The sequence below is a fragment of the Adiantum capillus-veneris genome, chromosome 30 (genome assembly GCF_014529385.1).
Source record: "Adiantum capillus-veneris isolate H3 chromosome 30, ASM1452938v2, whole genome shotgun sequence".
Classification (NCBI taxonomy): domain Eukaryota; kingdom Viridiplantae; phylum Streptophyta; class Polypodiopsida; order Polypodiales; family Pteridaceae; genus Adiantum; species Adiantum capillus-veneris.
In genome coordinates, this window is record NC_140960.1 from 8,754,489 (window position 1) to 8,826,577 (window position 72,089).

Sequence of the window (72,089 nt, forward strand, 5' to 3'; positions counted from 1 at the left end):
AACCACCCAACCAACGACATCGGAAACCATGATCATGGCGTACTTGGTATCATTGCAAGAGACCGTAAACAAACAAGGCGAAGACTTACGAGCACTTGCAATGGAGAATGGCACACTAAGGGTACTTGTGGTTGAGAATGAGAATCTCAAGAGGACACTTGAGATGCAAACAACACGCTTGATGCAACTTGAAGAGGAAGTCAAGGAATGTAAACGCTCTCTTGTGGACTTGAATGCTTTGAAGGAGCGGATGAGCAAAGTAGAGCATGACCATGTATTGAAAGAGGAGAAATTTGACACTATGAGCCGGGATGTATGCGACATGAAAAATGTATGCACAAACAAGTCTTGGGCTGATGTATGTGGTAGCAATGTGGTTTCTAATTCCTCACTCATGCAAGCTATGGTTCAAACAAAGAATGTTGAGAATGTGGATGTGGAGGAGTTGAAGGAACGGGAGCGACGTTCCAAGAACATTGTTATTCGTGGAATTCCCGAAGAGAAGTTAGAGACACCTCCTTCTCTTGCCATTGTTATTGAAGATTTCTTCAAAACCCACTTTGGCATGTCCGGAGTTATGGTCTATGGAGCGCATAGAGTGGGGAAGCAAGGAGCTCCTCGCTCGGGAGAATGGCCAATTGTATGCACCATGCCGGATGAGACCAAGCGAAAGATTATCCTTGATAATAGTTGGATCTATTTGAGGGATACAAAATGTTTTGTATGTGAAGATCGCACTATTAAGCAACAAAATATGCGTCGCAAGGCATATGAGGAAAAGAATAATAAAAACAAGGAGATCTCTCATGAGCCCAAGGAGGAGGCAAGTATCTCAAGCAAATAGGGATGCGTGACCTATGAGACCGAGTTACAATTGAAAATATGCTTTTGGAATTGTAATGGATACCCATGGAATGCGGGGGTTGGCATTGATGAACTAACAAGCAAAGCCGATGTTGTACTTCTTGTTGAAACTTGGGAGCATGATACACAAAGGATTAACGGCTTGGAGGATTACAATATACATTCATTGATGTGGTCAAAGAATCTCAAGCAACGAAGAGGACAAGGAGGGTTAGCATGTATGGTTAAGAAAGGATTGGAAGATTTTGTATCAATTGTGAAAGATGACAAGTACAAACGTTATGTATGGCTGAAAATTATGACACCAAAAAGAGCACCCATTTTTGTAGCCGCTTGCTACATTCCTCATCATGATTCTCCCTTTTATGCTTGCATGGATAGAGATCAACCATTTTCTGATTTGGAAGAGGACATTGCTTATTTCAAAGGTGAAGGTGATGTTATTGTATTTGGGGATATGAATGCTCGCACAAAAACATTGCAACATGATACTCAACAATTTGATATGCCATACATTTCAAGGGAGTTGGAGGAAGTTCACTTGTATGATCGTACTTCAATGGATGAGAAAGAGCCGGATCACTATGAAAAGTTACTTTTACACATGTGTAATAGCACGGGTATGCTCATTGCCAATGGTGTATCTTTGTGGAGTGGAACCAATGGATTTACATGTAGGAGACATAATGGGGATAGTGTGATTGACTATATGCTACTCTCTGAAGCCATCATGTAGCGCATAAAGAGTTTTATGTTTGGTCAAGGGACCCTGGAATCCGACCATCGCACCTTATGTATTGACCTTTCATGTGGAGAAGCAACTAAGCATGATAATCTCAACCAAAGGAAAGAGAAGTTATCACTATGTATGGATTTCAAACGAGCACCAATGTACATTGAAATGGTTGAGCAAAAATTATGGATGACAAAGCTTCAATGTGATGCACCATTGGAAACTAAATGGGAAGCTTTTAAGAAAGCTATTTGTTCTTGTGCGGAAGAATGCTTTGCCATAAAGCATCTCCATGGTATCAACAAAGATAGATCATGCAAAAGGTGGTTTGATAAAGAATGTCAAGATGCTCGAAAATCCTTGATAAAGCTTGATGCAACTATGGACAAAGACAACTATCAAATTCATTTGCATACATACAAGGCATTGATTCAAAAGAAGAGAAGAAGATGGGAAGTAAAGCAACAACTTTTTCAAGTCCAAGAAAAGGCACATGCATGTGGAAGATTTTGGAGAAACTTGAGAGGCAAGCGGGTTGAGAATTTTGGTAACTTGAGTCTTGTGGATATGTACACACATTGTAGGCAATTATATGAGCAAGCAAATACTGAAAAAATGCCATTTTATGGTTCACTCCCATGTATGCCGTCTTTTTTTACTATTGAGGATGTATGCGGTGAGCTTGAAAAGTTGGCCACTCGCAAAGCGGGAGATCTTCAAGGTATCAAGCCGGAGATGATCAAATGGACGGGAGATTTTACCCATGAGTGGATGTGTGATATGTTCAACCTTGCACTTCAACATGGTATGCCTTATGATTGGAGTACTAATTGGGTTAAGCCTTTGCATAAAGGAGGGGATGTAAAGAATGTAAGCAACTACCGGACTATAATGATTGGGTCTCTTATGGCAAAGTTGTTTGGGTGCATAATGGAGATGAAATTGAGTGATTGGGCTGAAGAGAATGACAAGCGTGCAAAGGGACAAGCGGGTTTTCATCGATGCCATAGCACCATTGATCATCTTGTCACTCTTCGTGTTCTCATGGAGGAAAGTCGGTTGAAAGGCAAACGATTATATTGTTGTTTTGTGGACTTTAAGAAAGCCTTTGATATGATTCCACGTAACAATTTGTGGAGAAGGATGGAAGAACTCCAAGTGCCAAGTGAGTTTATGCTTGCGGTTTCTCGAATCTATGAGAAGGTGATTTGTCAATTGCGCATGGGAAGAGAAATTTCAGAAATTTTTGTAAGCACTATTGGGGTTAAACAAGGATGTCCATTGTCACCAACTCTTTTGGTCTATGCATCGATCAATTGGAACAAATGGTACTTGACTTTATGCAAGAAGAAGGCATTGAAGAGGTCACTATTTGCAATGCGGTAATCATGCTTTTGTTGTATGCGGATGATGTAGTGCTTCTAGCACACACTTTAGAAGATGCACAAAAGCTTATGGTTGTCCTTGAGAACTTTTGCTTGCATAGTGGGCTGATTGTAAATGAATCCAAAACAAAGGTTATGCTTGTGAAAACCAACCATAAGGAGAAGCCATGCATTGTGTACAACAACGAGACACTTGAAGTTGTTGAGAGCTTTAAGTACCTTGGCCTTGAGGTTCCATCCAATCACAAGTGGCATGAATGTGCTATGCGTCGTTTGGAAGCGGGAAAGAGAGCATATTATGCATTTGAGAACATGTGTAATGCGGGAAACATCAAGTGTTGGGTTCTCAAGAAGTATCTTTTTGATGCATTGGTGACACCGGTTCTTCTTTATGGAGTTGAAGTGTGGGGCGGGAGCATCTCAAAGTCTACTTGGAAAGAGTTTGAGAATGTCCAAAAGCGTTTTCTTACAAACTTTCTCCAAGTTAAGACACAAACACCATATATGCTCCTACTTCTTGAGTCAGGATCTCTTCCAATTGAGGTTATGGGCATGGAAAGGGTTGTGGAGTACATGATAAAGATGCGTCAAAACCCCTCACATCGACTTCCTACAATTGCATGGGAAGCAAGCAAAAAAGTTCAAAAGACGCATACAAGCAAGATCTTGAGCACAGGATGGATGCAAGACATAAAGAAGTGGTTTGGGAGATGGGATGCATTACACTTGCTACATGATGCTTCGATCGACTCTCAAGTGAATGAAGCTTTTCTACAACGCCAATGTATTATGGCTTGGGAGAAATCCTGTGGGTCACGCTTCATACATTACACCACCTATATTGCCCCCAACTACAAAACCATGTTCTTCGCTGAGAGAGGAAACCGTACTCACACTTACATCCTTGAGCCTATTCCCTTGTCCGCGATACGCACTATCGCAGCAATTCGGCTTAGCTCCCATTTCCTTCGATGCGAGATAGGGCGTTGGGGCAATGGAGAAGAGTCAAATCGATTGTGCACATTATGCTCACTGCAAGTTCGAGAGTCTGAGTACCACACACTACTAGAGTGCTCAGCTTTTGATCACATCCGAACTTGCTTCTCTCACATTTTCAGCTATAACTTAGACCTACACACTTTCCTCTCCCAGCCAAAGTGTGGGCTCTCCATTGCGACTCTCATTAGTACAATTTTGGAGCATCGAGAGTCACTCATCAGCCATACACATACTACATCACATGTAACTTTGGTCCCATAGGTCATATTTGACCTCCGAGGACGATAATAAAATCTATCTATCTCTCTCTCTCTCTCTCTCTCTCTCTCTCTCTCTCTCTCTCTCTCTCTCTCTCTCTCTCTCTCTCTCTCTATATCGGAGGTGACGGCTACGTATTTCCCCTCCTACTTTGAATGCTTTTCAACATCGCCTCCAGCAAGAGTACCTGCGGCCCCGCCTTCTCAGAACCTGGAGCCACCTGCAACTGACTCGCTATGTAGCAGTGAGCACTGAGCACTCCCTGAAGCCTGTCGAAATTCATTGCAGCTCCAAAAGTCCTGCTTCTCTCTCTCTCTCTCTCTCTAACAAAAAACGTAGCCGTTTTTTGACCTAACAGATAGCAGTCCACTCTTTTGATCATAACTTCTTCATCCGAACTCCAATTTGGGTGATCTATAGCCTGAATCAAAGAGTAGGAAGCCCTCTATGCATTGATGTAAAGACATAAATTTTTAGAGTTATGGAAGGCATTTCTGTAACAGCATTTCCGAAGTGAACAGGTTCAAGAAAATTGACTCTCATCTCTTATTTTACATACAATGTCTTCCGGCACTCGCAAGGGTTCTTCTTCTTCAACAAGGTCCACAACCATTGTGGAAAATGATCCAAGATCTCCTAAGTGTGGAGATAGCAACACAACCACCCAACCAACGACATCAAAAACCATGATCATGGCATACTTGGTATCATTGCAAGAGACCGTAAACAAACAAGGTGAAGACTTACGAGCACTTGCAATGGAGAATGGCACACTAAGGGTACTTGTGGTTGAGAATGCAAATCTCAAGAGGACACTTGAGATGCAAACAATACGTTTGATGCAACTTGAAGAGGAAAACGCTCTCTTGTGGACTTGAATGCTTTGAAGGAGCGGATGAGCAAAGTGGAGCATGACCATGTATTGAAAGAGGAGAAATTTGACACCATGAGCCGGGATGTATGCGACATGAAAAATGTATGCACAAACAAGTCTTGGGCTGATGTATGTGGTAGCAATGCGGTTGCTAATTCCTCACTCATGCAAGATATGGCTCAAACAAAGAATGTTGAGAATGTGGATGTGAAGGAGTCGAAGGAACGGAAACGACGTTCCAAGAACATTGTTATTCGTGGAATTCCCAAAGAGAAGCTAGAGACACCTCCTTCTCTTGCTATTGTTATTGAAGATTTCTTCAAAACCCACTTTGGCATGTTCGGAGTTATTGTCTATGGAGCACATAGAGTGGGGAAGCAAAGAGCTCCTCGCTCGGGAGAACGGCCAATTGTATGCACCATGCCGGATGAGACCAAGCGAAAAATTAGCCTTGATAATAGTTGGATCTATTTGAGGGATACAAAATGTTTTGTATGTGAAGATCGCACTATTAAGCAACAAAATATGCGTCGCAAGGCATATGAGGAAAAGAATAAGAAAAACAAGGAGATCTCTCATGAAGAAAATGTGCCCAAGTGGAGGCAAGTCCCTCGAGCAAATAGGGATACGTGACCTATGAGATTGAGTTACAATTGAAATATGCTAAAATTGTAATGGATACCCATGGAATGCGGAGGTTGGCATTGATGAACTAACAAGCTAAGCCGATGTTGTACTTCTTGTTGAAACTTGGGAGCATGATACTGCTTGGAGAATTACAATGTACATTCATTGATGTGGTCAATGAATCTTAAGCAACAAAGAGGACAAGGAGGGGTAGCATGTATGGTTAAGAAAGGATTGGAAGATTTTGTATCAATTGTGAAAGATGACAAGTACAAACGTTATGTAAAGCTGAAAATTATGACACCAAAAAGAGCATCCATTTTTGTAGCCGATTGCTACATTCCTCATCATGATTCTCCCTTTTATGCTTGCATCTATAGAGATCAACCATTTTTTGATTTAGAAGAGGACATTTCTTATTTCAAAGGTGAAGGTGATGTTATTGTATTTGGGGATATGAATGCTCGCACAAAAACATTGCAGCATGATACTCACAATTTGATATGCCATATATTTCAAGGGAGTTGGAGAAAGTTCACTTGTATGATCGTTCTTCAATGGATGAGAAAGAGACGGATCACTATGGAAAGTTACTTTTATACATGTGTAATAACACGGGTATGCTCGTTGCCAATGGTGTATCTTTGTGGAGTGGAACCAGTGGATTTACATGTAGAAGATATAATGGGGATAGTGTGATTGATTATATGGTACTCTCCGAAGCCATCATGTATCACATAAAGAGTTTTATGTTTGGCCAATGGACCCCGGGATCCGACCATCGCACCTTATGTATTGACCTTTCATGTGGAGAAGCAACTAAGTATGATAATCTCAGCCAAAGGAAAGAGAAATTCTCACTATGTATGGATTTCAAACGGGCACCAATGTACATTGAAATGGTTGAGCAAAATCTATGGATGCACCATTGGGAACTAAATGGGAAGCTTTCAAGAAAGTTATTTGTTCTTGTACCGAAGAATGCTTTGCTATAAAGCATCTCCATGGTATCAACAAAGATAGATCACGCAAAAGGTGGTTTGATAAAGAATGTCAAGATGCTCGAAAGTCCTTGATAAAGCTTGATGCAACTATGGACAAAGACAACTATCAAAGTCATTTGCATACATACAAGGCATTGATTCAAAAGAAGAGAAGAAAATGGGAAGTAAAGCAACAACTTTTTCAAGTCCAAGAAAAGGCACATGCATGTGGAAGATTTTGGAGAAACTTGAGGGGCAAGCGGGTTGAGAATTTTGGTAACTTGAGTCTTGTGGATATGTACACACATTGTAGGCAATTATATGAGCAAGCAAATGTTGAAAAAATGCCATTTTATGGTTCACTCCCATGTATGCCTTCTTTTTTACTATTGAGGATGTATCCGGTGGGCTTGAAAAGTTGGCCACTCGCAAAGTGGGAGATCTTTAAGGTATCAAGCCAGAGATGGTCAAATGGACGAGAGATTTTACCCATGAGTGGATTTGTGATATGTTCAACCTTGCACTTCAACATGGTATGTCTTATGATTGGAGTACTAATTGGGTTAAGCCTTTGCATAAAGGAGGGGATGTAAAGAATGTAAACAACTACCAAACTATAATGATTGGGTCTCTTAAGGAAAAGTTGTTTGGGTGCATAATGGAGATGAAATTGAGTGATTGGACTGAAGATAATGACAAGCGTGCCAAAGGGACAAGCGGGTTTTCGTCGATGCCATAGCACATTGATCATCTTGTTACTCTTTGTGTTCTCATGGAGGAAAGTCGGTTGAAAGGCAAGTGATTGTATTGTTGTTTTGTGGACTTTAAGAAAACCTTTGATATGATTCCACGTAACAATTTGTGGAGAAGGATGGAAGAACTCCAAGTGCCAAGTGAGTTTATGCTTGCGGTTTCTCGAATCTATGAGAAGGTGATTTGTCAATTGCACATGGGAAGAGAAATTTCAGAAATTTTTGTAAGCACTATTGGGGTTAAACAAGGATGTCCGTTGTCACCAACTCTCTTTGGTCTATGCATCGATCAAATGGAACAAATGGTACTTGACTTTATGCAAGAACAAGGCATTGAAGAGGTCACTATTTGCAATGCAGTAATCATGCTTTTGTTGTATGCGGATGATGTAGTGCTTCTAGCACACACTTTAGAAGATGCACAAAAGCTTATGGTTGTCCTTGAGAGCTTTTGCTTGCATAGTGGGCTGATTGTGAACGAATCCAAGACAAAGGTTATGCTTGTGAAAACCAACCATAAGGAGAAGCCATGCATTGTGTACAACAATGAGACACTTGGAGTTGTTGAGAGCTTTACGTACCTTGGCCTTGAGGTTCCATCCAATCACAAGTGGCATGAATGTGCTATGCGTCATTTGGAAGTGGGAAAGAGAGCATATTATGCATGTGAGAACACGTGTAATGCGGGAAACATCAAATGTTGGGTTCTCAAAAAGTATCTTTTTGATGCATTGGTGACACCGGTTCTTCTTTATGGAGTTGAAGTGTGGGATAGGAGCATCTCAAAGTCTACTTGGAAAGAGTTTGAGAATGTCCAAAAGAGTTTTCTCAAACTTTCTCCAAGTGAAAACACAAACACCATATATGCTCCTACTTCTTGAGTCGGGATGTCTTCCAATTGAGGTTAGGGGCATGGAAAGGGTTGTGGAGTACATGATAAAGATGCGTCAAAACCCCTCACATCGACTTCCTACAATTGCATGGGAAGCAAGCAAAAAGGTTTAAAAGACGCATAAAAGCAAGATCTTGAGCACGAGATGGATGCAAGACATAAAGAAGTGGTTTGGGAGATGGGATGCATTACACTTGATACATGATGCTTTAATTGACTCCCAAGTGAATGAAGCTTTTCTACAACGCCAATGTATTACGACTTGGGAGAAATCCGGTGGGTCACGCTTCAAACATTACACCACCCATATTGCCCCCAACTACAAAACCATGTTCTTTGCTGAAAGAGGAAACCGTACTCGCAGTTACATGCTTGAGCCTATCCCCTTGTTGGCGATACGCACTATCGTAGCCATTCGGCTTAGCTCCCATTTCCTTCGATGCAAGATAGGGCATTGGGGCAATGGAGAAGAGCCAAATCGACTGTGCACATCATGCTCACTCACTGCAAGTTCGAGAGTCTGAGTACCACACACTACTAGAGTGCTCAGCTTTTGGTCACATCTGAACTTGCTTCTCTCACATTTTCAGTCATAACTTAGACCTACATACTTTCCTCTCCCAACCAAAGTGTGGGCTCTCCATGGCAACTCTCATCACCACAATTTTGGAGCATCGAGAGTCACTCATCGGCCATACACATACTACATCACATGTAACTTTGGTCCCATAGGTCATATTTGACCTCTGAGGATGATAATAAAATCTATCTATCTATCTCTCTCTCACTCGCTACCGGAGCAAGCACATGCTACCATGTGGCCGGGGGGGGGATCCCTCCCCCTTTTATTATAGTATAGATTTAGTGCAAAAACTTTCAAATTTAGTCAATTTACATGTACTATTTTTCACATGTAGATTTGCCAGGTTTTTGTAAAAAGGTTTTTTCAAGCACTGCTCTTTGTTGTGCTTGTTAGGTCATTGGAAAACTGTGCCTCTCTTTGTCTCTCTCTCTCTCTCTCTCTATGTATCTCTCTAATGTGCCTCAGGTAGCCCCTCAGGTGCAAAGAGCCCGCAACTTGCCTGGTTGCCAAAGCCCGCTCCACCCAATGTTCAGAAAATTGTGCCTTAGCTTATAACCGTGCCGCTTTGAAATTCAAAAATGCTTGTTGAGAGGAAGAGGAAAAATAGTGTAAAAAGAGAAAATTACATGCACTATTGCGAGAATGAGACACAACTTGCAGACTTGCTTGATCATCTCGTCTTCCCACCTCCTCAAGGTACACGACACTGAGCAGCAGGGTTCATGAAAAATCATTTTCACAACCATACACAACTCCTTTGTATTGATTTTCCAAGAGGAATTATTTAAAAATAGAGAAAATTTTTACTGTTTTACACGTGCTTATTGGGGAGGTGGAAAGAGGAGACGATCAAGCAAGTCTATAGGTTGTGCATCTCATTCTCACAGTGCCCGCACCTTATCTCCGTGTGCTCGCTGTCGTGTATGTTGAGGAGGTGGGAAGAGGAGATAGTCAAGCAGGTTTACATGTTGTGCGTCTCATTCTCACACGTGCTCGTGCCTTGTCATCATGTGCACATGCGTGGCTAGGCTCAAGACCGTATTGATTTTCACAAAGGTCCGTTTAGTTTGGATGTCATGAACCTTTGATTGAACCTATTATTAATAAAATTTTCTTGCTCCATTAACATAATCCTTTTGATATTTGGACTGCGCCTTCTTTTTCAAAGCAAGCACGATTATCAGTTGACGCCCTGCCCAAGGTGCGACACGTGTCCGGGGGGAGGGACCAGAATCCCTTCTCCCATTATTATAGTATAGATATAGATTGACCAAAAGTCTAGGTCGCCAGCCTCACAAGCTCCCAAGAATATAACTAGACAATCACATTGACCATCATTTTTGTAAGCTTGGCAAACTTATGTTTACTTAGATATGCTTAGTACTTAGGAACTGGTCACTTGGGACCACTTTCCTTCAACTTTGCCCCCACACCCAGTTATGAGCCGGTAAGGGTCAGGCGCATGATTACTATCCAATAGCAGGTCAACTGCTTGGAAAAAAGGGCGCGAAAGTCAACAAGCACAACAAGTAGGCCGACTATGTAAGAATGGCAGAACACGACAAAGAATTTCACGCCTTTTGAGGGTTAAAACATTCATTATGGTGAATTAAAGACACTTTCAAGACTGGCTACCAGTGAAGGAAATTGGGCAATGAGCAGGAGCACTGTATCCACGCGACCAAGTCCTACACTTTGCTCTCGTGCGCACAATCTCACTATGTCTCTACCAATTAATTGCTATACTGCCTTCTTACTTGCACATCGTGTCCTTAGGAAAATATTAGGGCTTTTATCAATTTTTACACTAAGATCCTCCAAACTAATCATGAATTTTCATTTTTTGTCCTTTAAAAATACACTAAAAGTCAATTTTCAGTGAACATTGCCGCTCACTGCCCAACCCTCAACACTAAGTAACACCTAGCATTAAAGGGAAGGGGGGGGGTAAGGGGATCAAGGGCTGGGAAGTCCACGCACGAAGGCCAGGGAGATTGCAACCGTCAATGTCAGATCAAAACTAAACCCGAACACGAACTAAACCCCAAAAACCCAAGCAGTGCATGTTAACTCACAATATAACCTCATACAAACGGTTGGGGATACACCCGTGGGTGAGGTGATTAGCCAATGTTACACACACTCGGATGCGAGGTCGAGGGTTCAAATCCGGGTCACGGAGGGGTGGCCGAGTCTCTGTGTCACCTCATTTTTTGTGCTGGCCGATTTTAGTGCGCCTCGAGATCGTACCCTTGAACCCCGACCGTCGATCCCCTCCCCCAGGGTACTGCCCAAGTATGGCCGTCGTACATGTCACTATCTCAAGTGTCAGTGGTTATATTAGGCTATGCACCGAAAAGAGCTGTTAACATTTAGCTGCTAATCACCGAAATTAATGATCAGCAGAAGGCTTTTACATTTCCAGGGAAAGCAGAGGAAGGGCTCTTGTCGATCGACTAGGACACCCTCGATCGAAGGACTGTGTTGTGCACGATCGCGGGCGATCGGGATTGGCAGTGGGCATTTTGTTGGGCGATGGCCGGTGGTGGAACGCAACAGAGCCTCCGCAGGGCTCTGGGTGCGCTCAAAGACACCACAAAAGTTGGGCTTGCCAAGGTTAACAGCGAATTCAAGGTGCCTTCCTCTACCCCCCGTCCACGTTCCTCCCTCCCGCTGCCCTTCTGTTCCTCATATACGCACCCATGCATGCTTTGCAGGACTTAGACATCGCCATTGTCAAGGCCACCAACCACGTAGAGTGCCCTCCAAAAGACAAGCACGTCCGAGGCAAGCGCCTTGAATCTTTCACACACACACAGAGAGAGAGAGAGAGAGAGAGAGAGAGAGAGAGAGAGAGAGAGAGAGAGAGAGAGAGAGAGAGAGAGAGAGAGCTGCTGCTGCTCTGTGCCCTGCAGTTGTATTTCTAGCAACCTCAGCTTCAAGGCCAAGAGCAGATGTGGCTTATTGCTTGCAAGCTCTGGCAAGACGACTCACAAAGACTCATAATTGGACTGTAAGTGTTCGGTTCCCTTTACTACTTTTGAAGTACGAAGACTTTTCTGTGAAGTCAAAGTCTTTAATGTGCCAGAGATGCTAATTTTAAATTGAAGACAAGGTGGGAGTTGAGAGAAGTTTAAAATGCCGATTGGCTATGTATTAGGCAGGCTGTGTTTTCTTTATGCCCCTCATATCTCTTCTTAATCCTATTCAAAAAGTAGCCGTGAGCCAAATGCATGGAAGTTCCTAGTGGGTAATTATGTGATTGCTCAATTGCTTAGATTCACATAATTGCCCGAACATCCTTGGCAATATAAAGTGTTCTTATCAAAACTTTCTCTAACAGATATACTCTGATTGTTGGTTTTTTGTTGCATACTTTGATATGCATATCTTCATCCTATGTATAATGCAGTAACCATACATCAGAGAGACCTCTAAAAACTTACGTAAGATAAAAAATGCTTACGTAAGATTCTGCTTTTGGTTGGAATGTGATAGAAAAAAGAGAAGGGCAGCCCAGGTGTGAGCGCCTTGCTTTCTGGGGTTCTCCCCTCTATTTGTGTGGGTCCCCAGGAGATATAAACCCCCCCCCCCCCCCCCCCCCCCAACACACACACAGAGAAGTTGCACATTGACGCGCATGATTGCTTGAGCTCGGATCTCAGCCCTTCAACACCTTGTATGAGAAGAGTTCTATTGAATAAATAAATACTTGAACCGGGGCGTTGATAGTGGCAGTTTTGTCAAAGGTGTAGCGGAAAAGGGTTAATTGGGTGATGAACTTGTTTGCAACCGCGAGCAAGCCTCTTCTCGGGACTGGGCAGCCAACGGATCTCAAATCTATCGTGATAGATCTTCTCGTACTCAAGCTTCAAGCCGCCCACCGTACATGCATAGGAACAACGTGCGGGCAATAGCACCACGTGTAGGGTGTCCACGGTAAGAAAGGGGAGCGCTAGCAAGCGGAAGAAGGATTGCTAGGAGAAAACGCCAGAGAGAGAAAGTGGTGCACACAACAAAACACTAGCACAACTAGAAACGAGAGAGAGAGAGAGAGAGAGAGAGAGAGAGAGAGAGAGAGAGAGAGAGAGAGAGAGAGAGAGAGAGAGAGAGAGAGAGAGCCCAAACACTGGATCTCTGCACTGAACAACATGCCAAATGTACAGGGGTGTGCATATATAGGGCAATTGGGAAATTGCCCTGCCTGCGTGGGAAACCCCATGATCCTTAAACTAGCTAAAAATGCTAATAAATATGTAAACTCACTAAAAGTGACCTGATACACATATTTAGTAGCACAACTACAGAAGACTCGAGACTTTGACCCCGGGAAACCCTAGGAATGGGGATCCCTCCTCATGACAATCTATCGGGTGGGCAACAAAGTGGAGTGCATCGCCGAGAAAGGTACGTCTACCTCAAATACAGTTGGGCACAGCCACAAAACAAGCCTCACTCCCTAATCTGCTCATGGGAGACACTAGAGCCACCACCGGATAGGAATCTGAACTCTTAATCCCCCCTCTCAGCTCCTAGACAGGAAACAAGTCCAAGGGAGCTGGCATAAGAAGATAATGTCGCATGCGGAAGAGGTTTGGTGAAGATACAAGCATGGTTATCTGACATCGGGATGTACTCTAATAGGATGGAGCCATCCTTTGTCTTCTCACGAACAAAATGGTATTGTATCTCTATATGCTTGGTGCGGGCATGGAACACCGGATTTCTCGCAATGGCTATACAACTCTGGTTGTCAGAGTACATGATGGTCGTTTGCTGGGGAAATTCCACCTCCGAAAGTAGCCTTTGCAACCACACCGACTCACATGTAGCATTGCAAACAGTCTTGTACTGTGCCTCTGTGAAAGATGAGGCAAATGTAGGCTGTTTCTTGTTGCTCCATGAAACTGCTCGAGCCAAAAGAAAAAGTGTAACGTGTAGTTGACCGTCATCCATCTAGATCTCCATCCCAATCTGAATCACTCCATCCTCGTAGAATGTTCTTGGAGTCTGTACCTCCAACCGCATAGTGAATGCCTAATGACTTGGTTGCCTTTAAATACCGTAGAGTTCGAAGAGCCTGCTCCAAATGTGACTTGGCAGGTCTCTGCGTGAAAGAGCTGAGAAGTCCCATGGGGAAACTGACATCGAATCGGATGTTGAGAACCCAAATAAGAGAACCGGCCAGCTTTCGATACTTTGTAGCATTTGCTACATTTGTCACAAAATGATGACGTGGCAGTACTCCCTGGACACACACACACACATCAAATGACGTGGCAGATTGTACGGCATGTTGACGTGGCTGAAAGTACGGACAGGCTGTGCGACATGCTGACATGGCAGACAGTACGGACTTTCGTGATTTGCGCTGACAAGTGCTGACGTGGCAGCTTGTACGGATTTCCGCAAATTGCGCAAACTGCTTTTTGGGGCAGATTTTGGAGCCAGTTGCTTTTGGGACAGTTTGCTTTTGAGTTTACTGCTTTTGGGGCATCGCTTGTAAGAATAAATAGACCCAAGGGGCCTCACTCTACAAAAGCATCTTGACCAGAGTCTGAGAGCAGAGGAGCCCTTTGTCTGTTGTACTTTACTCAATCATTAATATAATAAAGAGTTATCGAAAGGGACGCTAGGTTTTGGGGCCAATACCTTTGGGCACGGAACCACGCCAGGCCGTGTGGACTCAAGTTTTAAAGTTGTGAAGTATTTTAAGTGATTCTCTCGTGTGTTGTGCCAGATTTCCGACTTGGGGTGTCCAAGCCTTTGACAGATCAGAGCTTTAGGCGTGTACTTTTCTCAAAGTATACCGGTCCTACCAAAGAGGAGACGGGACACTTGGGCACTTTGGAAATTATTATTGAAGAATCTTTGTGTCCCGGACCCCTGACTTATTAGCCACTCCCACCCTTACTTTATCGCGCATCGAGCGCGCTCCTGTCTTCATTGCTCTGTCTTACAGGGCATAAGCCATAAAGAATCCCAGATTACACATCGGTATATTTTTTAGTCGTATAGCGGACATGCAGACCTCACATTGTGAAGTTTTCGTCCGAGTTACGACCAGTTGATATTGTGCTAATCCTTTCTATCTTTTGTGGTGCGTATGCCCTATCAACTACCTTCTCTTTTGTGCTAATTTTTCCAATTTAATGCTTCTCTTAGTGCTAGGCTTCATTATGGCTGAGTCTGCCCTTGATCTCCGGAGTCATGACAGAAACTCAGCACGCTGAACTTTGTGTTGATGTATGCTCATGTGTGTGTGCGTGTGGTGTATGTTGTGTTTGGGAGCATATGTTTGTACCTAGTTCTACACCCACTATTGGGCACTGACGACGTTAGTGGGGATGTCGTGGTATTTAGTCAATACTATGCATGATGGAGCTGATGGTTATATTGTCTCGTGGGTGACTACCATGAGGCTATACCTTGCACTTTCCTTCAAGGGTGAATCTGGGTATATCCTGGATTCATCTAGGTATATTTTTTAGTCGTATAGCGGACATGCAGACCTCACATTGTGAAGTTTTCGTTCGAGTTACGACCAGTTGATATTGTGCTAATCCTTTCTATCTTTTGTGGTGCGTATGCCCTATCAACTACCTTCTCTTTTGTGCTAATTTTTCCAATTTAATGCTTCTCTTATTGCTAGGCTTCATTATGGCTGAGTCTGCCCTTGATCTCCGGAGTCATGACAGAAACTCAGCACGCTGAACTTTGTGTTGATGTATGCTCATGTGTGTGTGCGTGTGGTGTATGTTGTGTTTGGGAGCATATGTTTGTACCTAGTTCTACACCCACTATTGGGCACTGACGACGTTAGTGGGGATGTCGTGGTATTTAGTCAATACTATGCATGATGGAGCTGATGGTTATATTGTCTCGTGGGTGACTACCATGAGGCTATACCTTGCACTTTCCTTCAAGGGTGAATCTGGGTATATCCTGGATTCATCTAGGTATATATATATCGGTTCTTGTGAAGAATCTGACAGAATAATACCTCTCAGAGGAGATATTATAGGGCGGGGAGATACTCGCTCCAGATTAGATTTTGGAAAGGAAACTGAAAGGGATACTGATATCTTGTTGTCTGTGTACAGATAACTAGTAGGAGCGAGGAACATGCATATGAAAGCATTTGGAAACATGGAACTTGACCTCGACTCTTTTGCGACGAGGTGAACCATTTGCTTAAAATTTCCCTGTTTTGCAAGTGAAATCGAGAATAAGATGGTGACAAATCGGGAGCGACGACAGCTCTGCAATGAACCCGATCACGATTGGAGATAAGAATCATGAACTTTGAATGCAAAAACTAACCGAATGGTCGCTATCCTTGCAGTCGGTGCAAAGGTCTCGTCATAATCCACACCCTGTCTTTGAGAGAAGCCCTTGGCAGCAAGCCTTGCCTTGTTCTTGTCCAAAGAACCATCAAATTTGTACTTGGTCTTGTAGACCCATTTGACACCAATCACCTTCCGCTTGGCAAGCCGCGGAACCAACTCCCAAATGTTGTTCACCTTGATGTAATCAAGTTCTTTGTGCATGGCCAACTTCCACTTTGGTTGTGAACGCGCCTCCTCAACTGTTAGAGGATCTCTGTCCTTGATCACTGTCGACATCAAAGCATAGTTCACATGTAATAAAGTCCCATCTACCTCAACAAATTGAAGTTGCTTAGATTGTCGAGTAGTACTGGCTTCACGCCAATCGGGTGAAAATTTGAAGTCACCGCATCTCGCAAGGTCTCCAATAGCCACTTCGTTAACTTGTTTGACATGCTCCCTGGGGGAGGAGCTATTGGTATATCTGGCTCTTACTCTGCAGTATGATGAGAACCATTGTCATCGACATCATTTGAAATGGGTGTATCCTCCTCCGTAGCCCGAGGGACAATGGTTGGAGAGAGGGTTCATAAAGAGGAAACACATAATCTGGTCTCCAAGTAGCGGCAAATCAGGGGTGGTCGTGGAAGACTTGGGAGCAGAAGCCCTCTCCGAAGGTAAAAACTCGTCGAAGACAACATCACGTCTGAGTACAACATCCTTCTTCTTTGGATCATAAAGTCGATATCCCTCTGAAAGTGTATTGTAGCCGACAAAAACCATTCCTTTGGACTTGGGGTCAAACTTTCCCCTTTGCTCCTTTGGTACATGGACTTATGCATCGCTCCCAAACATTTGAAAATGGGAGACGTCGGGCTTCTTACCAAAACAAGCTTCGACAGGGTCTTGCCTAGAACTGAAGAGGTTGGAGATCGGTTTATGGTATGAATTGCCGTTGCAACTGCCTCTGCCCATGAAGACTTTGGCAACTCTTGGTGCTCAAGCATGGTCTGTGCCATTTCTACCACTGTCCTATTCTTCCGCTCCACACCTCCGCTTGATGCGTTGTCCCCACAAAATTGAATGAATGCTTTGGAGGTAAACTCCCCACTTGGTTGCTTTCCTTCTCTACAAGAGAAGCCAATTCTTGAAGAGGCCAAATGCCTCATACTTGTGAAGTAGAAAATATACCCAAGTAAAGCGGCTGAAATCGTCCATGAGCAACGTGAAATAGAGAGCCTTGCCGAAGGAAGGAGTCCGCATAGGTCCACAAAGGTCGGTGCGAATCAATTCCAAAATGGCAGTGGCTTGGCGTGTAGCAAGCCTTTGAATAGATTCTCGATGTTGCTCCTCATGAATGCAAGTAATGCATTTATCATGCTTACTCCCAACATCCGTTAAGCCTGTAAGCATTTGCTCACGAAAAGCAAGTCGAAGAGCATCATTGTTCAAATGACCAAATCTGTAATGCCAAAAATCGCCTGTGGGTATTTGTGTTGCTGAAGAAAGAGCATGGAGCCTGTAGAGTCCGTTCTCCATCGAGCCCCCTCTGACCTCCTTGCCGGATTCACGATCTTGAATAGATATCGCATCCTCTGTAAAAATCACCTCCATGCAAAGCTTGCACACCTTGTGCACAGACATAAGATGAAATCCTAGCTTCGGAGCATAAAGTACCGTGGAGGTATGTATACCCCCTTTGCTGTCAGGAATCAACTCCATAGATCCCTCGCTGTGAATAGGAATTTCAGATTTGTCGCCAATAAATGTATGAGGTTATGGTGGGTAGAGTAGTGTAACATTCATTGCCATAACATGTGATTAGAGAGAGTTTAATTAAGAGGTTAACTCAATGCACATTAGATTAGAATGTAGACACACACACTTGAATATTCAACACGCAAAGAGTATTTACAATGCCTCTTCCACTAAGGTATTTGTAGACAAGAGTCGAGAGGCAAGATGCCTTTGTCCCCTTTGACCCTACACATGGAATCACTTTTGCCAATAATGGCCTTTTTTCCCACAATTATTTCAATGTCTTTCCGCCTTCAAGGCTTCCTTGTCAGCATCACTCTTCCTTTCCTTGGTATTGTTGATTTTCTTCTTACCCTTCTGCTTCTTATTGTTGTTGGAAGAACCGGTCAAGGCTTCGGAGCCTGACTTTTTCGGAGCTTGGTCCAACACCATCGGAACAATCTCGTCCCAAGAGATACTATTCAGCCGGCCACTCGTAATCAACGAAGAATAGAAATCAGTATTCTGAGGAGGTAATTGAGCCAAAAGGCCATGTCCTCTAAATTGATAAGCTTTCCCATATGAAGTATCTCTTGCTGAAGCTCTTGCATCTTGTTGATGTGATCCTGCGTGGAAGAGTTCTTCGCATCTAGGGTCCTCAATTGCACCTCGAGGGCTATCTACTTTATTGGAGAAACTCTATCATATAGTGAAGAGAGTCGATCCCAATTTAACTTCGTGTACTGTTGAGGATAATGAAAGACCGGATTTGAGCATTAACACGCTCCCATAGCTTCGATCCCGTAGGGTCCTTTGGCTTTTGAAAGTTGCTTAAAACAAAGCCTCCAAGCTTGTAAGAGTCAAAGACCGCCATCATGGTCGCTTTCTAAATGGCATAGTTCTCACCATTTAATTGCTGATCCGAGGGAAAGGTAGGGAGGATAGGTATCTTGATTGGTTGATCACCTATGCGGGGGTAGAACTAGGATCAATCTCCCCACTCCTTGTTGATGGGTGGTTCTCCACTATCGCGGGTCGCACCCTCATTTTGTACTTAGTCATTACGGACCAAATTCATGTGAGAATCATGACTCCTCTCCATGGTATTGAAGAACTTGGGCATGTGACGAAGCTAGGTCGAGGTAGAAGAGAGAAAATATGCAAATCTGCCCACTACAGCCGAAATCAGCCTCAAATGAGTGAAAAACGCAGAAAAAACAGCAAACTGTCTCTTTTCATCGCGGAGATTCAGCACCAAAAAATCACACAAATCACCAATCCAATTCGAGATCACGCCGTGACCATGTCAAAGGTGCAACAGAAAAGGGTAAATCGGGTGATGAACTTGAAATGGAACGGGCACCACGCGCCAACGGAAAAGAATAGACTTGACAACTTTAAGCACTTCAAATAACAATTGAACTGAAAGAGCTGCAGGACACAAGAGACGAGGAGTGGCGGAGTTCCACCCCAAGAGAGCATTGGCCCCAAACCTTGGCGCCCCTTTCGGTATTTCTTTATATTGCGTGAACTCAGTACAATGCCGGTACTCGCGCTTTGCACCTTCACCCGGAAGAGTGCCAGAGTATGAGCCTTGTGCACATATTTAAAGGCCCTTGACCTATGAAAAGCAGTTACATGAAAAGCATCAAACTCTAAAAGCATCTGGTCCCAAAAGCTGATGCTAAAAGGTGTCAACGCGTTTCGCGAAAATTCGTACAGTTGCCATTTCATCATCGTAAAATCTGGAAATCCGTACTGTTTGCCACGTGGCATTGCTAGCGCAAAACGCGGGCGTCCGTTACAGCTGCCACGTCGTCATTCTCTATGCAAATATTTGGGTTATCGCGTGTGGGTCCTGCTTTATTTAACCTCTTTAGGTCACTTGGGCCCCATCAAACTGGAAACTTTTTAATTGCTTGGCCCACTCAGCAAGGATGTGCAAGTTGGTGAGAACTCTTGCTTCTTCTACCTGCTTCTGTTGCTCCTAGGGTTTAGGCTCCTCAGCCGGGATCTGCATGTTGGCTCCGTTCTTCAGTGGCTTGACACATCAGCAGTTTGTGACATCCCCCCTTCTTGAAAGAAAGTAATCGTCTGCGATTACAACATATCTGCAAAACAACTTAAGCTAGCTCAAAAATTTTCTGAGGGTCATTACGAGGGACAATCAGTTTCCACCATATCTACTGGCATGTGATTTTTGAACATAAAATCGAGTCCTTGTAAATGAGCAAAGCGAGGTGCAAATCGGAGCTCTTGATATCCTGGGGCGTTGGCTTCCTAGAAAAATCTCATCCATTAAGGAGTATATTCTCATTCCAGATCGGAGCTCTTGATAAATTTAGCCATCACACCCAGACGGTACTGATCCAACAAGTGTCTTGATGCACTAAAATTACATACCCAGGCAATCTCATTCAATTAGGAATATTTAGTGGTTGGCACACCAACACAAATTCTCACATATGCATGTTACAAGACATAGAAACATATAGCCACCGATGATGAACACTCCCCCCCGCAAATAACCATCTTGGTTCAGGCCATGAGCTGTTCAACGACTCCCTCAACACTCCTCCCGCAAATAACCTGAAAAGGTCCGGGCCATGAGATATAGAGGCCTTTTACAACCAAACGCCCAATAGACTGCAGTCTGTGTCGTTTGGAGGTGCTGAGAGTAACCACTGCTCAGACGTCTTAATACTGCCCCCGTAAATAACCATCCAGGTCCGGGCCATGAGCAACAACAACACTCGTCAACATTCAATACTCCCCCCGCAAATAACCACAAGGGTCTGGGCCATGGGTATGTGCAAGCATTCAAAACATCAATTCTCTTCAGTACTCCACCCGTGAGTAAGTACCAATCATTGAAACCAGTAGAGTCAAACAATTCAAATCGGCACCAAGATAGATGTTGAACAAATACCATCCATTTCAAACAAATTTCAAACAACACTTCCTCAAACAGAGTTCAAAAGTAATTAAAACAACTAGATAATTCTTGGACAGCCGAACATTGAGGACGACTTGCTTGTCCTTTTGCATTACGGTAATTGTACGATTCCATATGTGGAGTGTCACGTCATTCTTGTCATGCCAAGGCATGCCCGAGAGAACGTGACAATTGCCCAACTTCATAATGTGATTATTGGCTTTTATCGTGATATCCTTGGATGGTCATTGGAAGAGCACCAATGAGAGGTACCATCTTCTGGGTCTGATCGATGGCTAACTCAGCTTCAATTTCGCCACCCTGTGGATCATAATCAAAGTCACTCTGCTTCTGGAATTCTGGATGGATAAAGTTTTTGGTAGCTCGTGAGTCAAAGAAAATTAGAGCTTTCATGCCGTTGACTTTGCTATATGCTTTACACAATGCATTTGTACTTTCAAGGCGAATGCCATAGATGTCAGGTAAAAGTCCAATGGCCGCTTTAGCTCGTTCGGATGGAGATGGTCTTGGGGCTTTGTCGATTGCCGACGCAGCCTTGGCTCCTTTGTTTTGTCAGTGCGTTGGAAACAACCAAAATAGTTATGCCTTGTTTGAAAGCATCCAAAGCATCGGCCTTCTTGTAATAAGGTGTCTCGTTGTTGAGGCGTCGAACGAGGCCTTTGGGTTGACTTTCATGAGAATCTCAAGAATTTGTTCATTGTTGCCGAGAGTTCTGGTTATTGGGCATAGTTACTTCTGTAGTAAACTCTAGCTTCCCTTTTATCAATTTGTAGCCGATCGTGCCATGGTCCATAAGCTCTTGCATAGACGAGACTTGCTTGGACAGGCAATATTCCTGCAATGGTGATGGTAGTCCAATGGTGTATTGCTCGCACTGGTCCTCAGGGAAATAAACTTGAAGGAGGACTGTCACGAGGACGTGGCAGTTATTAACCATGTCACAAAGATGTGGCAACTGCTAACCTTGGTTGTTGGTTTCTTTCCAATGGGGTTTATTTTATTTGTTTTGAGACCCTCTTTTTGAAGTAGCAAACGGTCGGACATTGCATGGCCAATGTGAACGGTAGTTTCACCCGCAGATGGGTAGTGGTCGGGATTGGAATTCGTATGGTAAGAGGATGTCTAGGCTCAGAGCAAGATCATATAGGTCCCCCCGTCGCACTTAGCAAGTTGGTGGATACTAGGAAGTGAACTCAATTAAGGCGTAAAGTCAAGGTGGGGCTACCAACAAAAAGTATCCGACAGTTGGGCCACATTGCACTTTTGGATGCGGTCCCAATGAGGATAGATGGTCAGAAGACCAGTGGGTGCCCAATGGAAACATCTCCTAAAATTTAGGGAACTGCTATTTTGGGCCGTGAAATGTGTTCGCGTCATTACCTCCGGTATGACTAGGGGAACATTTTACAACTTTGCCGCGAAGTCAACTGGGCAACCGGTCAGGATATTTTTAAGCGGCGAACCCGAAACGGGAAAATGCTTGTAAATGCGCCAAGTGTCATTTTCTCATGAACTTTCCCCTTGCAGAAAAATGGGCGCTGATTTTTAAGCTGGGAGAGGCTCCATTATGCATTTTGTCACAGGTTAAGAGCTATGGAGTGCTTCCTTTCCCTCTCATGTACAGTGTGGTGCTAGGAGTGATGCCCTGCACGCTACACACTGCTCTCTCTCCCCCCTACGTGCAGTTATGTGATGCCCCACAAGAGGGCTCCTCATTTGATTGATGTACAGCTGTGTGGGTTCATGCTTTTGTGCTGAGGCAAGAGCCTCCTTGAGCAGGAACAGGGGTAGCTAGTTGCTACTCCAAAGCAGGCACTGGTGAGGGTCATAACCTCACCATACAGGTGCAAAATCAGCGCAGTGTATGCGCTGTAATTTTACTGTTTTTCAGCCATACGGACGCCAGAACCTTTGGGAATCGTGCCCCACTGGCAGAGGACAGTTAGGGGATTGTTTGGGGCTGAAAACAGGGCAAAAACCAGTAAATACAGCGTGCTGAATTTACTGTTTTTGGGCAGGAATCAGAGGGTATACGCCAGTAGAAGTGAGTTCCAGCAGGGGAATTGGTTTCGCGCAAGTTTAGGGGCTGTTATGCTACCGAAATTTGGCCAAAACAGGCTGTATCTAGTGGGATACAGTCAAAGGATTCCCAGGACTCTTCTTTGTACTTTACCCTCCTAAAGAATAAAGAAATACCGAAAGGGGCGCCAATTTTGGGGCCTACAGGTTGTCGGCGTCTGCTCGGAGCATTCTAGCTTCCGAGCCGTGTGTGTGATTAAGTGTTAATTCCCGTTACAGGTCTCCTTTGCAAAGTGCTCTGTGTGTGTGTCTAAAGTAAAGAATTTCGGGTGAAAGCCAACGCCTACCGCCCCAGTACGGGCCGGTTTCAAGGACTCTGGAAGGTAGACGTTGAGAAACCTTTGGTTATAGTTGTCCATGGTCTTTGTGGCAAGCATTTTCAAGTTGCCCCATTCTGCCAAGATCCGCACTTCAAAGAGAAAAGTCATATAATTGGGTGCAAATATTGCCTTGAAAGCTTACCAGGTCCTTGGAGCATGCGGTTGCATCGCGATTGGTCCACCACTGCATGGCATTATCTTTAAGAAATAAATCCCGCTGCTCGAGAAATCTTGGATTCTTCTGTATAGTTTCTCCAAGCATAGATGTTGTCAAATTGCTATAGGAATTGCAATGCTTTCTTCCAATCTTTCATCCGAGAAAAGGTGAAAATTTGATTGTCATGCCTCCATCCTTGAAATCTTTCGGTTGATTAGGTGCGTGTCTCGGGTACGGATAATAAGGGTATCCATATTCGCTCCAACCATTGTAGCATGGTGGCGGCGGTGGGGGCAAAGGTGGTTGCACCATATTCTTGAAGACTTCCCCGATCGAAATAGATGGCTGGGAAGGTTGGTGGTTGAAAGCTCTCGTACTTTCTGGTGCCGGAGGAGGAGGTTCCACCTGGGGCATTAGAGGGGGTAACATGTAATTCAGAAATTGTTGAAAACTTTGCAGCATTCAGAGATTCGTTGAGGATGCCGCAAAAGAGCGAAGCTGGTTGAGGAGAAACTGTGGGTACTTTGCCGAATCCATGAACTCCATGTGGTCTTGGATTCTTTATGGCTTATGCCTTGTAAGACAAAGCGATGAAGATGACGCGCCCGATGTGGCTAATAGGTCCGGGGTTGGCCCGCAAAGTGTCGGGCCGCAAAGATTTCTTAGTGAAATTTCGTGTCAAAGGTGCAGCGGAAAAGGGTGAATTGGGTGATTAACTTGTGTAACAAACTTGGACACCCCAAGTCAAGATTCTACCGCGACACAATAGAGATTCACTTCATAACAGTTCACAAAATTTACACGGACCGGCGTAGTTCCATACCCAGAGGTATTGGCCCCAAAGACTGGCGCCCCTTTCGGTATTTCTTTTTGTATAATCTGTGTTCAAAGTACAAGAGAGCGGGTAGGTGCTCACTCTCAGACTCTGCGTCCAGATGCTCTGAGAAGTGAGGCCTTGCCCACTTATTTAAAGGTACAAGGGATGCCCAAAAGCAGAGCCCCAAAAGCATTAAACTCAAAAGCTCTTAATTCAAAAGCAACTATCCCAAAAGCTTTCAAAAAAAGTAAAGTATTCAGTCTCAAAAGCTGCCGTAACTTAGCCAACGCAAATCCGTACGGAAATGCCACGTTAGCTCTCTCAGCACAATCTGCATCGTAAAATCCGGAAGTCCGTACAATGCCACGTGTCAGGTTGTTAGCGTAGAATGCGGCACGTTTTTCGGACTATTCGTATAGTCAGCCTCTCGGTGTCTTTTTGGGAGTGCTTGCCACGTCATCAATTTGTGACACACCCCCCTCTTGAAAGAATTGTAATCGTTCTCGATTATGCCTGCAAAAACAGACAGAGGCCATAAACTGTCTTAGTAGACACTGATTGTTAGTACCGACGTACTAGGCACAACACATCTAGCATATCTACCAATGGACAATCACATCATTTGACATCACAGGACATCACTTGACATCACAGGACATCACATGACAAATCACATTCAAATTCATTCCAAATCTCAGACCATGATTAATCGGCAACGTATTTAGCAATTGCATCTAGATCCAATCGGGACCTCTAGGATGCCTGATTAACTAATCCATATTGTAATCATGTTTATAGAGATTTATGAGACTGAAATGCTGCAGTCATTTCGTCTTTCAGTTCCTGCACTCAAACAAGTGAAGTACAAATCAATCAATATCATTTTCATTTTCAGGAATTCCAGTTCATAAAGTCATACAGCAGAATAGTGTCAGCCCAGTAGTATCTCTGAAACCCAAAGGGACATCAATGACTATATCAAAAATCGGGGTAATCAGTTGACAAAGGAGCGGAGTGACTCCCCTCTTGTGCAAGCCCGCTGCACTAGATTCACCCATGCTGAAATCCGGGCGGCGGGTTCTATCGGAGTAGACTATGCTAAACTGAATGCTTCAAGGTAAAGTTCCATAATCTGAGGAGTATCTGCTAGGTCCTCCTCCTACATCCACTTCGCGTCCAATGCAGGATAGTTAATTAATTCAACCAAGAATCGCCTAATCACTTTACCTTTAATCTTCCCATCTTTATGTGCCAATATCTGTTCTGGAACGAGTATCTCCTCGCTTTCCTCCACTTCGGGTTGCTCATCTGGCTCCCCATCATGGGGCACATCGCCTTTAAAAGGCTTCAAGAGACTCACATGAAAAGCATTGTGAATGTAAAATCGTCTCCGAGTAGGTAATGTCGCCACTGAGTAAGAGCATGGATAACCGCCAAAAGCTCTTTCTCATAAATCTGTGCTGTCAATTCCGGCCTTGGCAATGACATGGCCTTCTTGCATTAAGACCGCACCTAGACTACGACCACAAGCATCACAATATACTTCGAGTGACTTTTGCAAATCCGGCAAAGTCACAACTGGTCCCGTAGTCAATTTCTCTTTCAAAGTCGGAAAGGTAGTCACCTCTGTGGGTCTCTATAAGAAAGGGATTTCTTTCTGTGTCAAAATGTGCAAAGGGGAAGCAACCTCTACAAACTTTCAAATGAACCGCCGGTAGTAAGAACGTAAGCCCAAGAAGCTTCTAACTTCATGGACATTCGTCAAATCGGGCGAATCACGTATAGTCTCAATCTTGGCCGGGTCCATCTGTACTCCTGTTGCTGAGACGATGTGTCCCAAAAAGTGTATCTCCTATAAGAAAAATTCACTCTTCTTGGCATTGATTACCAACTTGTGATCTCGCAATGTCTGAAAAACCCGTAGCAGATGATGTCTATGTTTTGCCTCATCCTTGGAGAAGACTATAATGTCATCAAAGAAAGTGCCAACAAAAGATTTGTACTCTCTGAAAATCCTATCCATCATTCGGTTAAAAGTCGTCGGAGCATTGGTAAGACCAAACGTTATCACCAAAAATTCATATGAATCGAAGCTCATCCAAAAAGCTGTCTTATAGACATCTTTTGACGCGATTCGGATATGATGATATCCGCTTTTCAAATCGATCATGCTGAAACAAGAGGATCCTTGTAATCTGTCAAGAATATCATCGATTCTCGGAATCGGAAATCTGTTCTTGATGGTGATTTTATTGAGAGCTCTATAATCAATGCACATTCTCCAAGATCCGTCTTTCTTTAAAACTAACAACATCGGAGAGCAGTAGGGTGAAGTACTCGGCTCAATAAGATCCTTTTCCAAGAGGTCTTTCACTTGGTTCATAATCTCTTCATTTTGGGCTTGGCTCACATGGTAAGGTGGCCAGTTCGGTGGTGTGCTTCTAGGTATCTGATCAATGGTACAATCCTCAGGACAAGATGGTGCCAACTCGCCTAGCAGGCCCTCAGAAAAGCAATTCATATGAGTGTGGAGAAAATCTTGGCGTTCTTTATCAAGTTCAGACATATTCGTTCTGTGTTAATCATTTAACTCTTTCAAATAGATCGAGTAAACAAACAGACGGGATTTTATTAATTTGGAAACGCCCAAAGCTGATACAATAGGGACAGACTTGCCCTTCAATTTCTCATCAAGTACAATTTTTCGGCCCTTCTCATTTGTCAATGTCGCTTTCTTCACCCAATAATCGACCACGGCGTTGTTCTTATGGTACCAAGAGACTCCAAGGAGGACATCACAACCTTCCAAGGGCATTATGTAAAAGTCCTCGTGCCCCTAATACCCCTGACAATGCAACCAAAGTTTGCCAATGACAGGTGTAATTGCTATGTCCCGTCCGGGTGTCGCTAGAACTGCCTCTGCTTGTGGTCCCATCTGATCGGGTGTAATCTCGAGCCGCGCCGCCAATTTAGGTGAAATGAAGTTGGCCTTGGCTCCTCCCTCAAAGAAAATCAAGGCTTCTTGATCTTTTACTTTGCCCCAAGCTCGTCAAAGTTCTGTACTTTCATCATTTGTGCTTGGGTCAGTACCCATGCAATCTGGAACCAGTCCTGCTTTCATCTTGCCTTTTCTGCAACGTTCCTTTGCTTTTCTTGAACTCTTTGGCTTGTCTTCATTTGTTCTTGCTGTGCCTTTTTAGGGCACTTCGCGGAGACGTGCCCATGTTCCCCACATCCAAAACATTTCCCCTCTTTGATGTAGTTGGCCCTCTCTCAAAGAGTGAGCCGGGGTCGTGAATCCTTGTCTTTCTTTTCTTGGGAACTCTTTCTCTTACTTTCATTGTTAGAAGTCTGTTGGGTTCTCTGAGTCAAGATCTCATCAGTGGGGTAAGTCAAATTGCCCAAATGTATTGCAAAACCCCGTTTCGCATGACCCATTAATTCTTGAATAGGATTTGACTTTTGTTCCAAGCAGTAGTCTTGGATGTCTGTAGGAAGTCCGCAGCAAAACCGCTCAATCTGTTCTTTAAACGAGACCTTCTTAAATGAAGAGGCTGGTAGAAAAGAGTTCCAAAATCTCTCGTAATAAGCGTCTAGAAAATCTCCCTTGGTCACCCGAAGATGATTCCAAGTAGTTCGTATATCTCGTTCGTACTCTCGAATCAACCAAGAAGAAATAAAAAGCCTTTTGCATTTCAACCATTTAACCGGAGCTTCCTTCCTTAAAAGAAGGGTGGACCACCATGTTCGAGCATTTCCCTTGAAGAAAGATATAGCCCTCCTAATCTTGGAGTGCTCTGAGTAATGCCCTCCAGAGAAGCTATGTCAAACTGCTGTATGAAGGCCAAAGCCCTCGGAGCATCTCGAAATCCAGAAAAGGAGTCAAACTTAATTGATTGTTCACCTTCTTTGAATTCTTTTACTTTCTTGCTTTTATCTTCAAGGAAGTCATATTGGTTGGCTTTGTAAAAATGCTTCTTCTTTGCATAAAACATATGATCATTGGAGTCCGAACTGTCTGAGGATTACTCCTCTGTAGAACTGTCAGAAACTGGGCGAAATTTAGGCTTCTTAGCCTTTTTCTTACCCTTTCTGAAGCTTTGCTTTTTGCTTCGCTTTTTGCCTTTTCTGTCTTCTTCGCTCGAGTCAGAAGAGCTAGCTAGAAGAACTGTCAAAAGAAGAAGAAGAAGAAGAAGAAGAACTGGGTAGTCCTTCAAATCGTACACGCTTCTTCTGCTTTCTTGCCGATGCAAAAGAAGATTGACGACCCAAATAACCCGGGAAGTCAATTCCTTTCTTGTGCTTTTTCTCATGCTTTTTGAATTTGTTGTTTGCGTCCAAAAGCTGGCTAATCTGTGTCTGAACCCACTCTTGCAATTCTTGCTCTGTAAGCATCCTCGGAGAAGGAGGTTTCTTAATTGCCGGTTTGATGGGTGGCTCTGTGGCCTTCTGCCACTGGGTGTGTACTTCTGCGAGGTATTGCTGAGACAAAAATTTTGCAAATTTTGGATCCTTTGCAATTCTAATCATCTGCTTTGTTGCCTCGTCAACCAATTGTCGATGTTCCATCTCTTCAAATCTCGAACTGAGTAGGCCGAGGTGGGCCGTACTCCTCTGATTGCTCATGAGAATCTTCTTCGTGATCTCCTGTCACGTGACACATCCAACCCTATGTGTCCGTGGACAAGCTACAACATGATCAGGGTTGAGTCAGTCCAGTCAGTCTAGATTAGAAGTGATCTGGCACTTTTTGTGAGTCTATTCGTAGACCATGCATGCCCAGTCACTTAGTGTAGATGCATATCCTCTGGTTGCACACAGCATGATCATTAGTATTCCCTTCAGAATCCATCAGATTCTATCAGATTCCATCAGGGGAATTTTCCAATGCATTTAGCCTATTTTACCTATTTTCACTTATTAATTTAAGTGACTTTCCAACAAAAGTAAGTAGGGCAATTTGGGTAAGAAAATATATAAGCAAACCAAAGATAGCACTAAATGGCAGAAGAGGCAACGAGAGCCAAGCTCAGCAGGCAACTTCTCACAAGAACCTTGGTGGACTTTCCCCTCCAAGCAGCAGATTCCCTCACCTAGCGTTTTTGCACAGCATCCCCAGCCTGGCGTTTTTGCATTAGATCTGCATCGCCAACAGTACCCAGCACCTAGCGTTTTTGCAAGGACCACAACTGCTAGCGTTTTTTATCATCAGATCCCCTGGCGTTTTTGGTTTTTAGCAGCAGATAAAGACCGGCAATTTTCACCTAAAGTGTAGCAGATTCGAGCCGGAAAGACCTTAGTTTTCAGCCTTTAGGAACTGTCACCACCCAGTGGCAATTCCATTTTTGTTTATTTTCTCTTTCTTTGGGGAATTTCGTTTGTTTTACCTTTTGGAAACACCCCTCTGGAAATCTAACTGCCCTGCATTGCATAGCCAGTGTGGAACTGTTCAGAGAGAGTCCAGCCCTGAGGGCCAAAGAGCACTAAGGTTGGACAAGGACTATGGTTAGCCAAAGTGGGGTCATTGGCCAGCCAAAGCGGAATCCTTTGCTACATAGGCTACATTTCAGTTCTGGGTGTGGCTGCAGTGTACAAAGAGGGTCAGATGACCTAGAAGAATGTAATGGCAGAAACTCCTAAATTTTAGGGACTGCTATTTTTGGACGGCAAAATGTCTTCGCGTCATTACTTGCAGTTTGACATGGGGATCATTTTGTTATTCTGTGGCCAAGTCAACAGAGGCTACAGGTGAGATATTTTTAGACCTGAGGGTCTAAAGCGGGAAAATGCACAAATGAGTGACACTTGGCACTCTGAGGCCAGTTTACTACTTAAAGAGCAGGCAAAAACGTGATTTTTCAGTTGTGAGCTCGTTTTTAAGTGCTGCCACAGGTGGGAGAGCTTCAATGGAGTGCTGGCTTACCCTCTATGTACACTGAGGTGCAGGATGTCATGACCTGCACACCTCTCATTGCTCTCTCTCTCCCCTATTCTTTATGGTTATGCCCCTCTAGTGGGCTCATCAGATTGACCATGTACAGTCTTGTGGTTTGATGCTCTATTGCTGAGGCAAGAGCCTCCCTGAACAGGAACAGGAGTAGCTAATTGCTACCCCAAAGCAGGGAAACGAGAGGGTGATAACCTCTCAAGTAAACACACAAAAATCAGCACTGTTTTATTGCTGATTTTGGGCTGTTTTGGGACTGTTTTGTGCTCGGAATCATGCCAGAATCAAGGGGCACGTAGTCCAAGGCATTGGGAACAGTGCGGGGACAATTGACAGCTGAAATTAGGTCAAAAACAGGTCCTAACCAGAAAATACAGCGGTCTGAAATTTACTGTTTTGCAGCCGTATGAATGCCAGATGCATTGGGAACAATGCCCAATTGTCAGAGAACACTTCTGAGAAGTGTTGGGGCTCAAAACAAGTGAAAAACCAGAAATTCCAGCGAGCTGTAATTGCTCTTTTTGAGTTGGAATCAGAGGGTTTATGCCAGTGGAAGTGAGTTCCAGCAGGGGAATTGGTTTCGCGCAAGTTTTGGGGTTGTTATGTTGCCGAAATTTGGCCAAATAAAGTGGTATCTAGTTGGATATAGACAAAGGATTTCCAGGACTCTACTTTGTAAATTTACCCTCTCAAAGTAAAAAGAAATACCGAAAGGGACGCCAATTTTGGGGCCTACAGGTTGTCGGCGTCTACTCGGGGCATTCTAGCTTCCGAGCTGTGTGTGTATTCAAGTGTTAATTCCCGTCGCAGGTTTCCTTTGCAGAGTGCTCTGTGTGTGTCTCTAAAGTAAATAATTTCGGGTCAATTTTGGAGCCGGTGTGCTGCCAAAATTTAGCCAAAACAGGTGTTGTATTGTTGGATACAGATTAGGATTCCCGGAACTCTGATTTTTGTAGATTTGGGGCTGTTTCGATGCCCTAAATCCTTCCAGATTCAAGGGGCAACTAGCCCAAGGTGCAGGGAACAGTGCAGGGGCTACAGGGAGCTGAAAACAGAGAAAAACCAGAAATTACAGAGGCTGGTTATGCTCTGTTTTGGTCAATTAAAGGTGGAATCGTGACAAGGACAATGGTCTCCTTAGGATTCCCTACTTGCAGATTGATTTGGGTAGGGTTCTGCGTCGTTATGTTGCCCAAATTCCTCCAAACAGGATAGAAACTGCGGGATACAGGTTTAGTGCTATAAGCACTCTTTGTACTTCCTCTTAACTGTAAAAGAATAAAGAAATACTGAAAGGGGCGCCTATTTAGGGGCCAATCTAGTGTCTGACTCGCATACAGATGCATTCTAGCATCTGTATCCCATTCCCCTCTCTTGTGACATTATAGCACAGGTAGAATAGACGACTAATAATGGGTGAAAGCTAAATCAAGGTTTGAAGTAAAGTCTACCGTCCTTTTTGAAGTTAACAGGCCGGTTACAAGAACCTCTGTTTTCAGCCCTAAACCTGCAGATTTTCAACGTCAAAGAACCACAGAAACAGCCCCCAAAGATCAGCCTCGAAATTAGCATTTTCCATCGTCGTAGATTTCAGCAGTTAGCGTTTTGGACAGCAGTAGAAAGATTGCAGATTTCAGCTCTTAGACAGGTGTCGTCATCCCCGTTGTCATCGTTAACATAGCCTAGACTTGCATCAGTCACATGCATTCAGTTTGTACCAGTTTGTGCAATTATAAGTAGACCACTCTCGCCGACGAGAGTGGGGCCTTCGGAGGAGGGGTTTACAACGTCTCTGGTGTCGTATCTCTCTTCTCTCTCTATCTCTCAGTCTCATACACTTGCACGCATAGTGTCCATTCACTTTCCATAAGAACAAAAGGAACCTTGAGCACAGTTCGGACCACTCATCTTGAGCAAAGCGCAAACATTCATTCCGCTGCACCTAACATCTCCTCCCGCATTCGCAAACGCAGAAGAAGTTGATTGATTTTTGTTGGAATCCTTAAGTGCCGCGAGAAAAGGATCGGATTTTCGGTAGAAGAGAAGTCCGCCATGCTCTGATACCACTGTAACAAACTTGGACACCCCAAGTCAAGATTCTACCGCGACACAACAGAGATTCACTTCAAAACAATTTACAAAATTGACACGGCCCGGCGTAGTTCCGTGCCCAGAGGTATTGGCCCCAAAGAGTGGCGCCCCTTTTGGTATTTCTTTTTGTATAATTTGTGTTCAAAGTACAAGAGAGCGGGAAGGTGCTCATTCTCAGACTCTACGTCCAAATGCGCTGAGAAGTGAGGCCTTGCCCACTTATTTAAAGGTACAAGGGGTGCCCAAAAGCAGAGCCCCAAAAGCATTAAACTCAAAAGCTCTCAATTCAAAAGCAACTGTCCCAAAAGCTTTCAAAAAAAGTAAAGCACTCAGCCCCAAAAGCTGCCGTAAATTAGCCAACACAAATTTGTACGGAAATGCCACGTCAGCTCTGTCAGCGCGATCTGCGCCGTAAAATCCGAAAGTTTGTACAATGCCACGTGTCAGACTGTCAACGCAGAATACGGTGCGTTTTTTGGGACTATCCGTATAGTCAGCCTCTCGGTGCCTTTTTGGGGGTGCTTGCCATGTCATCAATTTGTGACAACTTATCAAGAAACGGGCACCAAGTACCAATGGAAAAGAAAAGATTGAACAACTTTTAGCACTTCAAATAACAACCGAACTGAAGGAGATGCACGACACACGAGACGAGGGGTGGCGGAGTTCCACCCCAAGATAGCACTGGCCCCAAACCTCTTTTTGGTATTTCTTTATATTGCTTGAACTCAGTACAATGCCAATACTCGTGCTGTGCACCTTCACCCGGAAGAGTGCTAGAGTATGAGCCCTCTGCACATATTGAAAGGCCCTTGGACTATGAAAAATAGTTACATGAAAAGCATCAAACCCTTTGAGTTTAATGCTTTTGGGGCTCTGCTTTTAGCATCCCTTGTAAACCTTTATAAGTGACCCAAGGGGCTCACTTCTCAGAGCATGTGGATGCAGAGTCTGAGAGTGAGCACCCGCGGGCAGTTGTACTTTTGCTCAAAGATTAATATAAAAGAAATACCAAAAGGGGCGCTAGTCTTTGGGGCTTATCTCTCTTGGCACGGAACTACGCCTGGTCGTGCCGATTGCTAAATTTGTGAAGTGTTTTGAAGTGAATCTTTGCTGTGTCGCAAGCGAATCTTGACTTGGGGTGTCCAAGTTTGTTACAGGGTCCTCCTTTATTTAACCCCTTTAGATCACTAGGGCCCCATCCGACGGGGTCCCGATTGGAAATTTTTTAATTGCTTGTCCCACTCGGCGAGCATCTACAAGTTGGTGAGAACTCTTGCTTCTTCTACTTGCTTTTGCTTCTCCTACTGCTTCAAGGGTTTAGGCTCCTCAGTCGGGATCTGCATGTTGGCTTCGTTCTTCAGTGGCTTGACACGTCAACAGTTTGAGACATAACTTGTCTGCGCAAACCTCCTCTCGGGATAGGGCAACCAATGAATCTCGGATCTATCGTGATAGATCTCCTCGTACTCAAGCTCCTACTGCAAACTGCCCATTGTACGAGCACGGGAACAACCTGCAAGCAATAGCACCACGTGTAGGGTGTATACAAAGCAAGAAAGGGGAGCGCTAGGCTCTAGCAAGAGGAAGAGGGATCGTTGAGAGAGAGAGAGAGAGAGAGAGAGAGAGAGAGAGAGAGAGAGAGAGAGAGAGAGAGAGAGAGAGAGAGAGAGATCCACATGCACATTACGTATGGCGTGCTGTTTGCTTCCTTTTCTGTAGACTTGGGATTCAGGAGGGTTTTGTGACCTGTGGGGCCGTCACCTGGCTTTTGCGACATTCGGGCTCACATACCATGTATAAGGGATCTTCCACAAATCCAGTATTTCTGCTAACAGCCTTGGGATATAGACGGGGCACACTAGACATGGTGCCTGCTTTAGTCATGAGTTTGACATACAGCCTCATGATATTCTATTTGCTACGATATGCAACATAGTATTGTGGATTATATTGAAGGCTCGCTGTGCTCTGGTTTTGGGTGGTCGTCCTTCCCATATGACCACTACTTTGGCTGCAGTTTCGTCTGAGCTTTTGCATACCTTGCGTAGCCAATGGGATTCTTCAGCATGCCTCTCTAGGGCAGGAGAGAGGAGAGGACATCAGTTTCTTCGACTATGGGCGCGTACTATAATTCTTTTCAGTATGGATGGAGGCACGATCACGTGGCATTATGCCACTCCACGGTGGTTTATTCATCATTATTCTCAGTTTCCATCTTGATGTACATAGAGCCCTGCCACTGATCATCCACAGTTTGTACTTCTTCTAGAAGACAGGCTCTCCTGAGCATCTCTAGAAATCTCTATGTACTCGATATATAGCAATTGTTCTTTTATATATATATATATATATATATATATATATATATATATATATATATATATATATATATATATATATATATATATATAGAGAGAGAGAGAGAGAGAGAGAGAGAGAGAGAGAGAGCGCCCAAACGGTGTATCTTTGCACTGAACAACATGCCAAAAGTACAAGGGAGTCTCTACATATATAGGACAATTTGGGAAATTGCCCTACCTGCTTGGAAAACCCCACGATCCTAAAAGTGGATGTAAACTCACTAAAAGTGACCTGACACACATGTTTAGTAGCAGAATTGCAAAAGACTCGAGAGTCTAACCCCGCGAAACCCTAGGAACGGGGTGCCGCCTCATGACAGCCTACCGGGTCGGCAACACCATGGAGTGCATCGCCGAGAAAGGTACCTCTACCTCAAATACGGCAGGGGTGTCCCAAACTGCTGACGTGTCAAGTCACTCAAGAATGGAGCCGACTTGCAGATCCCGACCGAGGTGCCTAAACCCTAGTAGCAGTAGAAGGAGTCTTACCAACTTGCAAAGCCTTGACGTGTGGCCTAAGTTTAAAGAAGAGTTTCCACCAACTTATGGGAGCCCGTCTGATGGGGCTCTAGTGACACGAGACAATAAAATAAAGCCAAACGCACACACACAAATCTCTTGCAGAAACATGTTGACGTGGCAGTTGTACGGATACCCGCGAATTGCGTTGATGACATGGCATCTTGTATGGAACGTCCGCGTTTTACGTTGATTGATTGATGATGTGGCAGTTTGTGTGGAATTCCTTGATTTTGTTCGACTTGCTTTTTGGAGACCAAATGCTTTTAGGACTGGATGCTTTCCATGTACTGCTCTTGGATAGGCCCAGTGCCTTTAAAGGTGTAGCAAGGGCATTGTTTGGCACCCTTCCGGGTGAAGGTGCAGACAATTGATTCCGCCATTGTATTGAGTTTAAGCAATGTAAAGAAATATAAAAGGGGCATCAGGGTTTGGGACCAGTGCTCTCTTGGGGTGGAACTCTGTCACTCCCCGTCTCGTGTGTCGTGCATCTCTTTCAATTCAATGGTATATCAAGTGCTTAAAATTGTTCAGTCTGTTCTTTTTTGTTGGTAGGTGGTGGCGCGTCCCGTTACATGGGCACAGCCATACACCAGACAGGAATCTGAACTAACAAGTTTAGGGTCACCAATTGTGCATAGGGGCATCCTGCTCGACATTTTCTCTCTCTCCCCCCCCTTCACTCTCTATGTCAATTCAGTTAATCACCTTGTTTTGAAGGGATAAAGTGTTGCAGAGTCTGTATTTCCATCCAATCCCTCGCTGGAAGTGATTACAATGGTATCAAAGCATCAACTTGTTTCCTTGCCCTTTGCAAATCGAAGCATGATCCTAACAGCATGGATGGAGAACATGGAGATCACAACAGAGAAGGGGGAGACACATGGTCATTTTGTTGTTCGACGACTGGTGTATCTAGCGGAGCAACAAGAGCAGAATCCGATGGATGATCATATTCATTTGGAGGCTTTGCACTATAATTTGGGCACTCTAAATCCTCCTGTTACCCTTGCTATCCCTCAACAATCTTCTCAGATCTTCTCTTCTCTCCCTCCCGCCCCTTCTCATAATTCCCTTGCTACCTCTTCACATCAGAGCTCTGGAGATGTTTCTTAGTTTTTGGGAGGTATCTTCAAGCAAATGGCTTCGGGAGAACGTCCACTTGTTGCTTCTAAGTACCATCACCATTGCTTGTTGCACCTCCACCCTATGTTCCACCTCCACCACCTATTGCTCATCCTCCGCCTTATTCATTTGATGGACAACATCATCACTACTATTATTGTTCGGCACCCTCGTTGGCGGATTTTGGTCCCAAACCCTTGAAGGATGGTGGTGCTATAGTCAAATTTTCCACCTTTTTAGGTGTCCAAGATTCTCACAATGCTCTGAAGTTTCTGCAGCAGTTCAACGTTGTTTTAAGCAACGGTAACTTCACGGAGGAATCTAAGTTGTTGCAAATCACCTCTTTTCTCAAAGATAGCGCCTTGACATGATGGGCTGCCCTAATCAAGAAACCTGACAGTCCCAAAACCTGGCGTGACTTTAAACTCGCCTTCTATCCGAGCTTCCTTGATGAAACCTTTGAAGTAGACATACTTTTTAGCTTGGTCTGGCCTTAAGATGTACCCCTTAGACACCCTTGCAACATACAACCAAATTTTTTGGGACGCTTATCTACTAGTTTCGACCTTTAGGGACATTGCTTTTGCAGCTCAGATTGAGAAGTACTTAGTACACAATGGGTTTGCCTTTTCCAGTGCAGGATTGTTGCATAGGAAAAGTGGTTTCAAATATGCGTCACCTTATGTCACATGCAAGAGTAGGATCACATCATGAAGAAAGAGCTAGTCTTTATAACACTGCTACAACTTCCCACAAAAGAAACCAAAATTCTCGATCTTCCACTCTCACCAGCGAACCAGCACATCCTCTTGAAAATTCTACCCGACGGTTGCCTCTTAAAGAGATGGCATAGTACTGATGCAAAGGAAAGTGTTACAAGTGTGGCTATCATGGCCATATTTCTCGGATAAGAAACGACCAATTCTATGTGAAAACACAGAAAACAAGAAGCCCCACATTTGGTTGGGTTGATTTCCGACTACTTTTGATCCATCCAATGAACCAAGTAAAGCTATGGAAAAAGTTGAAGATCAAGATGCCCTTATCCTCTTTGATTCAAGATCCATGCAAAATTTTATCTCCCCTGTCACGTGCACATGGCTCTGTGTGCCACATGGACATGCTTCATCGACTTCCAGAGCCAATTGTCCCCTTCTTCCTACATAGGGATGCCTAGAATCCTAGGAGGGTTAGTACCGGCAATTTTGTGAGCCTGTTTGCAGGACTTGCATGTCCGGACGAATCCATTAGATTAGGTTTTCCAGTTTTGGAACCCTCTTGCATAAATGGTTTGTATACGCGTTTTGACAGATGTTATTACACTACGGTGGGCATCTGGCATGACGAGCATGTAGATTTAGGCTAGAGGAATCCAACGAGCCATTCCCCGCGTCGATTGGATTCCTGGGTGGGCGGATGTGTGATGGTTTCACCCAAATCTGGACCTGTGGACCAATTTTTAAATAAATCATTTTATGATTTATTTGTTGGAAAGTTTGGTGGACAGTTGCCCTACCTGAAACCTAATAAGTCCTTAACTAGCAGTTTTACCTATAAAAGGAGCAAGAAGCTAGCGCTAGAGGGGCAAAGTGCAAGCGCTTCAGAAGGGAGCAGATCAGCCAGCGTTTTCTGCTATCAGCCCTTGGCATTTTTTGGGACACAGCAAGAGCAGCCAGCGTTTTCTATTTGCAGCCCTAGTGCCAGCAACAAGTTGCAAATTTGGCCAGGGTTTTCCATTTCCAACTCCAATGCTTGCAAAGACAGCAGATCAATCCAGCATTTTCAGTTTTCAGCCATCCTCCCCGCGACAGAACGGCTTAGATCTGCATTCGCTTGTCTCCCGTTGTGATCCGGTACTTTGGCAGCCCATTGAGTCCTCACCTCGGCCATTCCCTCGCCGTCATTGAGTGCTCCATTGCTGTCCATCATCGGCATCTCGAAATCTGCGTTTTCAGCCCTTCATTCCTCTCACATCGGGAGTACAAATCAGCCCCTTGGTGGCCATCCGAATCCCACATCGAGAAGGATCCAAGGTGCATCAAATCAACCCCGGAGGTGCCTCTTCTTGAGGAGTTACCTTGGTGATTTGTCGTCATCAAGTAAGTAGAGTCTGCATTGAGGTATTGCATTGTGTATACATTCCATTTACGCAATCTAAAGCAAATACCACATCGGTAACGGTGTGGGGGGGCCCCTTGAGATGGTTGGTTGGAACCCCATCGGGTGTCGCTCTCTTCTTCTCTCTCCTTCTCTCCCCCTCTACACATCTCTATTGCATTCTCTCAGCCCTCTCCTCGTGGGAAAGTAAAAGGAACCATCATTGACGCTAAAAAGAATCACCACCACAAGGAAAGAAGTAAAAGGATTTGTGGAAGTGTAAAACTAGATCTTCACCAGTTCAATTCCGTTGCACCTGACATTGGTATCAGAGCTTTGAAGGTTTTGCACTAATCCGCCGATCCCCAAAAAGTTTTTTTTTCTCTTTTGTGTTTTTGGTTGTGTTGGTAGCCCTTCGGTGTATACTCCTCCCACTCTTGGAACAACAGGCCTGCCATTGGCGTGTAGAGCCGTGCGCCTTGAGCGTCGGAAAATAGCAACCAATTGTATACCGGGTGTTGCATGCGGGGTGCGTCAACGAGGGGTTAGATAGTCTCCCGAAGATTAGTCTGCGACCTTCCTTGAACCAAGAGGAGAAATCCTTGCATGGTTAAGAATCGTAGCGGTATGGAGACCTCCACCAATCAAAACGAGCAAGTGCCACCTACGGATCCTCCTAGCCCTCCCCCAACCCCTCCTCCTTCGCCACCAAATCCCATGAATGCTATGATGCGGATGATGATGGAGATGATGATGCGGCAAGAAGAGACACGTCGACTAGAGCGGGTGAAAGCGGCGGAGTGTGAGGAGCGCCGATTGGTGGCCGAAGCTGAGGCTGGTAGACGAGAGCACGAGGCAGACACCAAGGCCCGAAGGTAGGAAAGGCAAACCATGTGTGATCTCATCACCACCTTGGCGGTGCGATCCAACACCTCTTCTTCGCAGCCTGATTATAAAAAGCTTGCCAAGACCATCGTGGAGGCGACCATTGCTACACGGACGACCAATGATCCAATTCTCGAGAAGATCATGTTTCAGTAAGTATGAGATGCTATTGTCATTTATTCTTGGTTGCATCAGTTTACATCTTATTTTGCGGTTGTGAAAAAGTCTGATAATAACAAAGTTCTCTTGGCTTCCATGCATCTCACGGGTGATGCTATCACTTGGAAGGATGAGTGGATGGGATGGAGAAGAAGCAGGAAGCCCACTTGGCTGCCCATTCCGAGTCTCTCTTGGTTTCCTCTCCTGAGCTTAGTTGGGAGGAGTTCGAGGAGGATCTAAAGACTCACTTCTTACCTCCACAATACTGAAGCTATTGAAAGAGGATTTTCGGGCTTTGTCTCAACAAGGTAAACGTGTGATGTCTGCTGCTAACTGTGTATCGCAGCTAGGTGGACAATTTTAGAAAATCGGATGAGGAAAGGTTAGAGGCCTTTCTCTTTGGATTGGACCACTCGATCAAGTTTGATGTGGAGGCCGGTGATCCAAAGACATTGCAAGACGCTATACGCTTGGCTCAACTCCAAGAGATGAAGCACAACAAGGGTTAGCTCAAGACGCTTCAGGTAATGGTAACTTTTTCTCTCATGACTCGTCTAAGGACAAGAATTCTAATGGGAATGGTAACCATAAAAAGAACTCTCTCAGTTCTTCTTCTCAATTTAATTCTCCCTCTCAATCTCAATCTCAATCAAAGAGCGATAAATCTAAGGATAAGGGTAAAGGAAAATCTTATAAGCTTCAACTCACACTTGATGAAAAGATTGCTCAAGGAGTTTTAGGTGGTCAATTAAGTAGAGAAGAACAACCATTGTATGCAAAAGAATGTAGGTGTTTCCATTGTTCAGTCGTAGGTCACATGAAAAAGGAATGCCCTAAGAAAGAATCGAAAAGGAAACCTCTACGGCTTCATCTTCTGACTCTATCCCTTAAGTAAATATTGTGAGTAGGGTAGAGCCAGAAGCTAAGCAAGAGGGGACTTTCGAAGAGGATGAACTCATAAAATGTTATGGACATGTGAATGGTCAAAGGGTCATTGTGTTGTTTGATTCTAGAAGTTCTCTTGATGTCATCAGTGAATTTCTTGTGAAACGTGCATGTCTTCAGACTTCTCCCATCCCCACCCTCCCGTTGCAAGGTTTTTTAGAAGGCATGGATGCTTCAATCTCTCAAGAAGTTAATGATGTCAAATTAGTCATTTAACAAACTTAATTTACTTGTCGTTTTGTAGTCTCTAAACTTGCAGGATGTGACATTATTTTGGGCATTAAGTGATGTTTAAACCCATTGTTGATTGGGAGAAGTGTACATTTCTTATCAATGACAATGTGTCGCAGCCAGTCCTCATTCGAGGCAAGAGCGGCATTCCCTCTCTCCCTCTCATTTCTCATGTCCAGGCAAAAAGGGAGCTACGTCGAGGAGCCTAAGCGGCGGTCATCTATGTCAACCCCACATCACGGAACTTGGGTATTTGTGATAGGTATGGTGAGTTGTTTGAAAAGTTTGAGCACTTGTTTATCCAGGACGATCTCCCCGACGGAGTGTCACAAGGCAGGCACCATGCGCCAATAGAAAAGAATAGACAGAGAGACTTTTAGCACTTCAATAACAACTGAAGGGTATGCAACATCATCGGAGGGTATGCAACATCATTTGGATGCATTACATAACTTTGCCGAGGATACTGGATTGTTTGTAAACCTTGGTAAAACCAAGGTTATGGTGTTTAACACCGCACCACAGTGGATCAAGAGATCAACACCTACATTCACCTATGATCAGGAGACTGTGGAGTACACATATGTGTACACTTCTCTTGGGGTAGTCTTCACTAGGCCAAAGTTTTGAAGAGAGCAGCAAAGACTAGACTGACCAGAGCGTATGTGGCCTTGGGAGGATTGGAGAGGATGTGTTTGCTGGTTTCAGTTCCAAGAACCCCGAACAAAGCTCCTGGCTCTACCTTGGTAGCTTCAGCTATGCTCTATGGGGTTCAAGTTTGGGGACCTTCTATGGGTCAGGATGGGTGGAGAGGTATGGAGAGGCCCTTGGTTTCTATGATTTCTTGGCTGATTAGAGCCAAGGCCTCCGTGCCACACGAGATGATTAGAGTGGAGTTAGCAGCCCCCCCCTATGGAGATAGAGGTGCTTATCATATCAGTCTCCTTTATACATAGTTTATGGGATACTACCAGAGACAGATATGCCAGATTGGCCCCTGAGTCCTCCAAACAATTAGCTTTACTGGGAGACACATCATGCTCGTATGCACAGATATCATCATGGTGTCAGATACATGGCTCCAACGTGGACAGCTTGCCTCCCTTCCAGTACTCCCTTGATGCACCACCGTTGTCTCTTACACAGGTGGAGATTACTAGACTCATTCGCGAGGACCTGACCCAGTTGGTCACCAGGAGGACATGGTTAGAGCCGACACAGGAGGTGGGCACGAAGATGGCTTTCTATAGAGAGCATCTTCTCCAACTCACAAGGGATGGGTTTGTGATTTGACCCAGCTATATGGATGCACATCTATCTCATGGGTCACATTGTGCCATTGGTCAGATACGGACATCTTCACACCAGCTTGAGACTGAGACTAGTAGATTCAAAGGATACCAGCAGCTAACAGGATATGCCGCCTATGCCATACAGAGCCAGAGACGGAGATGTATATGTTAGTGCACAATGTATTACGAGATACGGCGTTGCTTCCACTATCTATTCAAAGAAGGCTTCAGACCCTTCTCAAGAGTCATGAGCTATTAGGACCAGAGATGTCTTGGATTGTATCTACTTGAGTTACACAAACACAGAGATAGCTTACTGAGGAGATCTAGAGAGGGACAATTCCAAAGACAGATTACCGATTTCTTCACACCAAACACTGGACAGATAGAGGAGCAGCCAGCTCATACTCACACCCGCGCTACTCTCATTGACCCAGCATTGGAGCTAGCGAGATTGAGACGCCCACGATTGAGGAGAGGAGCTTCACAGCATCGACGGAGACTACAACAAAGGATTCGAGCCATACTATCTCGACATCCAGAGTACAGATGAGGATGGATTCATCACCCATTGTATCTCTCTCTTGTATTGGGCACCCATTGTATCAGTGCTCACACATACCCCACACAGTTCCAGCTACTAACACTTCCAGATTCAATTTAGTCTCTCTTTTTTTGTACTTAGACATTGTATTAGATTCACCATTATGTAACAGATTGGTCTCATAGGTCATTTTGGCCTTCTGAAGATGTTAAGATATCGTTTCATCTCTCTCTCTCTCTCTCTCTCTCTCTCTCTCTCTCTCTCTCTCTCACACACACACACACACACACACACACACACACACACACACACACACACATGCGCGCGCGTATGTATATGTATCTACCTATCTATCTGATTTTTGGTCGAGGATCTCCCTCTCCCACTGTTTTTTGGTGTGCATTGTCACCTGTTGCTTTTTGGGGTGGCTGCTCCACCACCTCTGCCACATGGCAGTGCCATGACAGCACCTGCCATATCAGCATGCCTTGTCAACACTGTTGACAGTCCACCTGAGGACATTATTGTTGAAGATCGCACAAATTGTGGTGAATGATTATTTGTGAATTATAGATCTACCTGCATTCTTTTAGGTGCAGGTGTGGCGTACAAGTAACTAAGGTTTGCAACTCAAAAGTTTCCCTGCTGCATGCTGGTAAATTCAATTTACACATAAGAGAAATCTGCAAAGCTATGCTGTCTAGCTGGGTGGAAATAGCTGATAATTGGTATTTCTTTCTTTAGACTGTCTACTCATTGTCTGTTCATTCCATGCTCTGAGAGTTGTACCTTCCTGGGTTATTTGAATTGCCTTGGAGCCATAATAGTATGTTATGTTTTTAAGCGTCTGAAAACAACACACTTTTCATTCTTTGGTCTCAGGTTGCTCTGAAAGCGCTGATCGTGATTCATAGAGTTTTGAGGGAAGGCGACCCGACTTTTACGGAAGAGATCAGCAGCTATTCTCGCGGTCGAGCACATTTTCTTAATTTATCCAATTTCAAGGATGATTCAAGTCCCCTTGGTACAAATGCAAACATTTCTATTCTTAAATGCTTGGGTGGCACGTTTAGTAATGTTTTTGCTATGTATTGTTTTGCTGTTAAGCTTGGGACTATTCAGCTTGGGTTAGGACGTATGCCTTATTTTTGGAAGAGCGCTTGGAGTGTATGCGGACTTTAAGATATGATGTAGAAGCAGAAAGAGTCCAAGTAAGTTCAATTCTGGCTCAAAAGTTTCTTGTTGGCGTGTTATTTCTGTCAAAAACCGTCTAATTCATTAGCTTTTTTGTCATAAGAGGTGGTTGGTGTGGCTTCAGAAACTTATGTATTCAAATCAAGCGAAAGGCCTTGATTTCACAGATGTCTGCAACAGCATGAATTTTTTAACCAATATAATTAGATCGACCATCGTTTAAAGAGCTCAACAAAAAGCGCAGCAAAGAACCTTAGAATACAAGAAAACGCATTAGAATGTAACAGTTTGTGTTTGAGAGTGTAGATTGAGGATGACAGAGTCGACTCAAGAGTCGAGACTCGATACGGTGAAAACTTAAAACTGCAATTACAAGTTTCACACTTTCAATGGCCATATAACAAAATGAGAAAGCCAAAACATGGAGCACAATGGCACATGGTAAAAAAGTACGTGTCGCACAAGGGCTCTAGCAAAGGCCCAAGAACATAAATATGAGCAAGCCAAAAACCTGGGTCCTGGTAGAGTATAGACTTTAGAGACAAAATGCCCAGTGCCTACTAGAAGAGTCCAAAACATAAATAGAAGCCTAAGGGTGGACACTAGAAAGTAGAGGCTCAAGAGTCGACAGTATAGAATCTGGAGTCGGCGTTTGAAGGCAAGAATCTAGTTCTCACCAAAGCTGAATTCCTCAACATCAATGGAATCATCCTCATCATCAGAAGCCTCCTCCTCATCATCATCATCGTCGGGCTCATCATCATCAACAACAACAAAGCGACCAATTGGAATTGGCTCCATGACATCAAGTGCGCTCTGCAATGGCATCGTGAATCTCTTGCAAGGCAAGCAAGCACTCCTCATCTTTTTCTTTGTTGAGCATCTTCAATGTGAACTCGGTCCTCTCATAGCCACACTCCTTGACTCTGGAAATGAGCCTCAAGTTCGTAAGTGTAAACAAGCTTCTCCTATTCCTTCTCTTTGTGTGAATGAGAGAGAAGGTACTCCAATTTCTCACATGGAGAGGCACATGTCCCTTGAGATAGCACCTTAAGTGCAAGGTCCTGTAATGTAGGCATCAATTCATACCCGCTTGCATCCTCATTGGGCCATTTGGCAATGGGATGAGTGAATGACTTCCATTTAGCCTTATAAATTTCCAACTCATCAATAAGCTTATCTTGCATGGTCAAATCGCCCTTTATGTACCTGTCTAAAAAGGTCATCCAGCCTTCATGCACCTCTCTTTTATATCTTCCTCTTTTCCATGCCATACTGGATGCAACAAGTATCCCTCAGCTTGTAAAGGCGTGTGCATCATGTCCCATCTATCAATGCGTAGATCCATTATCTCTTCCATCCTTTGAGCATCAATACCTTGCAGGTTTCCGATTTTCTCAACCATGTGATTGGTAAGCTCATACACAAGCCCCATTGTGGCACCTTCCCTATTAGCCAATCGAAGAATATCTTCAAAATCAGCCTGGCCTCTTGCCACAAAGATGCTAGAGACCTCAAGTCCCTTTACACTCCTTGATGCCTTCATCCTTACAAACTTATCATCAATCATAAGCTTGCGTACACCTTGCATAAATCTCTCATCCAAGAGATTAGCCAACATAATGAAGTAGTACGCAAAGTGTGTGGTAGGTGGCTTGACCGAACCCTTCTTGCTAATGGCACAAAACAATGCGAACACAGTGGGCTTCTTTGCAATAAAGCTAACAACCATAGTAGCATTTTCAAGCACCTTCTCAATCCATCCAAGCTTGCCAATATCCTCAAACAAGAGGTCCAAACAATGGCATGTGCAACGAGTATATAAAGTGTTCTTCCACTCTCTTTCAACCATCTCGCGTGCACCAACACGATTGGATGCATTATTTATATATACCTGCACAACATGTGATAGGCCAACCTCAAGGATAACCTCCTTGAGATTCCCTAAAATAAACTCAAACGTCTATCTCCCCAGAGGTGTCTAAAGATTTCAAGAACACCGACCCATGAATATTGCATGCAAGGAAGTTATGATGAGTCACGTCTTGTGCCTGACCACCCATCACATACAATTGTGCATCCGCACACAGATGATCTCTGACTTTATAGCAAGGAAGTTATGACGAGTCTCTGTCTCGTGTGTGACCACCCATCACGTACAATTGTGCATCAGCACACCCATGATCTCTGACTTTATACATTTAACCTCATCATTTTACTCCGTAGTGCGCAATGCATTATAAGAGGGAGGCACATATGAGGGACCCACATTCCCAATTCCCTGTACTATCCCCAAAAAGAAAGGACTCCTCACTTTCCATTCCGGAATATCCTTTGCATAGAAAAACCTGCGTAACGCTCGGTCAGCTTGCTTACGTGCTTGCACGACAAAAGCCATAGCTAAAGCACCCCCTTGGGCAACCTTCATCTTCTTGCTTGAGGAGCCAGAATTAGATTTAGAAGATCCACTGGCATGCACACTTCCCTCAACATGAGCACTTTGTGATGCATCTCCTTGAGAGGCACCTCTTCCCAAATCATCAACCAATAAATCTATAAAGGCATTCCTGTCCAAACCATCACTTCTTGTATCTGCATGTAATGTCTCTTTGACTGACTGTGCACGTCCATTGTCCTTTCAGGAGAGGCTGAACTCGCTCCACATATTGCCACTCGAGAGGCTTGGGTCTACCCATCTGCAAACATGCACACACACATTTAGGGTTTACGTACACCTTGCATACACCAACATAGTACACACACGCACGCGGATAAACCCTAAATCCCATTGGAAATATGAATTTGGAACTCTCACGTTGGAAATTTGAAGGGCGAGTGTCGAGTTTCGATTTCCAAGCGACGGGCACAAGTGGCGTGAGGCTCGAGCCGGATCGCGATGGGGAAGGGGCCGGGGGGGTGGGAGTAGCTCACAAGTGGCGGTCGAGAGAGAGAGAGAGAGCTGATGTCTGCACTATGCAGCTCACAGCACCGCCCTTTGTATTGCTCAACAGTATTAAACCAGGTGTGGACAAAAATGGGCCTAAAAGAGGGCCTGTTTTTTTTTGCCACGTCAGAAACCCAGTTCCGGCGGACGCGTACGGAAGTCCAGTTTCCCAATCGGTTGTGCAGAAAAAAACTATGGAGGGGACCTGCTAAGCTCTTTGTGTGTTGAGGAGAAACCAGGATAATCACTGAGACCCATAGATAAAGCATCAGAGTTGAGTGGTAGTGGCCACTGATGCAGACTTCTTTTCCATATTTCTAAGTCAGTTTTATGAAGGGGGTATACCAGAGCTGCATCTTGTTCCCATCAAATGTTGTCATGTGCTCTTTGTGACCGAGTACTTGGTCTTGCAGATAAGTGCTAGTCTCTGTACCAATTAAGGTCCATAATGAAATTAGCAAAGAATCCATTAAGCTCCTTGTGACAAGCATTCTTGTAGCTGAAAAAGACAAATTATAGTTTTCCTAGAATGCCACTGGAGAGAAGCACTGGGCTTGTTGAAACAGGGGCCCCGCATGATATTTCTCATGAGATGCAAGTACGGACTTTCTCCTAGGGTGAGTGTTTACTGCATTGTAGATTGATGTCTGTATCCAAAAGTGATGCCCCGAAATCCCTGAGAGTCAACTCTTTCAATAACCTACCGAAAAACTCTAGTGTCCCAGCTGCCACGTCAACAGTCGTACAGTGCACGATTTAGGCTGCAATACCGGCAGCAATTTGCCGCGTTTTTGTGTGAATAACGCATCGGGAGAGACTTGCAGCAGCCCATCTTGAGATTCGGGAGAAGTATCAGCAGATTAAGGTTCCAGCAAGCAAATTTCAGCAAACATTCATGTTCAAGTTGTCATTCATTGAAGTAGTATGATAATAAGAAAATTCCAGCAGATTAAGGTTCCAGCAAGCAAATTGCAGAAAACATTCATGTTCAAGTTGTCATTCATTAAAGTATGGGACTGACAATCAATCCTTCGGAGTGGAAAGGACTAAGGTCCTTAGAATATATAGGAAAATTTTAGTATAGGATTGGTTTTTGCCATTCTTTCAGATATTATGAAAAAAAAATGGGAGAGAAAGCATGAACTTTCTCTTCCTGGTCTATGTGCTACTGGCCCATTTTCTAGGCCCCAACATTGTGTCAACAATTGTCTTTTTTCTCGATTATGTATATGTTTAATTTAAGTGATTGAATAGTGTAATTGGGCTTCTGTTCTGAGAGAGTACACCAGCAAAACTCTTCGAATGAAGCACCTCTTGGTTGATGTGGTGACAAGATCCAATACAAATGGATTTGGCCTTTGGGGTCACTCTGGCAGATCATTGCTTGGGAGCAGATTGCAGAATGACTCCCTGACATTTAAATCTGTGAACATCAATATAAACAGTACTGTGTGGGACGCCTGAGTTAAGAGGCTAGTGCATCTGGGAAGAGAACTACGCTCTATTATGTCTTGTTTCCAGCATTTTTTCAGTTCACTGTTGCAATTTTCAAGTTCAGTCGTGTGCTTGTTGTTGGTTCATTGCCTCTCCAGTGGCTTGCCGGTTTTTGCGGCATCAAAGCTTTACACAGTTATGTGGCCAACTCAGAAGTCTGAAGCTCCTGTATAGAGATGTGTGGTTTGTAAAATTAATAAAACTAATTTAGAATTGCCAGTCCTGGGCCTCTAGTAAGTTTCTGTGGTGGGGTTATTTCCAGGGTCATAGTAAAACAAGGGAGCTTGATACTGATGATATTTTGGAGCAGCTGCCAGCATTACAACAGCTTTTGTATCGTTTAGTAGGATGCCAGGTGAGGTGCATGGTCTGATGTACATAGTTTAAAGCATGGGATGTGAAGTTCAATTCCATACCTCAAATGTGTGCCCCTCGTTTTTTTTTGTAGCCAGAAGGAGCAGCAGGCAGAAATTATGTGATTCAGTACGCGCTTGCTTTGGTAAACTGCAGCCTCATTCATTGTTCAATTTTTGTTGTCAAAAAAGAAGTGCTTTTGAAGTTTTGCTGAGGTTCACTGTTAGTCTTTACTCAGGTATTGAAGGAGAGCTTTAAGCTGTATTGTGCAATAAATGATGGGATCATCAATTTATTAGACAAGGTATGAATGATTTTATCCATAGAATCCCTTAGAATTCCTTTATGCTTCTTGCTCTTTGAAAATTGACCTTTTAGTCTTGTACAGTTTTTTGAGATGCAGCGGCACGAGGCAATGAAGGCTTTAGATATTTATAGAAGGGCAGCACAGCAGGTTTTGACATTTTAAATTATTCTTTAGTTGCTCTGTTCTTCCTTTTTTTTAAAAACTGTTAATTGGTTTTGAGATTCATCACATTATGCAAAGGCAATATGTTTTGGCAGGCTGATAAGCTGTCTGAGTTTTATGAGGTATGCAAAAATCTGGAGCTAGCACGCAACTTCCAGTTTCCATCTCTTGCTCAGGTGTGGCTTTCTTTTTCATTTTTGAATGAGGACCTCAGGCGGTTGATTGAAGTCTCTGCACTAATTTGTGCTGCATTATGCCCCATCAGCCACCTCAATCGTTTCTTGCAACGATGGAGGATTATGTAAAGGATGCTCCTCGCCTCATGACAGTGCCAAAAGAGATTGGGGTAAGACCTATCACAAAGTCACAGCTTGCCTCATCATCAAGTGGTTCAAGCAGTTAATGAACTTCAACTTTCACTGTGTAGTATTACAATGATGAGGCTCCTATGACTCGGCTGCGTATCACATATTATGAAAAGGTAGATGAACGAGAATCCGAGCCCGAGGCTTCACCTGCATTTGCTTATCCTGATGTAGCTGTTGCTGACAATCTACCATCCACAGCAGCACCTGTCAAAGAGGATTCCAAATTCGATGACCATGATTTCTTGGCAAGCACTCGTCATCATTAATTACTTTTCGAGGATCAGTGCAGACAGTAGATACTGTTTAGCTAAGAATCAAGATTCTGACATGTATGATTTTCAGGGGCTTCGAGAAGTTCATCCAGATGCGTCTGCCTTGGAAGAGAGCAATGCCTTGGCTCTTGCTATTGTACCATCAGGTTTAAACTCAGAATAGGAGCACGACACTGCTCATGTTTTATTGCCTTTGTTTTCCCCGCCTGAACAAGTTTTTTGGCTGACAGGGTATACCTCAAATGGAAATGTAGTTCGTGATCCAATATCACCAGGAAGCACGGGCTGGGAGTTGGCATTAGTGACAAACCCAAGCAGTAATGACACAGCATTACAGAATAGCAAGCTGGTAGGAAGCGTTATTTCCCTTTGTAAAACTAGCTAACAGCTGTGTCTAAGAGGTCTGCACTTCCGTAAATTTTTGGTACCTCATGCTTGCAGGGTGGAGGATTTGATCAGCTTACCCTTGATAGCCTATATGAAGATGCACAGATGAGGCAAGCTGCTTATGCCTCGTCACCAAGTACATATGGAGGTGGTGCTTTGAATCCTTTCACTCCAGGCTTCAATATGCAAGATCCTTTTCTTGCATCGAGTGCAATTCCACCACCTCCAAGCGTGCAGCTGGCAGCAATGGCACAACAACAACAGATGATGATGGTACAGCAGCAACAAAACTTCCTGCAGCAGCAGCAACCAATGGGGGCTCAACCTTTGTCTAACCCGTTTATCACTCCCTATACTGTAAATAATCCTCATCAGCAATATCAGAATAATCCTTTTGGAAACCCAGGTTTACTGTAAAGATGTGCCGGATGTGCTTGCTCTCATACACAGAGCATCCCCATTGTTTACCGGGGGAGTGCCAAGCAGAATTTTACTAACAAGATTGAGTTGTTGAGGTCAGGTGCCCTTCTCATACATCAATGGCCTTTCTCCACGCTTGTATCATTTGTTTCATGAGTTTTTCACATTTATAACTGGTTTCATAAAGAAGTCATAAAACAAGAAGCCACAATAGCGATAACAGTCAATTTGTATTTTACAATGGTTTCTTCTTCGGTCTAGCCAAACTTAATATGAGCATGCATATATTATTGTAGTGCTGAGTGAGTAACATTTCTTGGCCTTTTCAAGCCATTATTTCAGTATTCTTACTTGTAACTCGTACTTTTGTACTGAGCAATTTCTTGCTTGGGATAAATTTGTTCGAGAAAGGATGAGATTCCTCGGATAGATCTTTAAGGTCTCTTGGGATAGTTTCCTACGACGTTAAAATTCTCTTCTTCTCGGGTGTGTGTGTGAGTGTGTGCTAATAGGAAGAGGAAAATGGTATAACCTTTCTATCACCCAAGTGTGTTAGAATGGTTATGCCATTTCCCTCTTGAATAACCCTCGTCGGATAGATCTTTAAGGTCTCTTGGGGTAGTTTCCTACGATGTTAAAATTCTCTTCTTCTTCTTCTTCTTCTTCTTCTCTCTCTCTCTCTCTCTCTCCCCCACACTTTGTCACTATACTTAGCTTGACCTAATGACCTGTTTAGACAGGACTATGGTTGCTTTTTCTTGCTCTAGTCTTATGATGACCCCAAAATTTACTAAGTCTCCTAGCCCATTTATATTTTTTGAAGTTGCATCTACCTGCTATTTGGCAGCTATTATTATTGCTTTTTTGACTTGATAGAATCAAGGAGAATTACCATAAGTCATCACTTGAATGTAACTGTGGTTTGATTTACAGTTGGCATCATTTTCACTAATAACTAATGGAATAATTCTCTTAGTAAGAATCTTCAGGTTTAATCACTCAGTATGGCTAAGTATGGGTATGGTAGTATGTTGGCATATGCTGGACATAATGACGGTGAGTTGTATTATCTTGTGGGTTTTTCCCTTAACCCTTTTCCTTGTCTCTGTGGCATGATTTGATGAAGTTGATAGTTACTCTATCTTGTAAGTAAGAAAAATATGGGACCCTTCCCCTTGGATAATAATTATTGCTTTACAATACGTGTATCATGAAAAAAAAGGGTTTTTTGGCTACCTCGTTTATGGTTTATTGCTGAAGTCTTAAAGCACCTTAAAAAGTTTGAACATACCTCGGAAGATCTGACTTGTTCTACTAATGACTATACCTTACGGGTATTTTTTGCTCTTAAGCCCTTGGTGGAAATTTGGGCCATGCTTGTATATTGTGGTACCTTTTAAGTTTGCATTTGTTGCTTCTGCTTCTTTACCTTCTTTAAATATTTTGATGTGAGATCCCTCACCTACTTATCAATGACTCCTTGGGAAGGTGTGGAAACCGAAACAACTACTAAAGCTGTAACTATCATAGTTTGGGATAAATAACTAGATTAGCTCTTGGCTCCCTATTATTATTTGGCTCCCTACTATTATTCTTAGTGGGTTCTCTTATTTACCAACTAGTTGTGGGGACTTTTTGGTTGGCACCTCTTATGGTGGGAACTCCCTCACCAACAACCTTAATTAAAGATGGGGTACAGAATACTGCATCCCCTTTCAATGAGCTCCCCTTCCCTCGTGCTAGACGCGGCTTCGACCCTCTACATCCGTGGCTTTGATTGCATAATTTTTGGTTGTGTAGCCCTCTACCTACTCTCCTCCCCTCCTTTCCCCTATGTCGACATCTAGTCTTGCTTACTGACTAACCTATTATTGTCTGTGTACCGTCGTCTCCTGCTTGCCAAGATATGGTGGGATTTTGTAATTGACTATTGTCAAGCTCAACACTACTATTGAATGGATGCTTCTACAGAGATACTGCTTATTTAAACAGGTGAGGGATTCTCTTCTCCCTCACTTAGCTTTGCTTCGTGTGTGTGTTCGCTTGAAAGAGAGTAAGGGCCGTGGGTAATATCGCCTATTGAGCAACTTGCTACCTCTCAGGTTTTTGCCTAACTACCTGTCGTTATTCACTCTGTTAAATTATTGAAATAAATCAAGGGTTAAACAAAAACAAGGGGGCCTTGATGGTTGTCATGAGTAATTTTCTTCTGCTGAAGGTGCCTGGGTGCCTGGAAATTAATGATTTTTTATGAGTGATTTCTTATGTTGTGCAAATATACTGGTAGGCTTTTTAAAAAAAATCATTAGTAAGAAGATTGCGATTCCCCCCTCTGCCGCTCCTTCGTCAGCTGCGCCTTAGCCCTCCTTCACAATTTGCGCCCTCGCCTACACCTGGCCACCTTCCCCATCTCTCTCTCGGCCTCCTCCCCTGCACCTTGCCCACCTTCCCCATCGCTGTATCTCTGCGCGAAGACCTCCCCTCCACTCATCTCCATTGGTCAAGGCCGGCTGAAGGTTCTCGACAAGGCGGGTGCAGGTCTTCTCAAGCATGCTAGCGCCCATCTGATGTAGCGACTAGCTGTTAAATTCAATGGAGGCTCATGCACAGTGCAGTTCCACTGCAGTTCCAGACGGTCTTAAAGTAAAATAACTATAGAGAAGAGAGAGAGTAGAATCTCCTTCAATTCTCCTTTACTGCCTTTTCCTAAATCATGGGCACATACTGGTGGTCTCTACTGTGGTTCAATTATGTTGCTCTGAATAAGTTTTTTGTGATGCTCTTTTTGGTTCCTGTCAAAATTGATTGGACTGTTGTAATTGATATTGTAATTATCCCTTATATCTGGGCAGATGGTAGTGGAGAAGCTCGATGCCACTCAGGTTCTGTTCTTATGGGTGTTGACTAAAGGAATTGTCGTAATTTATTGGGATAAATTGAACCGTTGTTATTAATCTGGGGAATGCCATGCTGGAACACTATGGGAATGCCACCCTTGACTTGTGTCCTATCCTTACACACACACACACACACACACACACACACACACACACACACAAGTAAAGCACATCTTGTTTACCTACTTAAGAGGTGGTTGCTCTGTGACCTTGGTATCACTTGGTGATGGCAATTCATAAGGTCAACCCTTTGTGACATTTTTAAGTCACCAATCTCCTCCTAACTCATTTCTGAATAATTGAACGTTTTAGGGTAGAGGGGCCAGTAAGGGTACACTTAAGGAAATCCAAGATGCTCCATCTGTGTGCTGCTCCATTTCGAGCATAGAAGGGTGCAGTGCATAGCCCACCGTGAGGCCTACGTGTAGCAAAAGGATCGGCACAATCGCCACTCAAACATCAAAGTTTAGCGCGTAGCTCTCGTTTTTGTGTAACAAAAAAAGCGAGAGAATAGGAGCACAACCCCGGGTGGGTAATGAGTCAAAGCGGCCACCGAGGCTCAAACTGGCGATCGAACGATAGTGATTTTACCTTACTTACACTAACCAATAAGTCTTCGGTCTGCTCGTGTACTACAATTGGTCCTCAAACCTAAAAAGTATTAGGGGTAGGATCATCCTATGATTGGACCCCGTACTATTACTGGCCCCTCTAACCTAGCAATCACTTTAAACTTGGTGGGTTTCTCGGGCAGGCCCCTACATTGTGATGCTTTGTTACTTCAAAAACCTCTACAAAATCACTCTATTGAGGAACTCTCTCTCATCGAATTTGTTTGGGTACCTTCTCTCCAAGCAAGCTAAATTGAGTGTTTACTAGGGATCCTACCCTTGATAAGCTTTCCTGACACTTGGGAGTGCATAATTTATTCCTCATTTGACTAATCTTTAATCTTGAGATGAGTTGTGCCTTATGTCGGCTTTGGACAGCTGAATATCTCCTTGAATGGTGTGGTTCTCTTTTACTTGCAACTTTTATGGGGTTGCACCCTTAAAAAGCTCTATCTATATTATATTCGTAATGGAAGCCACCCCTTGGGCTTCCTTGGGCCACATGGCTATCTAGCTACCTTGGCATTTTGACTTGGCAATGATTGTTGGTGGTGGGGCACCGGGGGGTCATTCTTTGGGACCTGCTCTCCTCACATTCACTTTGCATGTTGGTGACGTCACGTTCTCCTACTCTCAATCGTCAAATTCCTTCCCTTGTAATAAGTATTGCTCGATGTTGCTCACTCTTGAAGAGTTTACCATTACATGCTAGTGATTTTGAATGGTTTACAAGGTGAATGATGCCTCTTGCTCTTGATGGGGTTCCCACACATAGGAAGGTATGTTTGGCTTAAACTTGAATCAGTTTTCCATGCATTACCTTGTAGCCCTACCTTGTCCTTTGGCTTATAGGACCTATTGGATAGAAGGGGCGACTAACAACACCCTAACATGCATAAGGCTTGCATTAGAGGTGAAGTTTGGCCTGGCTTTTATCCCCATTACCTATTCAAGGTTTTATCCCCATTCCCTATTTAAGGTGAGGGACATCTTCCGTCACTAAGCTTACTATAACTGGGTAAAACTGTTTTGGTCCGCAATACATGGAGAATGTGAAAGGTTTTGTTCTCTCTCTTCCAATTGAGTACTTGAGAGAGGGTGTATTTGAAAAAATATGGCGATCCATTGTTGGTTTTTTTGGTTGAGTTTCCCTTACTCATGGAGGTTGTGGATATGACTGCTTCTCCTCATCTCAAGTTGATGATTTGGACTTTTGGTTATAGTTTTTTCTGTGTTCCAAACTATTTATTAAAGATAGGTATGTCTTAAGAGAGTACTTTTCATAAACAGAGCATGGTTGGCTTTTGTTTCATTATTTTTTTGCAATAAAAAGAGCAATTTTGACCTTTTAAACTGTTGAGCTTTTGAGCCATTGATTTGACCCATGTTATTGTCCTTGATACTGTGAAAACTCTCATACAAAAGATTCTGATGCACTTTGTTAAAACTATTGGTTCTTGATTTATAGAATTGTTGACGGTTCTCTCTATTCACTCAGTTAAAGCGAGCATTATGCTTGGATTAATATCTAATGGAAATAGGGTTCCCCTAGTCAAAACTATTATAAGAAAAATGGGGGAAGAGATTGATCTATTGAAAGGCTCTTATCTAGGTTCATCTAAAGCTTACCACCTTAAATATCTTGTTTCCATTTGTAAAGTTTGGGAATAATATTGAGGTTTTTAGACTCTCCAAAGGGGATTGAGATTTGACACGTCCAATTCCTGCCTTCTGGTTTGTTCTGCTACTCATGGTCTTTAATCATTTCTAGCTTCACACTTCCCTTGGTATACTGTGTGAACATTGAAGACACCCTTTAAGTTGGTAAATCCTACCTTAAGTGAAATGGGTTGTTTGAGAAGGCTTAGTGCCTTTGCCTAATAATGCCTTGCCTTACCTGAGTGTTGGTCATAAAAACTTAGGGTAAAGGATTCTTCTTAAGTATGGATATGATTGATGCCTTGCCTTATCGGAGTGTCAGCCATAAGAACTTAGTGTAAAGGGTTTTGAACTATACTATGGGAGCTAGCCTACACATCCTTGGTCCTGGATTAGCATGGTAACTTGGAACATTCTTATGTTTTTATTAAAAATGTCACCTTTTTGCTGGTTTGACCTTATTCATCTCAATATGCTAGACATAGGGTTTCTATCTCGAATCTGACGTTCGATAGATCCTTGGGGCTTTGAAATATGGATAAGTTTCAAAAAAATTGATATAAATAACAGTCTCTTAAAAAAACTTTTTTGATGCATCTAGTAAGGTCTTACATTGCTAGTTTCATTAAAAGAAAGCTTAATGAAAATGAAAAATCCCGCTCAAAAAACCAATGAAGATAGTGATTAACTAAGATATACTTTGTAGAGCTTATACATACTTGCTTGAATTGAATGATGATTTTTGCTTAGGTATTGACCGCCTTAGCTAATGATTTAGATTGATCAGTACTTTGACTCATGATGGATTACTCATGATGGATTACTTATTGGAAAAAGATGCTACAATTGAAACTATTTTAAAACTTTCTAATTAACATTCTAATTATGAAATGTGTTCTTTGGGTGATGGGTCTATATGCTATCAATTTCTTAGAGAAGAGAATGAAATAATTCTAAACATTTGATTTCCTTTTAGCTAAATGAAGATTTATATAAACTAAGTGAACTTTTGTGATAATTCTGATACTACTCTGAGAGTATTAGAGCCTTTTTGATGATTTGATTCATTTTTTTTAGGCTTTTAGAAATGGTTTAGAAAGTTTTTTAATCAAAATCAAAATCTTCTAAACAAAATTTCAAATTCTTTTTATATTTTGAAAAATAGAGGGAGAAGGAAGTGGAAGCCCTCTAGATGGATATCAAGAATCAAAAACTCACTTTATACATTGTTAATTAAAAATATCTTTACATTGAGGACAATAGCTAGTCTAATAATTTTTAAATAAAACAATGATAACAAATCATATGTTCTTTGACACCTATAATATGTATCCAAGGCTAAAAAACTTTGTTGTCTTGTTTATATGGATGCAAGTGAGAATTCTATCTTTGTTTAAAGAGATTTAGGTTAGCAACAATCCATCCTTGAAGATGAAGACCTAATTCCTCCTTAGATTATTTATATATCAATGTATAGGTTCATTGGAATGATCCCTCATTCTAAATATATTGTACAAAAATGATTCATATATAGAAAATTTTTAATGCAAAAAACTTTCTATTATCTAGAGCGAATTATCTTTTGAAAATAGTGTTATGTAGTGTATAAGTATTATTTTTCAAACAACAACACACACACACACACTTTTGTACATATGGTCGTCATTCTCTTAATTTAACCATGTTTTACCTCATTTGACCTCTCATAAGATTGCACTTTAATGTCAGAACTGACCTTCTAAGGTTAGAGCTTCACTGGTTAGTAATGGACCTGCTATTTGGGTCCCCCCTATGAATGATCGGGACCAATGCCTAAAACTAGAAATTGCATCTCTGGTTACAATTTTTGACCCTAGTTAACCCTTGCAGTTACCACCCTTGAATTTATCTTGTGGTTGATTCTAGCATGATTGTGCCTACAAAGTTTTTTTGGCTTGACATTTGTGTCAAGACTTTCACAACTAATGCACTGTAGGAATCACAACTTTCTTGAATAATTTTTAGGATGGCTTGGTTTTTTTTAATAAAAGGTGTTTCTTCTTGTGGGAAATGTCCCTTTCACTCCATGGTGCTGGATGGCATTTTTTGGCTTTGGTATTTAGCTTGCTCCTCATATTGTGGAGATTGTGGTGCTTGGCTAACTTTGAAACAACATGGGCATTAACACTAGGTTGGTAACACTAGGTTGGTAACCTAACAGGACATAAAAGTGTCATTTCAGGGTTTTGAAAAAAACCTCCAAAACCATAGTAGATCCACTCATTTTGTAAAATCCTTTCATGAGGTTATAGTTCAAGGCCTACTACACATGGAAAAAATAAGAAACTTGTAAAATTTCTCATCTTTTGGTCACACCAAGCCTCCAAAGTTGATGGACCAATACATTTCATCAAAACAGTCATTTCTTACGTTTTGTTGCATAAAAATAAGATTAGGGATTTTTGTAGGACTTGAGATAAATTCCCTAGTTAACTTCAATGGGTTGGTGATCAGAACATATGATTGCTTCTCACTCACTATTTTTTGTTTTGCCAAAAGAAATAGGTACAAAAAAGTTGGATTTTTACCATTCTGCAAACCTATCATCAAAGTTTCTATAGCCACGCTCAATACAAATAATATATGCATGTTTTCTTAGTTCCCTATTGTCCTTTAGGTTCATAAGGAGCCATGGAGCATGTCAAAAGAATAATACATCTCTTACCAAGGGGAATCTTGGGGACAAAGACGAAGTGCTAAATATAGTAAACATGAAAAAATTGGGTTCAACATTATGAGTTGTAGAATCCCATAGAAACTATTCAATATCTAGCCAAATTTGATCCTTATGACTAGATATGGTTACTACCTACAAAATGCATGTAGTTGTCACAAGAAACTAACAATATTGAAAAAGCTATACTTGATATACTAGAATGTTTCGTTTTCTTCTATAATTGAAAAAAATCAACCATCGTTGTCTACTATGCAAAATAGGGTATTAGGTGCCCCAAAACTCAAGGAATATTAGCTTTATGTTACAATATGGGACATAGAAAATCAAAACTACATTTGGATATCATGAAAGCCACCCAAAACATCATAGAAGAGCTAGAATTGGCTAAAAAACAGGATTTGACAATTTTTGTAATTTGGTCATAACTTACAACTTTAACATTTATTTCTTCCTAGAAGCATCAGGACATGTTGAGGACTACTAAAGATAACTCTCTAGCATTATAGACCTCACGAACATGAATTCTAGAGTGGTATAGTTGCAAAAAGTTGAAAAAAGCCAAAAACAGGACCCGTTTTTTCACACAGTTTAGGTTGTGAAATGTTGTGCAAGGACAAGGTTAAAGATGGAATTGATATTCCAAACAAATGTCGAGTTTTTTTCAGCTCATGAAACAACTTTCTAGACAGATAGCACCTGAAAATCCATTTTAAAACTCTTGACATAATTCAAGGAAAATGGTCACTTAACAGGACATAAAAGTGTCCCATTACCAACCTAGTGTTAAAGACGATGTTTTTAATTATGAGGTTTTTGTCTATTAAACAATCCTCTAATTGGTTTTTTTGAAGAAAAAATGTTTCCTTGGTCTCATTTAATTGTTGAAACACTTTTTTATTTATTTTGTGAAGATAATTTGTGTTCTCGCCCTGGTTGAACGTTGAAATGATAGACAGAACGTAGCGTCTTCCATGGATAGTCTGAGGATGATTGAAGAATATATATTAAAAAACTTTTGAGGTACTTGCCTAAATGGGGAATTGTTCTCCTGTATTATTGATGTCTCTCTTATTATGCATGGAGTGCATTGAATCTCTTTAGGATTACTTAAAAGACTTATGAACCTTAGTAATTTCATGCTAATAGAGGTGGTTGAATCTAATGATGATATATTTCCTCTCCTTTGGCTTTGTTTGGATCATGATTCATTGGGTTCTAGTGGTCCTTTTTACGGGGATAAAATGGCAACAAACTTTTGATCCACTTGTTTTGACCTTTGGTTTACTTTGGGCTACATGGGTTGGTTTTTCTTGAAGCCTTTTTCTCTTTATTTTCAAATGCTAACCCTATTCAATATATATTTTCATTTCATCTATGTACTCGACCTTTTTTACTATAACGTTTTGATTTTGATCTCTATCTTCCTTGGTGCTAAACCATTGCTACACCATACCTTTTGAAATTTTGTGCTTAGATATAGTCAACATTTTCTTAGTGGTTTGCTTAGGGCTGCTGGACTTGAGGCATGATTTCTTTCCTTTTTTATCTTTGTAGGATTGGTTCTTTATCTTAATGCTTTGTCTTCTTGGGATTTTTCTTTGGACTTTTCTAATCTCTAAGTACTGAACAAAATGGTATGATTTTGGGGCTCGCATGCACAAAAATTTCTATCTTGATAGAGTGACTTGATGCTGCTAGTGGTGGCTTTGGCATGTGAAATCATGGGGCTGCTAGCTCCCTTGTGTTATATTGATTCATGGGTATAATTTGATGTGGCAGGACAACCTTCTTAGGAGTGATTCTTGGTCTATCTGCTGATACATTATGTTTTTAATTTTGTGGCTTAAACTATGGTTACTCTCTAGCTTGTGGGAGCTATTGAATGTAATATGCAGTAATGTCACTTTTTGTAAACATTGAATCAATAGCCTTTTTATTGGCCTTAAGTGTTTGAATGACGTATCCTACTTTTAATTGTAGATCACTTGAGTGGTGGGGGCTGAAACTTGGCATGCGGTAATTGGCATGATTGCTTTTGTTCTTTACCAATAACTATGTATTAGGTTTTAGTTGGCCGCCGATGGATTGGGTTTTAATAATTACATTCTGTCTATTTCTTAAAATAGAAAAATAGTGGCTACATAGCATACTTTGTTGCTTATTTCGAGAATGGTTGGATGGTTCTTGTGATTCTTGTTGACCTATATACTAATGCTTAAACCATACTAAAACAGATTGGGTAATCATTTGGTTACTTGGAATTCTCAATTGTTGTATATAGTATGAGCTTTTATGGTACCCTCTTGTTTTTTAGGGCTTATGGTTGTTGATTTTGTATCGTAAGTAAAGACTTTGGGCATTCTACTCTTGTGCTATGTGTCATGAATTTGAATGTGTGTTCTTTGGTTACTTGAAAGGAGGGTTATCTAGTGCTTCTTACTGGATTTTTTGAGTAGTCTTAGGGATCTTAGGGTTCTATGATGAGCTCTTGGTTCATTTTCTCGATAGATGGAGTTGATGTTTTTTCCCAATTTGTTATGGTCTAGGGATATCTTGATTATCGTAAAGGGGTTGATTATTTAAAAAAATAAGGTCTTCCATTTGATGATTCATTAAGAGATTAATATGATTTTGGATCCTTCCATAAATTCTAAATATTCAAAAAAAATTGAGATACATTTGAATAACAAAAAAAGTGAATCTTCTTTCCCACTTATAGTTATGCCCATCAAAAGGGGATAAAATTCTTTTGATGGACGCTACAGCTAAAACAAAGACTAATAATATTTTCTAAAAGATAAAGGAGAATGATGAACTTAGATTATGAAAGGGACACTAATATTTGCGAATGTTACTGCTTCTTTGTATTCTTTAAAAAAACAATGTTTTGAAAAAACACTTTAACTTGATACCAAACTTTTATTAATTAGGATGTAGTTAAGCTAATAATTTTTAAGTTTTTGACATAGATAACAACTGATTGGCTCTTCAACACCTATAAAATGTATTCATGGCTACCAAATCTATTGTCTTGTTTAATGGATGTAGGTGAGAGTTCTATCCTTACTTAAAGAGATTTAATTTACTTGTAGTCTGACCTTGAAGATGAAGATGTAGTTCATTCATAGACTCACTTTGGATCCAAGTGTATAGGATAGTTAGAATGAATCCTCATTTTGACCATATTGTACAAAAATGATTTGAGTATAGGAATGTTTTTGTACAAATGCTTCCGTGTTGTTTAGAGCCAGCTATCTTTTGAACAAGGCGTTCTTTTGTGTCCAAGTAATGTATTTGGTACAACAAAAAATCTCTCTCTCTCTCTCTCTCTCTCTCTCTCTCTCTCTCTCTCTCTCTCTCTCTCTCGTGTGTGCGTGCGTGCGCGCGCGCCTTATGGCTCGTCTGAAATTTTTTAAAGGGGATGCCCTGATCTGAATCCCTATCACTAATGGCTTTCCACTAGTGGTTGGAGAAGTCATCTAATACTTGGATCACAATATAACCTTGGGCCTCCCTACTTCTAAAGCACTAAAACTATAGGGTGTTTTACTAGGTGGCATTTCATTGGAAGGGTAGCAAGGCGTGGGAATTGCCTCTTATTTTCCCACCTACCTAAATCAACCGCTTTGTGACCCCAAGGACATGTGTTTGTGGGCTTTCCTTACCTCCTCTCCTGCAAGGGGGGTCTCCCTACTCTGCATCCTCTCCCTCTTTCTACATCTGCCTTGTTGCTACCCCCTGACTTGTCGATAGGCTCGAGACTCAATAAGGAAGGTTTGGGATGTCTATAGTTATTTCATTCTATGATCTGCTACATTTATTGAAGGATGTATGCATCATGAGATGTTGGCCTAATGCACCGTCCAGAGATATTCAGCTTCGAACTGGCTCTATTAGTTTCCTTTGTGAGCAAATTAAGGTTATACAAATTTTTTTTCTTAGATAAGTTTCCCTTCCCCCTCAACCAATGCTTTTGAGCATAGAATGTGGTGCTGATATGCAAGGTCTCTTAGTAGAGTCGATGCCTACTCTTCAAGCCTGACCTAGGAAGTTGCATACAACTCGTGGGTGGGCTTGCCTCATATACCCTCCTATTTTCCGCCTATATATAAATAGGTGAGGGAACCTTCTTCCCTTTGGGTATTTTTTTGTGTGTCATGATTGAAGGAGAGAGATAGTGTGTCTAATTGATCATCATATTTCTACCTCTTACTAAAGTATGTGGCTACATGTATTTTTCTTCTATGGACCTCCCTGTACAAGTTTTTTTCTAGTCCTTGTTGGAGTAATGGCATAAAATTTATTAATTTCATATACCTAAGGTTCTGGACTTGGTGTTATTTTGTACATGGCTTTGTTGTTACCACTTTTTCCAATGGTTAATTTGAATTGAAGAAAGTACCCTCTGTTGCTTAGGAATTTAGCCTGGCACATGTGAATACTCTGATTGGATTTATCTCCTCATGAGAATCCCATACAAATTATTGTTGTTATGAAATTGTGATCATGATCTAATGTTGCATTTTGGCGCTCTTCTTGCTCCACTAACTCATAATTTTTTAATGTGCTAGTGTATTTTATGAGTGAGCTTGATATTTTCCTAAGTATAGGATACTCTAAAATAACTTACTATGGATACGACCCTAAGATTTTAGAGTATCCTAAGTATAGAAGAAAGTACCCTCTGTTGCTTAGGAATTTAGCCTGGCACATGTGAATATTGTGATTGGATTTACCTCCTCATGGGAATCCCATACAAATTATTGTTGTTATGACGTTTTAATTATGATCTAATGTTGCATTTTGGCCCTCTTCTTGCTCCAATAACTCATAATTTTTTACTGTGTTAGTGTATTTTTTCAGTGAGCTTGATATTTTCCTAAGTAGAGGATACTCTAAAATAACTTACTATGGATACGAACCTAAGATATTAGAGTATCCTAAGTATAAGATACTCTAAACTCACTTAATATGTTGTTTAGCTTTATACACTTTCTGTGGTGTTTTGTTGTGGGGTTTTGCTATGGTGTTTGGATTTTACATTAGTTTGAGCTTTTCAGATGTGGTTGTGGAATACCAACTGGTGCTGATCCTAAGCAATTTTATTTGAAGAAGAATGGATAATTGAAGCTAAAAAATAATGATCGTCTCGATCATCGTAATGCTGATGTGTTACATTACTTGGTGGGGTAATGAACTTTTGACATCATTTGATATGATCTACACTACCAATCTTTAAGAATTTGTTTATGTGCATCCTTTTGAATATTTTGTATTAGCCTTACTGTAATATGATGCAATTTTTGATCTAGATTGGTCTACATATCATGGTGCTTATTTGGGAGGATGTGTATATAACATGATTTTTTCATCTTGATTAGTTTGCATTACAAGGGCTTTGGCTCTTAGACTTATCTACGATAGTTAATTGTTGATTTATTTGAGCTAAAGGTAGGAATTGTGGCTCAAATTTTTGGACTACTTTATAGTGTAATATTGCATGACAAGGTTAAGCAAATGGACTGCATTTGTTGACCCACTCTAGCTTTGTATTAGAATTTGTGTTCCAAAGGATAGCCCTTACCTATGTGTGTCTGTTTGGGCACATACTAGTTGATATCCCCTTATTTTTGGGCACATACTAGTTGATCCTACTTATTCATAATGCATACTAAGAATTATTTACTATGTTATGGATAAACTCAGAACTTTTGACCATGTTCTAGTGACTAAAGTAGTTTCGAGATACTAGCGGGAGTAGTGCTTTGTCTTGATAGGGCCTCACTTAGGCTAGTTGTTCCCTTTTGAATTTCGTGGCACTCTATTTCTCTTATGCTACTTGGTGATGGAAAGATACAAGCTTCCTTGGGAAAACATTTGCTATTTGTTTTGTTCTTCAAATGTTGCAATTAGCTGCAATAGAAAGACATGTTTTGGGTTTTTCTAAAAGCAAACATACTATTTTTTGAAAATTCTTTTAACACGTAATGCCATTTTCATCAAAAGGGGTGATGGACTTTTGATGAGTCATAATAACATTTCTATAAAAAATTCACTTACTTTTGCTTTTTGAAAGAGTTACAAAACAAACTCTTTCATTTACTAGGATAATGGATTTTCTAAATTATCTGTAGGAAAAGGATAAGAATTGATAGGTTCTTTGACACATGTAATACGTATTCAAGGCTTAACAAATCTATTGTCTTGTGTATATGGATGATTCAGGTGAGAATGCTATCTTTGCTTGAAGTGGCTTAGCTTAGCTACTATTCAACTCTGAAGATTAATATCTTAATTCATATAATTTGTATACATGATCATTAGAATGACTCCTCATTCTGACCATATTGTACAAAAATGAATCTAATATTGAGTAGTTTCTATGCAAGTCATCTTCCAATTGAAAATCTTGTTTGTGTATGAGTATAATACACATATCCTAAACACAAGACCCTTCCGACAAATCCGGGATGATGCCTTTAGCTTAACTCATGTCTATAAGATGAAATTGACCCACTATAAATACGTCCTTGTGTTAAGTTGTGACGAGTGTTAGGCGGTCAGTTTTTTGACTATACACGGGGTTCTGCTCACAGCTTTAGTAGTCATTTGGCTTGGTTGGCTTTAGGAGGCATTTTCTCCCACTCACACTCACCCTTGATGAATGTCCTTTAATTTAAGGAGCAATCTACTTTTAAACAAAGTGCTCGAATGTGAGTTATCTATGACCCTAAAAAACATGTCAAGATTATGGAGAACATTGCAGAATATTTAAAAGATCACCCAACACACATAATCTTTTCCTCTAGGGACTAGGCCTTTCCTTAATAGGAAGGTCAAAAGCAAGAGAATTATAAATACTAAATATCTCTATCCATCTAACTAACCTTCCACTTTTTATTACAAGCTTTGGCCCTTTCCCAAGGCCTAGTGCTAGCTTTTGAACCACTTTCTATGGCTATCTCTTTAGTAGTTTGTGTATTATCAGCTTGGATGCGTCACAACTTATTTATGTTTCCTCTTTATTCATAGAAAAGAAGCCCTCTATATACACAAGAGTTTCACTAGAGGAAGAGGGAGGAATACCCCAACTTGTCATCTTCTTGACATGTAATCTTGATCAGGGAGCATGTGCTTTTTGTTCCTTGTGGAAGGAAATCATTATCTATGAAAACGCATGACAAAGGATTGGTCAACGTACATTTACTACAATGAATTTTTAGATTGGTTTTCTCCTAATCTATCTTCAGTGAATGTTTTGATGCTCTTTTTGGTCACCATGATAGGATGGATTTATCACCATCCTATGTAAAATCTGATTTATAGCACCGATTTTCTACAAAAAGAGTTATGTCCTAAATGGTATTGTTCACAATACAATAACTTTTGCAAGACCTTTGATGGGATTGGTAAACATGTTTGTACTTGTGATCTTAAGATCATTAACAATCTTAAGGTTACAAAGCTTATTGCTAAAGGGTTAAATCATATTCCTATTTTTCCAAAGAATCCACATTTAGCCCACTTAGCCTTACTTAGCTGCTTGACTGATATAGTTAATACACTCTGACTAGAATTGACAGTCCAAATGGGTTTAGCAAGCATAGTGAAAAAGTGCTTTTCTTAATAGTTACCACCACAATGGCTTTCCACTGAGAACTCTTGGATCACCCCAATAATTGATTGTTTCTTTCAAACGCTATTACAAAAATGGTTTATTGATGAAATGGATAAAACTTCAAATATCCCTACGAGTATGTGTAAAAGATTGGCTTGGGATGTAGCCCAAAATAGACTGACAGTACACGAGTTTATATGCCATACTTTATCGCCCAATCCTATATCAACTGTCACCCTTATCACTACAATAATATTGGTTACTCTAAGGAGTTATGTAAACTTCATGTTCTATTTCCTACTTTTAAGATCCAAAAACATAAATTTTGATGGATCTATGATGCTTCTAATGGCATCTATACTGATATTACAAAAGACATAACGTCATGTCTTAATCTTCTTCTTTTCGAGTTAGAACTCATTTGTGCCAAAAAAACAAAAAATCTACAAAGATTTCTTAAAAATTAACTACAATCTGTTATGGCATATCAAAACTTCACAGAAGTAACTCTAAACCTTCCAAACAAGATTTATAACCTCTTCACAACACTTATCACTCAATGCTATGAAAACATTCCTCTTATGGTTGGAGAAGTTATGTGGAGAAGTCAAAATTTTTAATGTCTTATTCAAATTGGTCAAAATGGCTTCTAAAAGTGCTAAACTATGAGGGCTCTCAAAAATCTTGTTAGGTCATAGTCCCAGAGGGTCAAAATCAAAAACCATCAATACTTTTCAACGAGCATGAGCTATGCGATTACATTTCTTGGATCCTAAAAAATTTATTTGTAGAGTGTGGAGGACTTGGCTTCAAACAATGTCAACAAGGTAATCCAATGGCCTTTGCCTGCTCACCTGTAATGTGTAACCTATACCTTCCATATATTGAGTATAAATAGTTCTTGAAAACCATTGCAAACAAGGAATTGGTTGATAAAATAAAAATCTTTTCGCATACCTACAAGTACATGGATGACCTCTTGAGCATTTACAATAGGACTTTCCAATTAGAAATGCCATCAATTTACCTTGATATTGTGAAAATGGAACCTACTCTTGGCTCAAGTTTTGAAACTACCTCTTGTTTTTTTTTTCAAGCTCTGTTCAGTTTTTTAACCTATCTCTCTCTTTTTAAGTAGCCCCTTTTCAGGAAACTTTGACCTAAAATTTGTCTTAAAAAGAGATAATTTAAACATTACTCTTGAAGAATTTGTTACAAAGAAAAGCAATAGACCGGCTATAACGGCCATTAACTTGTGCCTGAATATACTTTATCTAATCATGTATTCTTCTTCCTACATATTTGTTGCATTGGAAGAGATCAACTGCCTTATTAACAAATTCTAATGAAATGGTTTTAAAAGGCATGACCTAGTTAACACTATTACCAGTGCCATTATGCATAATCAATGGCCTGGAATAAAACTTAATTGCTCTAATCTCATTGACTTGATGAGGTAGTAGGCCCATGCTCAATGGACCTACTACCAAAAACATTGAGTATGGTGCCTTGGAAAGGATGGGCACTCTCTCTCTCTCTCTCTCTCTCTCTCTCTCTCTCTCTCTCTCTCTCTCTCTCTCTCTCTCTCTCTCTCTCTCTCTCTCCCCCCCCCCCCCCCCCCCCCCCCTTATGCGCCTAGTGGCTAAGCCTGAAAGTTTTCTAAGCTGATGCATTGCTCTGAAACCCTGTAACTATTGGCTTCCCACCGGTGGTTGAAGAAATATTTTAATGCTTGGATCAGAATAAAACCTTGGGCCTCCATACTTCTAAAGCACTAGGACTATAGGGTGTTTTACTAGGTGGCATTAAACTGGAATGGATAGCAGGGTGTGGGAATCACCTCCTATTTGTCCACCTACCTAAACTAACTGCTTTGTGACCATGAGGACACATGTTGGTAGGATTTCCTTAACTCCTCTCTTCCTGCAAGGCGGGTCTTGTTACTTTGCATCCTCTCCCTCTTTCTACATTTGCCTTGCTCCCGCTCCTTGACTTTATGACGGGCTCTAGACTCAATAAGGAAGGTATGGGATGTCTGAAATAATTTTTCTCTATGGCTTGCTACATTTATCAAAGGATGTATGCATCATGAGATGTTGGCCTCCTAATGCACCATGCAAAGATATTTGACTTGGATTGGCTCTACTAGTTGCCTTTGTGAGAAAATTAAGTTAATACAGTAAAAATGGTTTTTTTAGATAAATTTCCTTCCCTCTCAACCAATGCTTTTGAGCATAGAATGTGGTGTTGATCCACAGGGTCTCTTACTAGAGTAGATGCTACTCTTCAAATTGGCTTGGATATTTGCATACTACAGGTGGGTGTTCTTGCCTCATATACCCTCCTAGCTTCCACCTATATATAAACAAGTGAAGGAACCTTCTTCCCTCACTTAGCCTTGGGCATTTTTTTTGGTGGCATGATCTAAGGAGAGAGAATGTATGTAAGCCTGCATTGGTCGGCATATTTCTACTTCTTACTGAATTTTGTGGCCGCGAGCATTTTTCTACTATGAAGATAGTTCAAAATACCTCATCTTCATAGGATTTTTTTTAGTCCTTGTTGGAGTAATGGTATAAAATTTTTGTGTCTTATATACTTAAGGTGATGGACTTGGTGTTAATCTATATATGGCTTTGTTGTAGTTACTACTTTTTACAATGGTTAATTTGAATTGAAGAAAGTACCCTCTGTTGCTTAGGAATTTAGCCTCGTTCATGTGAAAACTATGACTAGATTTATCTCCTCATGGGAGTCCCATACTCATTATTGAGGTTCTGAGGTTAATTTGAATTGAATAAAATATCCTCTATTGCTTAGGAATTTAGCCTAGCTCATGTGAATAATATAATTGGATTTATATCCTCGTGGGAGTCCCATACTCATTACTATGGTTATGAGGTTGTAATTATGATCTAATGCTGCATTTTGGCCCTCTTCTTGCTCCAATAACTCATAATTTTTTACTGTGTTAGTGTATTTTTTGAGTCATTTGTTGAATGGTGCTTAGAGATTGATATTTTCGTAAGTATAGGATACTCTAAAATGACTTACTAAGTTGTTTAGCTTTATACAATGGCTGTGGTGTTTTATTCTGGGGTTTTGCTATAGTGTTTGGCTCTAGGGACTATTCTAAGTGTAACCTTAGTTTGAGCTTTTGAGATATGGTGGTGGAATACCAGCTGATGCTAATCCTAAGCACTTTTATTTGGAGAAAATAGACAATTAGAGCTAAAAAATATTGATTGTTATCATCGTAATGTTGATGTGTTATATTACTTGCTGGGATAATGAACTTCTAACATCATTGGATATGATCAACACTACGAATCTCTAAAATTTTGTTTTTGTACATCCTTTTGAAACCTTTGTATTAGTCTTACTAGTAGTGTAGATCATTGGATATGATCTACACTACTAGTCTTTAATTTTGTGCATCCTTTTGAAACCTTTGTATTAGTCTTACTCTGAGATGCTGTAGTTTTTTATCTAGTTTGGTTTTCATAACATGGTGCTTACCTAGGAGGATGTGAATATGGCATGCTTTTTCATTCTGATTCATTTGTATTACAAGAGCTTTGGCACTTAGAGTTATCTACTGTAGTTAAGCCTTGATTTATTTGAGCTAAAGATAGGAATTTTGGCTCGGATTTTTGGACACCTTCATATTGTAATATTGTTTGACAAGGCTTATGCAACTTGATTGCATTTGCTAGTCCACTCTAGCTTTGTATTAGAATTCTTGTTCCGAAGGATAGCCCTTACCTATATGTGTATTTGGGCACATACTAGTTGATCTCCCCTTATTTTTGTAGATACCTTGGAGATCCTACTTATATATAATGCATACTAAGAATTATATATTATGTTATGGATAAAATGAGAGCTTATGACCGTGTTCTCGTGATTAAACAAATTTTGGGATACTAGTGCAAGTAGTGTTTTGTTTTGATGGTGCCTCACTAAGGCTAGTTGTCCCCTTTTGAATTTCCTAACACTCTAATTTGCTAATGTTACTTGGTGATGGAAATATACCTTCCTTGGGAAAACATTTGCTATTTGTTTTGTTTTTTAGACTACGTTGCAATTAGCTGCAATCAAAAGATATGTTTTGGGGTTTTTTTAAACAAATAGAGTACACTTTTGCTAAAAATTACTTTAACATGTATTTCCATTTGCATCAAAAGGGGTGATGGCCTTTTGATGAGTCATAATATCATTTTTTTAATAAAAATCACTTACTCTTGATTTTTGAAAGAATTATAAAACAAACTCTTTCCTTTATTAGGATAATAGCTTTTCTAGATTATCTTTAAGTAGGACAAGGATAACAACTAATAGAACTTGTTTTCTTGTTTATAAGGATGATGCAAGTGAGAATGTTATCTTTACTCAAAGGGCTTTAGCTTAGCTACTACCCGACTCTAAAGATTAATACATTAATTCAGATAATTTATATACATGATTATTAAAATGACTCCTCATTCTGAACATATTGTACAAAAATGAATCTAATACTGAGTTGTTTTTGTGCAAGCCATCTTTCAATTGTCTAAAGCCACTTGCATTTTGTACGGAAAGTTTCTTTGTGTATAAGTATTAGTAATAATACATCAACACACAAGCATACACATAGGCATATGACAGAGAAAGTGTGTGTTGTGTAGGTGAGTGGAGCTTGGACTGTTTGTGCACCATTTTGATTATTTTGTCTCTTAAGGGTTGCTCTTGGGTGTCTATATGAAGCTCTTCTTGTCAATATATCTTGTTGTTCCTCCTTGTTCTGCTACTTTTTGTTGCTACTTTCCTAGTTTTCTTATTGATGTGTGGTGTAGTGGTGGGTTGCACTTGGGTTGCAACTCTACTCTCTCTACAAGGTTCTCTGTTGTTGGTGGACTTCTTTTGGTAGGCCCTGATAATTTCTTTATGTACTTTTCCTTAGAATTGGCACCTTCTGGGAGTTAGTTTCTTTTCAGCTTATTTTCTTGATACAAATAGATTATATATAAACACACATTGAGTTTATGGACCGAGAGTTTGGAATGAGCAAAGGGGTGATCGTTGTTTGTATGGATGATATTGGGTTAACTAATTTTTACGATTGGCATGATGTTATTCATGGGGAGAGGGACTTGCCTATTCATGACAATTGATTATTTCTTTGCTACAACTACTTGCCATATCTATGCACAGTGTGGTTCCATGGGGTTTTCAACCCTTGAGGATGGTGGTCACTACCCATGTTGAACTTTAAGGGAAGCTGGTTTAGCATTTAGGGTTCACTTTGTAGCCCATTCGTGTAGTTGATTCATGTGGAAGGACAACCTATGTGCATCCTATGTTCTGTTCTAAATATGCTCCCTCTTGGCACTCGTGGATATGGGAAGCAGCACCCTTGTCACAATTGACTTGGGAGGCAAGAGAGTGGATGTGGCCTTCTTGTGAGATATCAGGAGCTATTATTTCTTTTTTTTAAATAATCTACATGCATCAAGAATTATATCCTCTTACTTGTTGATAGGGCTCAATATCCTCCTTGGAGTATGCAGTGCTCGCTTGGTCAAAGGAATCCACATGCTTTTCTTTCATAGTTCAGGTCATTTATTTGGGATCTGGGCATCAACATGCGCATTTCTTACTTCATGTGGATGTTAGTTCATAGGGGACTCCGTGTTGACACTTTGGCTACCGAGTTTGTCCATGACCTGCCCAATTATCAGAGGTGTACTTTACAGATTTTTGAATGCTTGCGACATTTTTTTTAGGTATGTCCACTTGCTCATTTTGTGTGGCAGGGTGATAGGATCACATAAACATACCTAGAGGTCTACTTGCACTTGATATATAACTATTCTTTTCCACACACACACACAAAGAATTGATTGCTTTGATAGTGACCACCCTTTCCTTTTCTCACCCTTCTTCCCTTATTTCTTTGTTGCATGGTTGTCTTTCTATTCATGCAAAAATTGTTTTGTGTGTTTGCATGTGTTGTTTCTCAGGTTTTCAGCGAGAGGTTGGGTGTGGTGGATGGTCATTGTGTGATTGCTTAGCAAATAAAGATGTTATTGCAAGGCTTCTTGGTCACCTTGTCTTACATTTTTGAAGATTCTTAAGCATGGCTTCTCTCTTGAGCAAGTACAA

At 41.8% G+C, this 72,089-nt stretch overlaps 1 protein-coding gene across 1 annotated transcript; it reads left to right on the forward strand.

Moving 5' to 3' along the window:
* Window positions 1–11,330: 11,330 nt before the first annotated feature.
* LOC147417516 (ENTH/ANTH/VHS superfamily protein) lies at window positions 11,331–50,739 on the forward strand. Its single transcript, XM_086506549.1, has 15 exons — window positions 11,331–11,584; window positions 11,668–11,737; window positions 11,866–11,963; window positions 43,425–43,566; window positions 43,650–43,753; window positions 48,437–48,529; window positions 48,623–48,673; window positions 48,767–48,832; window positions 48,917–48,982; window positions 49,093–49,173; window positions 49,263–49,343; window positions 49,425–49,610; window positions 49,708–49,783; window positions 49,868–49,986; window positions 50,079–50,739. Exons 1-15 carry the CDS (start codon window positions 11,486–11,488, stop codon window positions 50,439–50,441), a joined length of 1,695 nt encoding a protein of 564 aa, XP_086362675.1. The 5' UTR covers window positions 11,331–11,485; the 3' UTR covers window positions 50,442–50,739.
* Window positions 50,740–72,089: the final 21,350 nt, after the last annotated feature.

Excerpts from the sequence above, each read along its gene's own strand:
- LOC147417516 (XM_086506549.1), top strand. The coding sequence starts at position 11,486 with ATGGCCGGTGGTGGAACGCAACAGAGCCTCCGCAGGGCTCTGGGTGCG. Across the intron at positions 49,344-49,424 it reads CAGTGCCAAAAGAGATTGGG|TATTACAATGATGAGGCTCC; the intron begins GTAAGACCTATC and ends TTCACTGTGTAG. Across the intron at positions 49,784-49,867 it reads TCTTGCTATTGTACCATCAG|GGTATACCTCAAATGGAAAT; the intron begins GTTTAAACTCAG and ends TTTGGCTGACAG.